General features: G+C 38.4%; 2 non-coding genes across 2 annotated transcripts; one reads left to right on the plus strand and one right to left on the minus strand.

Moving 5' to 3' along the window:
- Positions 1-18,280: 18,280 nt before the first annotated feature.
- LOC148552973 (small nucleolar RNA R71) lies at positions 18,281-18,388 on the plus strand. Its single transcript, XR_015892692.1, has one exon. It is a non-coding gene; the product is annotated as a small nucleolar RNA R71 (small nucleolar RNA).
- An 11,180-nt stretch (positions 18,389-29,568) lies between these two features.
- Positions 29,569-29,676, minus strand: LOC148552974 (small nucleolar RNA R71). Its single transcript, XR_015892799.1, has one exon. It is a non-coding gene; the product is annotated as a small nucleolar RNA R71 (small nucleolar RNA).
- Between the last annotated feature and the right edge of the window lie 42,413 nt (positions 29,677-72,089).

A 72,089-nucleotide genomic window follows, 5' to 3' on the forward strand; every position in this document is an offset into this window, starting at 1 on the left:
GATACGCTTTATCTCTCTGTTTGACACCTCGACTTGCCCATTAGTCTGAGGATGGTAGGCTATTGCAACCTTATGAATTATTCCATGCTTCTTCATTAATCCTGTTAGTCTCCTGTTACAAAAATGGGTGCCTTGATCGCTCACGATTGCTCGTGGTGATCCAAAGCGACAAATAATGTGGTTTCTCACAAAGGAAACAACAGTGTTAGCATTATCAGTGTGGGTAGGAATTGCTTCCACTCATTTGGAAACGTAATCCACAGCTAACAATATATAAAAATAACCATTAGAATTTGGAAATGGACCCATGAAGTCAATGCCCCAAACATAAAAAATTTCACAGAAAAGCATAATTTGTTGAGGCATCTCATCCCTCTTGTATATATTACCAAATTTTTGGCATGGAAAACAAGATCTACAAAATTCAGCAGCGTCTCTAAAAAGAGTAGGCCACTAGAATCCACAATCTAAGATTTTTCTAGCTGTTCTTTGAGGGCCAAAATGTCCTCCACTCTCAGATGAGTGACAGACCTCTAAGATGGACTGGAATTCTGATTGAGGCACACACCGTCTAATTACCTGGTCAGCGCCACATCTCCATAAATATGGGTCATCCCATATATAATATTTAGACTCGCTTTTCAGCTTGTCTCTTTGATGCTTAGAAAAGTTTGGAGGAAAGGTGTGGCTAACTAGATAATTAGCTACAGGTGCATACCAAAGGACTAAGTCGGATACTTCTTGCAGGTTATCAAATGGGAAATTATCAGCTATAGGAGTGGGGTCATCTGTAATGTGCTCAAGGCGACTCAAATGGTCTGCCACTAAATTCTGGTTATCACTCCTATCCTTAATTTCTAAATCAAATTCTTGTAATAGCAGTATCCAACGTATAAGCCTTGGTTTGGACTCTTTTTTAGCTAATAGACACTTTAGAGCTGCGTGGTGCGAGTACACTACTACCTTCGTACCAAGTAAATAGGCTCTGAATTTATCCAGAGCAAAAACAATAGCAAGAAGCTCTTTCTCAGTAGTAGTGTAATTGGACTGAGCGGCATCTAAAATTTTAGACGCATAAGCAATAACAAAGGGGTCCTTACCTTCACGCTAAGCCAGTGCTGCTCCTACTGCATGGTTGGAGGCGTCGCACATTATTTCAAATGGCTGGCTCCAGTCTGATCCTCTTACAATTGGAGCTTGAGTCAGGGCAGTCTTCAGCTTATCAAACACTTGTTTGCAATCCTCACTGAACTCGAACTCAATATCTTTCTGCAGTAGCCTGGATAAGGGAAGTGCTACCTTACTGAAGTCCTTAATGAATCTCCTGTAAAAACCTGTATGGCCAAGGAACGAACAGACTTCCCTTACAGAAGAGGGGTAAGGTAAACTAGAAATAACATCCACCTTTGCTGGATCTACAGAAATGCCAGTATTAGACACAACATGTCTTAGTACAATACCTTGTTTTACCATAAAGTGACATTTTTCAAAATTTAATACAAGGTTTGTACTGATACATCTATCTAATACTCTAGATAATCCATCTAAGCAAAGGCTAAATGAATCGCCATAAACACTAAAATCGTCCATAAAAACTTCTATACAGTCCTCAATAAGATAAGAGAAAAGACTCATCATGCACCTTTGGAAGGTAGCTGGTGCATTGCACAAGCCAAAGGGCATTCTCTTGTAAGCATAAATCCCAAAAGGACATGTAAAAGTAGTATTTTTCTGATCTTCAGGAGCTATATGAATCTGGAAATATCCTGTATAACCATCTAAAAAGTAATAATGTGATTTACCTGACAGGCGATCCAGCATTTGATCAATGAATGGAAGAGGATAGTGATCCTTACGGGTTGCTTGGTTGAGGCGTCTGTAGTCAATACAGACCCTCCAAGCGTTCTATACTCTGGTTGCTATGAGCTCTCCATGCTCATTCTTCACTGTAGTGACTCCAGACTTCTTTGGCACCACTTGTACTGGGCTTACCCATTCACTGTCTGAGATGGGATAGATGATATCTGCCTCCAGTAGTCTGGTCACTTCCTTCTTGACAACCTCTAAGATAGTGGGGTTCAGTCTTCTCTGGGGTTGACGAACGGGCCTTGCTTCCTCTTCTAAAAATATTCTGTGCTCACATACTTGAGGGTTGATGCCTACTATGTATGCCAAACTCCAACCAATTGCCTTCTTGTGCCTCCTTAGCACACTAAGTAACTGCTCTTCCTGTTGAGAAGTGAGTTTCCTTGCAATGATAACTGGAAACTTCTGCTCGTTTTCAAAGTAAGCATATTTGAGGTGTAGAGGAAGGGGTTTTAATTCTAACTTTTGATCATGGTTAGGCTCTGGATTGTCTGGAGCTGGCAGCAATGGTAAAGCACTGTCATTGTCCTCTTAGAATGTCCCCACACTTGGACCTTGTCCTATGTACTTCTCTTCAAATTCCTCCTGGTGAACTTCAGCCACGGTTTCATCTATGATGTCACACTGGAAGATAGAATGATCTTCTGGAGGGTGCTTCATAACTCCATTCAGATTGAAACTTACTAATCGGCCATCTATTTCAAAAGAGTATGTTCCTGAAAAAGCATCCAATTTGAACTTTGATGTCTTCAGGAATGGTCTTCCAAGTAGGATTGATGATGGCTTCTCTGAGTCATTTTGGGGCATCTCCAGGATATAAAAATTAGTGGGGAATGTGAGCCCCTTAATGCCCACTAATACATCTTCAGCAACTCCAACCACTGTAATAATGCTTTTATCTGCTAACACAAAATGAGCTACCGACCTTTTTAAGGGAGGGAGCCTCAAAATATCATATATATACAAAGGCATTATACTCACACATGCTCCTAAATCACACATGCAGTCAGAAATTATCACACCACCAATAGTACAATTAACCATACAAGGACCTGGGTCACTACACTTTTCAGGTAAACTTCCCATTAAAGCAGATATGGAACTACCTAAAGGAATAGTTTCTAATTCATTAATTTTGTCTTTATATATACATAAATCTTTTAGAAACTTTGCATATTTAGGTACCTGTTGAATAACATCAAAAAGAGGAACAGTTACCTCAACCTTTTTGAATATCTCTACTATTTTGGGATCAGGTTCCAGCTGCTTCCTGGGCTTCCTTGCAAGTTGTGAAAATGGAATGGGAGTGGTGTCTTCTGCAGTATCTGCGCCCTGTGGTGCTTCCTTCTGTGGCTGAATTTCTTCTTTTTCAGCTATGTCCTGTATGTCCTCTTCCTCTTCAACATCTTCTATTTCCACTACCTCTTCAGCTGAGGCATTTTTTGGTGGGCTTGGCTCCTCCCAATTCCTCTTCTGCAGTGTGGTTCCGGACCTTAGGGTGATGGCATTAATGCCACCCTTTGGATTGGGTAATGGTTGAGAGGGGATTCCACTGGAGCTCAAGGGCTGGTTATTAGAGTTATTCATTGATCCAATCTGTGAGACAAGAGCTTGCAAAGTAGAGTTCAGACCATTTAGTGTAGCATAAATGTTATTTTCCATGGTCTGTTGTCTCCGATCAATAGCTTGTAGTAAGTCATCATTAGAAGATGAGGAAGGATAAGTAATTTGAGAGGTCTACTATTGGGTATTCTGTGGTCCTTGGGATTGCCTCAGGTGAGGTGCTCTGTAGGGCTGGTTCTGGTTCTGCTGCCTGTTGTTATTATTATTCCACCTCTAATTTCCCTGATTGTCTCTGCCTCCTCTGTTGTTGTTGTCCCTCCAATTCTGGTTAGAATTGTCCTGCCATCCATGGCTGTAATTGCCACCATGATTGTACCCTTGGTTGGGGCAGTCATAGAAGTTATGAGTGGCTGCCACGGTGTTGCCTTCCTGCTGTAGCTGCGGACATTCGTCAGTATAATGGCTATAATCAGCACAGATTCTGCAAACTCTCTGTGGGACTAACTGTTGGCTTTGCTGTGGTGGAGAAGGTTGGGCTTGCTGAACTTGTTGTTGATTCAATTGCATCTGCTTCAGCAAGTTGGTCATTTCACAGATACTCTGAGTTAGAGCAGCAGTCTCTCTGCTAGAGGATACTTCTGCAACGGCTTTTGAACGGCCTTGTTTCTGCCTGTGATTTCGAGTAGATTCAGCTAAGTCGCTGATCAATTGCCATGCCTCATCAGTGGTCTTGTACTTTTTCATAGACCCATTGCTAGCACTTTCCAATGTGGTTTTATCTTGGGGCTTCATGCCCTGTGTGACGTAACCGAGTAACACTATCTTGTCAATCATATGGTGGGGGCAAGCTTCCAGAAGATTATTGAAGCGCTCCCAGTATTCATAGAGAGTCTTGGATTCATCCTGAACAATCATGGAAATGTCTTTCCTCAGTTTATCAGTAACTTCAGCTGGAAAGAATTTTTCCAAAAATTCTCTTCTAAGTGTATCCCAGTTGTATACAGTTGCTGCGGGTTGAGTGTAGTACCACTCTCTCACCTTTCCCTTAAGAGAGAATGGGAAGACTTTTAGCAAAATAGAAGTTTCATTCGCACCATCATGCCTGACAGTAGAACAGGTTGCTTGAAAATCTCTCAAGTGCTTGATAGGCTCTTGAGCAGGTAAGCCATGAAACTTAGGCATCAAATTGAGCAGTGCAGTCTTTATTTCAAAGTCTGTAGCCACCGCTGGGTGATGCGCTTGAAACGGTTGCATTGTAAAATCAGGGGCTCCAGCCTCCTAGATAGTAACTCTCCTAGGTGCTGCCATGTCACCTATACGTAAATCATCCGAATCAGTAGAACGGGGGCTGGTTTCTTCCTCAAATGACGTTTCAAATCCGCCCTCAGAGAGGACTAACCGACGCCGAGCTTTCCTTATTCGTGAAATAGTTCTTTCAATCTCAGGATCGAATACTAGCAAGCTTGGATCAGGAAGTGAACGCGTCATCTAACGAAAGAAACAAGCAGCTCATATTAGAAGAATAAAATAAAATGCAAATAAATAAAATCCAATCAATAACTTTAGCACTCTATTGCAACTCCCCGGCAACGGCGTCAAAAATTGACATGGCGGAAATTGGCGAGTCAAGAATTGTTATAAAATATGCGTTGCAAGTATAGTTCTTAACCAACCAGAAATCCGCTTATCAATTTAGAAGAGTTGTCACAAAAATTAAAAAAATAATACTGGGAGTATGAATCCCAGGTCGTCTCCCAACGAGTTGCAGAAAGGTGTGCTATTTTATTAATCAGATGTTTTCAAAAAGAGTTTGAGTTGAATAAACAGGAAATTAAATTGGAGAAATTAAGTAATTTAAATAAAAGCCTTGACTGGGAGTAGATTAGTTGGAAGCCCTATTCTTGTTGCAGTACTCTCAAGATTAATTGATAATTGAAGGTTGTTCTGTTTAGTTATCTGGTGCACAAAGTTGTTACTCTCTTACAATTTCGCACACATGACCAGCAAGTGCACTGGGTCGTCTAAGTAATACCTTACGTGAGTAAGGGTCGAATCCCACGGAGATTGTTGGTTTGAAGCAATCTATGGTTATCTTGTAAATCTTAGTCAGAAAGTCAATTATGTTTATCAGTTTAAATAGTGGAAAATAAAGGAGTGCGAATTAAATACTTGTTGTGCAGTATTGGAGAATATGTTGGAGTTTTGGAGATGCTTTGTCCTTTGAATCTCTGCTTTCTCCCTATCTTCTTCTTCACGCACGCACGTCCCTCCTATGGCAAGCTGTGTGTTAGAGGATCACCGTTGTCAATGGCTACCATCCTTCCTTTCGGTGAAAATGGTCCAGGTGCGCTGTCACCGCACGGCTAATCATCTGTAGGTTCTCGATCATACCGGAATAGGATTCGCTATCCTTTTACGTCTGTCACTACACCCAGCACTCGCGAGTTTGAAGCTCGTCACAGTCATCCAATCCCAGAATCCTACTAGGAATACCCAGACAAGGTTTAGACTTTCCGGATTCTCAAGGATGCTGCCAATGGATTCTAGCTTATACCACGGAGATTCTGATTAAGGAATCTAAGAGATATTCATTCAATCTGATGTAGAACGGAGGTGATTGTCAGACACACGTTCATGGATTGAGGAAGGTGATGAATGTCACGGATCATCACCTTCTCCATAATTAGGCGCGAATGGATATCTTAGATAGGAACACGCATGTTTGAATGGAAAACAGAGATACTTGCATTAATTCATCGAGGCACAGCAGAGCTCCTCACCCCCAACAATAGAGTTTAGAGACTCATGCCGTCAAAAGGTACAAAGTTCAGATCTAAAATGTCATGAGATACCAAATAAATCTCTAAAAGTTGTTTTAAATACTAAACTGGTAACCTAGGTTTACAGAAAATGAGTAGACTATGACAGATAGTGCAGAAATCCATTTCTGGGGCCCACTTGGTGTGTGCTGGGGCTGAGACTAAAGCTTATCACGTGCCTGGGCTGTTTTGGGCATTCAACGCCAGGTTGTAACCTGTTTCTGGCGTTGAACTCCACTTTGTAACTTGTTTCTGGCGCTGGACGCCAGACAGCAGCATGGAACTGGCGTTGAACGCCAGTTTACGTCGTCTATCCTTGAGCAAAGTATGGACTATTATATATTGCTGGAAAGCCCTGGATGTCTACTTCCAACGCAATTGGAAGCGCGCCATTTGGACTCCTGTAGCTCCAGAAATTCCATTTTGAGTGCAGAGAGGTCAGAATCCAACAGCATCAGCAGTCCTTTTTAAGCCTGAATCAGATTTTTGCTCAGCTCAATTTCAGCCAGAAAATACCTGAAATTATAGAAAAATACACAAACTCATAGTAAAGTCCAGAAATATGAATTTTTCCTAGAAACTAATGAGAATAAACTAAAAACTAACTAAAATATACTAAAATCTATGTGAAATTAACCCCAAAAAGCGTATAAAATATCCGCTCATCATTATCCCTTACTAGGTAAGGGAAAGTCAAACAAGTTGGAATGCTATTTCTATTCACAAGTCCCAATCCGCTTACTTGGAAGGACTGGCGTTAGTGACTAGAGAGCAATCCAACAATAAACCCAATTACAATTTCTCCTTTGAGCATTCCAACTCAAACTCAAGGGTTCCTTTCAATCAACTCCCCATCAAGTTAGGGAACTACTCGCTCATTGTGAACGTGGAATTCATAACATAGAAAAGAGAATTAGAGAAAGACATGATAAATAAAACCCAAAGGAATCGATTAAAAATAAAAGTAACTCTTGTATTAATAAATTCTAAAATAATCCAATAGTAAAATTGAGTAAATTAAAGGACATGGAAGAGTAAAGCCAAGTAAAGAAAACGAACTAGAATGATGAAGTATTGATGAGGTAATAACACTTCTCAATATCCCAATGCAAAGAGCAATAGAAATAAAATCCTAAGAACTATGAATGTGTAGAGAGAAAACCTAGAAGAGGAGTAAAACTAGATCTAAAACTAAAAACTGTGTAGAATAAATGTTGTTTTGATTTCTGCATGTTCTCTGGCTCTAGTCTACTTTTTTGGGCTGAAAACTAGGTCAAAACAGGGCCCAAAATCGCCCCAGCGAATTCTGTAGATTATGCAGATCGCGCACGTCACGCGATCGCGTCATTCATGCGGACGCGTCATTCGGTGTTTTGCTTTGCCACGCGGGCGCGTCGTCCACGCCTCCGCGTCACCTGTGCTATTCCAATCCGTGCGGTCGCGTGAGCCATGTGGCCGCGTCACTGCGATTTCCTCTCTTTCGCGCGGTCACGTGAGCCATACGGCCGCTTCACTTTTCGCTGGTCATCTCCTCAATTTCTTGTGTTTCTTCCATTTTTGCAAGCTTCCTTTCCAATCTCCAATTCATTCATGCCCTATAAATCCTGAAACACTTAACACACAGATCACGGCATCGAATGGAATAAAGGAGAATTAAAATGCGTAATTAAAAGTCTCTAGGGAGCAAGTTTTTAATCATGTAATAATTTTAGGAAGGAAATATAAATGCATGCTAATCATATGAATACGTGGGTAAAAATCATGATAAAACCACACAATTAAACACATTATAAACTATAAAATAGTGGTTTATCAAACCACTTCTTCCTCTTCAATAGGTACGGCTTCCTCCACTTGTTCCAATACAAAGCCACATTCCTCACTTTCCACCAGAATTTCTAGTGTCTCCTTCATGCTACGCTCTTCTATTGGTTCTCCATATGTAGCCATGGGAGTGCTTTGAGTTTTGACGTGTAGAGAGGCTAAATTACCTACTACCTCCGTCAAGGTAGCTATAAATTCTTGTGTCGTCCTTTGCATCTCTCTTTGCTCTTGAAGAATAACACTTAGAGTGTCATACATCAGAGATTGGGGTGGATATGAAAGTTCATTAATTGGGAGGAAAGGTTCATGATATGAGGTTGGTTCATCATAATAGGGATGTGGCGGTTCAGCACTCTCCATTTTTTCCACTTGTTGCACAACACACTTCAATCTCTTGTTCTCAAGTTGAGAATCTTTAGCCATGAGAGCTTCGTGTGCTTTTCGGCTTTCCACTTGCTCTAATTGATGAATGGTTGCTTGAAATTGATCTAGTGTCTCCTTGAGACGATCCCTTGACTCTTGTTCCGCTTGGATAACATGATTAAGATCATATGGCTCTTGGGTTGATGGATATGGACAAGGTGTATATGGAGGCGGTGGTTCTTGGGAGTAATTGGGTTAGAATTGGGGTGGCTCTATGTATGGTTCATATGGCTCATAGGGTGGTTGGTATGAGGGATAAGGGTTAGGGTCACATGAGGGTGTTTGGTAGTAGGGGACTTGTGAGTATGGTGGTTTAAAGCTATGTTGAGGAGGGGGTTCATAAGCATATGGTGGGACTGGGGCTTGTTGGTAACTACAAGAGGGTCCATCATATCCATTGGATTGATATGCACCTTGGAATGGGTCTTGCTCATAGTAAGTGGGTGGAGATTGTTGTCAAGAGGGTTGATCAAATCCTTGTGGCTCCTCCCATCTTTGATTGTCCCATCCTTGATGCAAGCTTTCATTGTAATCTCCTCTTCCTACAACATAATTGTAACCAAACTCATAGCCAAAGGGGTGAGAATTCATAGTATCAAGAGAAAATAAAAATAAAAACTAATAAGGAATAATGAAACTAAACTCCTAAAACTAGAAACTACTAACAAAGAAACGAAAAAGAAAATTTATTCACAATATTCACAATAACCAATAATAAGGCAGACGTTTGTAATTTTCCGGCAACGGCGCCAAAAATTGATGGGGAAAAATCGTCGGTAAAGAATTTCACAAAAATAATCGCGTTCCAAGTATAGATCTAAACCGACAATTAAACCTCAATCAAATTTATTTTGTTTGTCACTAAAACAAACCCAATAAAAATAAACCGAAGTATTTAAACCTCAGGTCGTCTCTCAAGGAATTGCAGGGAAGTATGTTACTATTGGTTATGAGATTGTATCTTTTTGGATTTTTAAATGTTGAACAAGGAATTTAAATGACAAGGAAATAAACTAACAATTAAGAAAGGCCCTAGCAAGGATTGAGAATCGGAATTCCTATCCTCATTATTATTGTCAATTGTGATGGTAATTGCCTTTTGCTATCACTTAGTTAACCTCTAACAATGGAAGGTAAGTCAAGTGAGAAAATCAACTTGAGTTCACAAGTCCTAATCAAAGACTAGAGTTAGTGAAGCTCAAGCCAACTAGCTAGTTTCAATCACCAACCAACAAGAGACTTTGACAATTCAAGAGTCTCCAATTACTCAATCTAAGCTAAGAACATAAAAATCTAATTTGAAATCCAACCAAGCATTTTATCAAACACTTGGAAGGCATAAAATAAAAGCATAGAAAAATAATAGAGAATGTAAAATCTAAAACCAACAATTGCAAGCGTCAATGATAACAAATAAAGCAAGAAGCAATAAACATGAAATACCTCAAATTGCATTAAATAGGAAATTGAATCTAACATGAACAGCTCATAAATTAAATTGGGAAAATAAATAAACCAATAAGAGAAATAGATAAACTAAAGTGGTATAACTAATAAGAGTAGAAAAAAACTAAATTAAAGTAAAATAGAAATCTGAATTTGAGAAGAATTAAAACTAAGAACCCTAAAACCTACATCTAAAACCTAATGTGTGAATAATGAGATCTCTCCTATCCAGCTCCACTCTGCAGCCTCTAATCAGTATTTCGGACTTGAAACTGGGCCAAAAGCAGCCCAGAAATCGCCCCTAGCATTTTCTGATACATGTAGGACGTGGCTCTGTCATGCGTACGCATTTCCTAAATGCATGGCAACTATGGAAATTTGCATATCATTTTGAAGCCCTGGATGTTAGCTTTCCAACGCAACTAGAACCACCTCATTCGGACCTCTTTAGCTCAAGTTATGATCGATTTAGTACGAAGAGGTCAGGCTTGACAACTTAGCAATTCCTTCAATTTCTTGTGTTCCTTCCACTTTTGCATGGTTTTTTTCCATCCTCTAAGCCATTCCTGCCCTATAAACCCTAAAAAAACTTAACACACATATCACGGCATCGAATGGTAATAAGAGATGATTAATAATTAGAAATTTTAAGGCCAAAGAAGCATGTTTTCAATTAAAGCACAGAATTAGGAAGAAAAATGTAAAACATGCAATTTATATGCATAAGTGTGAGAATAATGGCCATTTCTGTTTTCATGCGTGCGCGTGATGCATGCTGCGCATCGCGTCTGTTTCTTGTTCTCTTATCATTTCTCCCTCTTTCTTCCTCCTTTCTTACTTTCTTCTTCTTCATTTCTTTACATTCTCCTCCATATTCCCTTTCAATTTCTTTTACTTACTGCATTTGCATACTTTTCTTCCTTGCATTTTAATTTTGTTCATGTTTTTATTTTTTTTCTAAGTTTATTATGTTTCCATTGGTGTTAAATGTCTTATTCAACTGTTGCATATTTTCTTGCGTTATTTTGGTGCTTCGTGACTTATTTTAAATTGTTGGGTATTATTCATATGCCAATGCTAAAATTTTCTGACACTTGTATTCCATTTGAATTGATATGAACTTATACTATCTTTCATGACCCGCTCTCTCTTTTGCATCGTTGCAATTTTTGCACTATTGATATGCCATGTGCTTCTACTATTTTCTCACTTATATGTTGTAGCTACCATGTAATTGAGACCCTCATTATTTGGCATTAACCCACCCTTACTTTATTTGTTTTCTTATCTTTATTTCTGGGTTACTTTTTTTCTTTTTTTTTCCTCTTCTTTCAGGATGGCCACCGAGAAGAGAAAAGAAAAGCTTCTCAATAGGACGACAGAGAAGTCCATTTGCACAATCTTTGGAGAAAAGCATCAGTGTAGCAACCCGTCCACTTGCACATCTCAGCATGCACCGAGGACGGTGCAATCTTTAAGTGTGGGGAGGTCGATACTGACTTCCGTGGGTTAGTTATTTTCTTCTCAATACCAATGTTTTATTTTCTTTGTTAGTTCATTATTGCGTTTGCATGTTTGATTGCATGTTTGCTTGATTTTGTGCATATTTTACCACTACTTGGTTGAAGTGACGAATTCTTTTTCTAGAAACTTTTTGTAGCATTTCACTAATTTGAATTAAAATTTTTGTTAAACTTGCATGAAGAAATTTATTTTGGAACATGGTTTAGAGCTAGAACACAAAAACCAGTGAGATTTTGAGCCTATTGGATTGGTTGCATTGTATCAACCAATATTTTAATTTTGGTGTGTGTTGTTCTCTCTAAAATTGTGATCTTTGTCTTGCTTAATTCTATATTTCCATTATTTGATGTATGCATGCACTTACATGATTGAGGCCTTGTTTCACTGAGCTTACATACCCATATGGCCTTAACCTTTTCATTATCCTTTGTAAACCAATGTTGAGCCTTTTAACCCCATTTATTCTTTACTTTAGCTCATCACTAAATCTAAGAGGAAAATAATAATGTCCTTAATTTGAATCCTTGGTTAGCTTAGACTAGTGAAAGTGTTCATGATTTAAGTGTGGGGAAGTTGGGTTTGCCAATATTTGGTTTGGGAATTTGGTGTTGTATATTCTTGTGAAAATGTGCAAAACAATAGTTAAGCACATATTCTTGCATTTAATATCTTAATCGTATGCATTGAGAAAAACAAAAAAAAAGGAAAAAAAAAGAAAAAAAGAGCAAATAATAAAAGGGGACAAAATGCCCCAAAGTAAATGGTGATAGCAATGCATATGTACTGTACTCGAAATTAGGATCCATGAATATATGGAAAACATGGTTAATGGATAGTTAGGTTTTTGTATTTTGATTACATGGATTGTCCTAAGTTAGGTGAGAAGTTTGGGTTAATTAAGGATTCATATTTTAGTCCACTTGACCAAATACAATCCTACCTTGACCCTAACCCCATTACAACCCTTAAAAAACATCTTGATATGTGTATTTATGCATCAAATTATTTGTTAATTGGTAGAAGAAGAGCAAGCCTTAAACACTTGAGTGATTAGAGTGTATACACTTCCGGTGAGGGTTCGATGCTCGATTCTTTGTTTCCGGCTTTCACGAGCTATCTTCTTGCAAGTTTACTTGTACTTTATTTTGTGATTTGAATTAGTGGAATCCAGTTTATGTTTGTGGTACGCGAAATCGTGATTACACTTTAATTATGTAAAATTCATTGCTCTTTCTTTTCCTGGAAATGGTGCCAAAAACATGATGCCAAGACCATGGTTCACAACTCTGTGTAACTAACCAGCAAGTGCACTAGGTCGTCCAAGTAATACCTTACGTGAGTAAGGGTCGAATCCCACGGAGATTGTTGGTATGAAGCAAGCTATGGTCACCTTGTAAATCTCAGTCAGGCGGATATAAAACAGTTATGGGGTTTTCGAATATTAATTAATAAAACGTAAAGATAGAGATACTTATGTAATTCATTGGTGAGAATTTTAGATAAGCGTATAGAGATGCGTTTGTTCCTCTGAATCTCTGCTTTCCTGCTATCTTCATCCAATCAGTCTTACTCCTTTCCATGGCTGGCTTTATGCAAGGGCATCACCGTTGTCAGTGGCTACATCCCCTCCTCTCAGTGAAAATGATCAACGCACCCTGTCACGGCACGGCTATTCATCTGTCGGTTCTCGATCATGCTGGAATAGGATTCACCCTCCTTTTGCGTCTGTCACTAACGCCCAGCACTCGCGAGTTTGAAGCTCGTCACAGTCATTCAATCATTGAATCCTACTCGGAATACCACAGACAAGGTTTAGACTTTCCGGATTCTCTTGAATGCCGCCATCATTCTAGCTTACACCACGAAGATTCTGATTAAGAGATCTAAGAGACACTCATTCAATCGAAAGTAGAACGGAAGTGGTTGTCAGGCACGCGTTCATGGGGAATGATGATGATTGTCACGTTCATCACATTCAGGTTGAAGTGCGAATGAATATCTTAGAAGCGGAATAAGTTGAATTGAATAGAAAACAATAGTACTTTGCATTAATCTTTGAGGAACAGCAGAGCTCCACACCTTAATCTATGGAGTGTAGAAACTCTACCGTTGAAAATACATAAGTGAAAGGTTCAGGCATGGCCGAGAGGCCAGCCCCAAAACGTGATCAATAGATCATAAGATAATCCAAAGATGGTCAAAAAGACTAGTAAAAGGTCCTATTTATAATAAACTAGCTACTAGGGTTTACAGAAGTAAGTAATTGATGCATAAATCCACTTCCGGGGCCTACTTGGTGTGTGCTTGGGCTGAGCTTTGAGTGTTTCACGTGTAGAGGTCCTTCTTGGAGTTGAACGCCAGCTTTTGTGCCAGTTTGGGCGTTCAACTCTGGTTTTGGCTCCTTTTCTGGCGCTGGACGCCAGATTTGGGCAAAAAGCTGGCGTTGAACGCCAGTTTACGTCATCTATTCTTGGCCAAAGTATGGACTATTATATATTTCTGGAAAGCCCTGGATGTCTACTTTCCAACGCAATTGGACGCGCGCCATTTCGAGTTCTTTAGCTCCAGAAAATCCACTTTGAGTGCAGGGAGGTCAGAATCCAACAACATCAGCATTCCTTCTTCAACCTCTGAATCTGATTTCTGCTCAAGTCCCTCAATTTTAGCCAGAAAATACCTGAAATCACAGAAAAACACACAAACTCATAGTAAAGTCCAGAAATTTGAATTTAACATAAAAACTAATGAAAACATCCCTAAAAGTAACTAGATCCTACTAAAAACATACTAAAAACAATGTCAAAAATGGTATAAATTATCCGCTCATCACAACACCAAACTTAAATTGTTGCTTGTCCCCAAGCAACTGAAAATCAAATAGGATAAAAAGAAGAGAATATACTATAAATTCCAAACTATCAATGAAACATAGCTTCAATCAAATGAGCGGGACTTATAACTTTTTGCCTCTTGAATAGTTTTGGCATCTCACTTTATCCATTGAGGTTCAGAATGATTGGCATCTATAGGAACTCAGAGTTCAGATAGTGTTATTGATTCTCCTAGTTCAGTATGATGACTCTTGAACACAGCTTCTTTATGAGTCTTGGCCGTGGCCCTAAGCACTTTGTTTTCCAGTATTACCACCGGATACATAAATGCCACAGACACATAATTGGGTGAACCTTTTCAGATTGTGACTTAGCTTTGCTAAAGTCCCCAATTAGAGGTGTCCAGGGTTCTTAAGCACACTCTTTTTTTGCTTTGGACCTTGACTTTAACCGCTCAGTCTCAAGTTTTCACTTGACACCTACACGCCACAAGCACATGGTTAGGGACAGCTTGGTTTAGCCGCTTAGACCAGGATTTTATTCCTTTAGGCCCTCCTATCCACTGATGCTCAAAGCCTTGGGATCCTTTTTATTTGCCCTTGCCTTTTGGTTTTAAGGGTTATTGGCTTTTTGCTCTTGCCTCTTGGTTTTAAGAGCTTTGGCTTTTTCTGCTTGCCTTTTTCTTTTTCTTTCTATTTTTTTTCTTTTTTTTTTTGCAAGCTTTGATCTTTGCTGCTTTTTCTTGCTTCAAGAATCATTTTTATGATTTTTCAGATTATCAAATAACATGTCTCCTAGTCATCATTCTTTCAAGAGCCAACATATTTAACATTCTTAAACAACAACTTCAAAAGACATATGCACTGTTCAAGCATACATTCAGAAAACAAGAAGCATTGTCACCACATCAATATAATTAAGCTAAGTTCAAGGATAAATTTGAAACTCATGTACTTCTTGTTCTTTTGAATTAAAACATTTTTCATTTAAGAGAGGTGATGGATTCATAGGACATTCATAACTTTAAGACAAAGTTACTAACTACTAATGATCATTTAATGAAGACACAAACATAGATAAGCACATCACATAGAAAACGAAAAACAGAAGAAATAAGAACAAGGAATGAATCCACCTTAGTGATGGTGGCGTTTCCTTCTTGAGGAACCAATGATGTCCTTGAGCTCTTCTATGTCTCTTCCTTGTCTTTGTTGCTCCTCCCTCATTGCTTTTTGATCTTCTCTTATTTCATGAAGGATGATGGAGTGCTCTTGATGTTCCACCCTTAGTTGTCCCATATTGGGACTTAATTCTCCTAGAGAGGTGTTGATTTGCTCCCAATATTTATGTGGAGGGAAGTGCATCCCCTGAGGTATCTCAGGGATATCTTGATTTTCAGCCACATGTTCTACCACTGAGCTATAGTCCCTTGAGATGAATCTTTCCATCTCCCATGACTCAGAGGTGGAAGCAATTGTCTTCTCTTTCCTCTTTCTTGAGGTTTCTCTGGCCTTAGGTGCCATTAATGGTTATGGAAAAACAAAAAAGCTATGCTTTTACCACACCAAACTTAGAATGTTGCTCGCCCTCGAGGAAAAGAAGAAAGAATAGAAGAAGAAGAAGAAGATATGGAGGAGATGGAGGGATGTGTATATTCGGCCATATGGGTGGGATTGGGTAGGAAAGAGATGTTGAATTTTGAAGATAGGTGGGTGTATGGATGTGAGTGGTAAATGGAAAACAGAAGGGATGACCATGAATGGAGAGAGAGAGGGTGAGAAGAAGTGAGTGGAAGTAGGTGGGGATCCTGTGGGGTCCACAGATCCTGAGGTGATCCTGTGAGGTCCACAGATCTTGAGGTGTCAAGGCATTTACATCCCTGCACCAATTTAGGCATGCAAAATGCCCTTGCACACAACTCTGGGCGTTCAGCGCCAGGTTGGTGCCCATTTTGGGCGTTGAACGCCTATTTGTTGCCATTTCTGGCGTTGAACGCCAGAACCATGCTTGTTCTGGGTGTTCAGCACCAGGATGCTGCCCATTTTGGGCGTTCAACGCCAGAACCATGCTCTGTTCTGGCGTTGAACGCCAGACAGATGCTCCTCCACGGTGTGATTTTTCTTCTGCTGTTTTTGATTCCGTTTTTGATTTTTTTGTTTATTTTGTGACTCCACATGATCATGAACCTATAAAGACATATAACTAAGAAAAATATAATTAGATAAATAGAAATTGGGTTGCCTCCCAACAAGCGCTTCTTTAATGTCAATAGCTTGACAGTGGGCTCTCATGGAGCCTCACAGATGTTCAGAGCATTGTTGAGACTCTCCAACACCAAACTTAGAGTTTGGATATGGGAGTTCAACACCAAACTTAGAGTTTGGTTGTGGCCTCCCAACACCAAACTTAGAGTTTGACTGTGGGGGCTTGGGTTGACTCTGCTTTGAGAGAAGCTTTTCATGCTTCCTCTCCATGGTTGCAGAGGGAGATCCTTGAGTTTTAAATACAAGGGAGTCCTCATTCCATTGAAGGACTAGTTCACCTCTGTCAACATCAATCACAGCTCTTGCTGTGGCCAGGAAAGGTCTTCCTAAGATGATGGATTCATCCTCTTCCTTTCCAGTATCCAGGACTATGAAATCAGCAGGGATGTAAAGGCCTTCAACCTTTACTAACATGTCCTCTACTTGTCCATATGCCTGTTTTCTTGAATTGTCTGCCATCTCTAATGAGATTTTAGTAGCTTGCACCCCATAGATTCCCAGTTTCTCTATTACAGAGAGGGGCATGAGGTTTATTCCTGAACCAAGGTCACACAGGGCCTTAAAGATCATGGTGCCTATGGTACAAGGTATTATGAACTTTCCAGGATCCTGTCTCTTCTGAGGCAACGTCAGTTGATCCAGATCACTTAGTTCATTGATAAACAAGGGAGGTTCAACTTCCCAAGTATCAATGCCAAATAATTTGGCATTCAGCTTCATGTTTGCACCAAGAAACTTGGCTGTTTGCTCTTCAGTAACATCCTTCATTCTCTTCAGAAGAGGAATACTCATCAGAGCTCATGAATGGCATAAGGAGGTTCAATGGAATCTCTATGGTCTCTAGATGAGCCTCAGAGTCCTTAGGTTCCTCAGAGGGAAGCTCCTTATTGATCACTGGACGTCCCAGGAGGTCTTCCTCCTTGGGATTCACGTCCTCTCCTTCCCTTACAGGTTTGGCCATGGTGCTTATGTCAATGGCCTTGCACTCTCCTTTTGGATTCTCTTCTGTATTGCTTGGGAGAGTACTAGGAGGGATTTCAGTGATCCTTTTACTTAGCTGGCCCACTTGTGCTTCCAAATTTCTAATGGAAGACCTTGTTTCATTCATGAAACTTACAGTGGCCTTAGATAGATCAGAGACTAAGTTTGCTAAATTAGAGGTATTTTGTTCAGAGTTCTCTATCTGTTGCTGAGTGGATGATGGAAAAGGTTTACCATTGTTAAACCTATTTCTTCCACCATTATTAAAGCCTTGTTGAGGCTTTTGATCCTTCCATGAGAAATTTGGATGATTTCTCCATGTTGAGTTATAGGTGTTTCCATAAGGTTCACCTAAGTAATTTATCTCTGCTATTGCAGGGTTCTCAGGATCATAAGCTTCTTCTTCAGAAGATGCCTCTTAAGTACTGTTGGATGCAGCTTGCATTCCATTCAGACTTTGAGAAATCATATTGACTTGCTGAGTCAATATTTTGTTCTGAGCCAATATGGCATTCAGAGTATCAATCTCAAGAACTCCCTTCTTCATAGGCGTCCCATTACTCACAGGATTCCTTTCAGAAGTGTACATGAACTGGTTATTAGCAACCATGTCAATGAGTTCTTGAGCTTCTGCAGGCGTTTTCTTTAGGTGAATGGAGCCACCTGCAGAAGTATCCAATGACATCTTTGATAGCTCAGATAAACCATCATAGAATATATCCAGGATGGTCCATTCTGAAAGCATGTCAGAAGGACACTTTTTGGTCAGTCCTTTGTATCTCTCCCAAGCTTCATAGAGGGATTCACCTTCTTTCTGTCTGAAGGTTTGAACATCCACTCTAAGCTTGCTCAGCTTTTGAGGAGGAAAGAACTTGGCTAGGAAAGCCTTGACCAGCTTATCCCAATAGTTCAGGCTATCCTTAGGTTGAGAGTCCAACCATACTCTAGCTCTGTCTCTTACAGCAAAAGGGAAAAGCATGAGCCTGTAGACTTCAGGATCTACTCCATTAGTCTTAATAGTATCACATATCTGCAAGAATTCAGTTAAGAACTGAAAAGGATCTTCAGATGGAAGTCCATGAAACTTGCAGTTCTGCTGCATCAGAGAAACTAATTGAGGTTTCAGCTCAAAATTGTTTGCTCCAATGGCAGGAATGGAGATGCTTCTTCCATGTAAATTGGAATTAGGTACAGTAAAGTCACTAAGCATTCTCCTTGCATTATTATTATTTTCAGCTGCCATCTTCTTTTCCTGTTTGATAATTTCTGACAGGTGCTTGCTGGTTTGTTGTAATTCAGCTTCTCTTAGTTTCCTCTTCAGAGTCCTTTCAGGATCTGGATCTGCTTCAACAAGAATATTCTTGTCCTTGCTCCTGCTCATATGACAAAGAAGAGGGCACAGAAAAATAATAATAATAGAGATCCCTTTTTTTTTAAATCAAAGATTAAAATAATTAGTTAATTAAAAAGAAATTTTGAAAAAGAGGGAAGATATTTTCGAAAATTAGAGAGAGAGAGTTAGTTAGGTGGTTTTGAAAAAGATAAGAAACAAACAAAAAGTTAGTTAGTTAGTTGAAACAAATTTTGAAAATCAATTTTGAAAAGATAAGAAGTTAGGAAGTTAGAAAAGATATTTTGAAATCAAATTTTTGAAAAAGATATGATGAGAAGATATTTTTTGAAAAGATATGATAGAAATTAGTTTTGAAAAAGATTTAATTTTTTAAAAGTCACAATTAATGACTTGATTCACAAGAAATCACAAGATATGATTCTAGAACTTAAAGTTTGAATCTTTCTTAACAAGCAAGTAACAAACTTGAAATTTTTGAATCAAAACATTAATTGATGATGTTATTTTCGAAAATTATGAGACAAAATTAAGAAAAGATTTTTGAAAAATATTTTTGTAATTTTCGAAAATAACTAAGAAAAATAAAAAAGATTTAATTTTTGAAAAAGATTTTGAAAAAGAGAAGATTTTTTTAAAATGAAAATTTGATTTGACTCATAAAAACAACTTGATTTTAAAAATTTTTGAAAAAAGTCAAATCTAATTTTCGAATTTGATGAGAAGAAAAATGGAAAGATATATATATTTTTTTGATTTTTGAAAATTTTTTTTTGATGAGAGAGAAAAACATGAAAAAGATGCAATGCATGAAAATTTTAGATCAAAACTATGAATGTATGCAAGAATGCTATGAATGTCAAGATGAACACCAAGAACACCGTGAATATCATGAACATCAAGAACATATTTTTGAAAAATTTTATATGCAAAGAAAACATGCAAGACACCAAACTTAGAAATCTGTCATGTTTAGACTCTAATAAATAAAAAATGCACATGTAAAACAAGAAAAGACACAAAACAAGAAAACATCAAGATCAAACAAGAAGACTGACCAAGAACAACTTGAAGATCATGAAGAACACTATGAATGCATGAAATTTTCGAAAAATGCAAGATGCACATGCAATTGACACCAAACTTATAACATGACACATGACTCAAATAAGAAACACAAAAATATTTTTGGTTTTTATGATTTTCAAATTTTTTTTTTCGAAAATTATTGTGAAAAAAATAAAAATAAAAATAATGAGTCCAAAATTTTTAATATGAATTCCAGGAATTTTGCCATGTTAGTCTTAAAGCTCCAATCAAAGGGTCAGGCATGGCTTAATAGCCAGCCAAGCTTTAATAAAAATATGAGTGTAATTCAGACATGACAAGCCTAACATGCCCTATCCAAAAGAATTGGACATGGCTCCATTGAGGTGATTAGTTAAAGACCAATCCCAAAGCAGTTTGGGTATGGCTTTACAGCCAGATAGGATTCAACATGATTCATGAAACACTAGAATTCATTCTTAAAAATTCTGAGGAAAAATATATTTTTGAAAACATTTTTAATTAATTTTTTTCGAAAACAAAGGAAAATATTTTTGAAAGATTTTTTGAAAGGAAAACGAAAAGAAAGTTACCCAATCTGAGCAACAAGATGAACCATCAGTTGTCCAAACTCGAACAATCGCCGGCAACGGCGCCAAAAACTTGGTACGCGGAATCGTGATTACACTTTAATTATGTAAAATTCATTGCTCTTTCTTTCCCTGGAAATGGCGCCAAAAACATGATGCCAAGACCATGGTTCACAACTCCGTATAACTAACCAGCAAGTGCACTGGGTCGTCCAAGTAAAACCTTACGTGAGTAAGGGTCGAATCCGACGGAGATTGTTGGTATGAAGCAAGCTATGGTCACCTTGTAAATCTCAGTCAGGCGGATATAAAACAGTTATGGGGTTTTCGAATATTAATTAATAAAACGTAAAGATAGAGATACTTATGTAATTCATTGGTGAGAATTTCAGATAAGCGTATAGAGATGCGTTTGTTCCTCTGAATCTCTGCTTTCCTGCTATCTTCATCCAATCAGTCTTACTCCTTTCCATGGCTGGCTTTATGCAAGGGCATCACCGTTGTCAGTGGCTACATCCCCTCCTCTCAGTGAAAATGATCAACGCACCCTGTCACGGCACGGCTATTCATCTGTCGGTTCTCGATCATGCTGGAATAGGATTCACCCTCCTTTTGCGTCTGTCACTAACGCCCAGCACTCGCGAGTTTGAAGCTCGTCACAGTCATTCAATCATTGAATCCTACTCGGAATACCACAGAGAAGGTTTAGACTTTCCAGATTCTCTTGAATGCCGCCATCATTCTAGCTTACACCACGAAGATTCTGATTAAGAGATCTAAGAGACACTCATTCAATCGAAAGTAGAACAGAAGTGGTTGTCAGGCACGCGTTCATGGGGAATGATGATGATTGTCACGTTCATCACAATCAGGTTGAAGTGCGAATGAATATCTTAGAAGCGGAATAAGTTGAGTTGAATAGAAAACAATAGTACTTTGCATTAATCTTTGAGGAACAGCAGAGCTCCACACCTTAATCTATGGAGTGTAGAAACTCTACCGTTGAAAATACATAAGTGAAAGGTTCAGGCATGGCCGAGAGGCCAGCCCCAAAACGTGATCAATAGATCATAAGATAATCCAAAGATGGTCAAAAAGACTAGTAAAAGGTCCTATTTATAATAAACTAGCTACTAGGGTTTACAGAAGTAAGTAATTGATGCATAAATCCACTTCCGGGGCCTACTTGGTGTGTGCTTGGGCTGAGCTTTGAGTGTTGCACGTGTAGAGGTCCTTCTTGGAGTTGAACGCCAGCTTTTGTGCCAGTTTGGGCGTTCAACTCTGGTTTTGGCTCCTTTTCTGGCGCTGGACGCCAGATTTGGACAGAAAGCTGGCGTTGAACGCCAGTTTACGTCATCTATTCTTGGCCAAAGTATAGACTATTATATATTGATGGAAAGCCCTGGATGTCTACTTTCCAACGCAATTGGAATCGCGCCATTTCGAGTTCTGTAGCTCCAGAAAATCCACTTTGAGTGCAGGAAGGTCAGAATCCAACAGCATCAGCAGTCCTTCTTCAACCTCTGAATCTGATTTCTGCTCAAGTCCCTCAATTTCAGCCAGAAAATACCTGAAATTACAGAAAAACACACAAACTCATAGTAAAGTCCAGAAATATGAATTTAACATAAAAACTAATGAAAACATCCCTAAAAGTAACTAGATCCTACTAAAAACATACTAAAAACAATGTCAAAAAGCGTATAAATTATCCGCTCATCAGTTTGTCTTGGAGAATTTGTTTACTTTTAACCAAGTAGGTAGAAGTATTTTTGCATTTAGTTGCATTCATACACATAGGTTGTATTTCATAAACTCCACCATTCCTCTTCACTCTTTTGGTTCTCTTGAACTTAGCATGAGGACGTGCTAATGTTTAAGTGTCGAGAGATTGATAAACCCCATTTTTAGGGTTTATCTTGTGATTAATTGAGTGGATTTTATCCACTAAACTCACACTTATTCATATAATTCACATGGTTTTACAAATCCTTCCTAATTTTGTACTATGATTGAAAAGATGCTTCTTTGGCCTTAAATTTGCTAATTTTAAACCTCTCTGATTACCATTCGATGCCGTGATATATTCGTTAAGTGTTTTTAGGGTTTATAGGGTAGGAATGGCTTAGAGGATGGAAAGGAAGCATGCAAAAGTGGAAGGAACACAAGAAATTGAAGGAATTGCTAAGTTGTCAAGCCTGACCTCTTCGTACTAAATCAATCATAACTTGAGCTACAGAGGTCCGAATGAGGCGGTTTCAGTTGCGTTGGAAAGCTAACATCCGGGGCTTCAAAATGATATGCAATTTCCCATAGTTTCCATGCAGTTAGGTGATGCGTACACGTGAACGCGTACGGATGACCTAGCGAAATTTCAGCGACGCGTACGCGTGACAGAGCCACATGCTGCACGCATCAGAAAATGCTGGGGGCGATTTCTGGGCTATTTTTTGCCCAGTTTCAATCCCTAAAATACTAATTAGAGGCTGCAGAGTGGAGCTGGAGAGGAGAGAGATCTCATTATTCACACATTAGGTTTTAGATGTAGTTTTCTAGAGAGAGAGGCTCTCTCTTCTCTTTAGGTTTTAGGGTTCTTAGCCTTAATTCTTCTCAAATTCAGATTTCTATTTTACTTTAATTTAGTTTTCTTCCACTCTTATTAGTTCTAGCACTTTACTTTATCTATTTCTCTTGTTGGTTTATTTATTTTTCCAATTTAATTTATGAGCTCTTCATGTTAGATTCAATTTCCTATTTAATGCAATTTGAGGTATTTCATGTTTATTGCTTCTTACTTTATTTGTTATCATTGATGCTTGAAATTGTTGCTTTTAGATTTTACATTCTCTATTGTTTTTCTATGCTTTTATTTTATGCCTTCCAAGTGTTTGAAAAAATGCTTGGTTGGATTTCAAATTAGATTTTTATGTTCTTAGCTTAGATTGAGTAATTGGAGACTCTTGAATTATCAAAAGTCTTTTGTTGATTGGTGTTTGAAAGTTGCTACTTGGCTTGAGCTTCACTAACTCTAATCTTTGATTAGGACTTGTGAACTAAAGTTAATTATTTCTCACTTGACTTTCCTTCATTTGTTAGAGGTTAACTAAGTGAGTGCAATTTACATTTACCATCACCAGTGACTATGATAATGGGGATAGGAATTCCAATTATCAATCCTTGCTAAGACTTTTCTTAATTATTGTTTTATTTCCTTGTTATTTACATTACTTGTTCCTTGTTTCAAAAACCCAAAAAGATAAAATCCCATAACCAATTATATGTACACTTCCCTGCAATTCCTTGAGAGACGACCCGAGGTTTAATACTTTAGTTTATTTTTATTGGATTTGCTTTAGTGACAAACAGATTAAATTTGATTGAGGTTTAATTGTCAGTTTAGATCTATACTTGCAACGTGATTATTTTTGTGAAATTCTTTACCGACGATTTTTCTCCCATCATTTTTTGTCGGTAAAGAATTTCATAAAAATAATCGCGTTGCAAGTATAGATCTAAACCGACAATTAAACCTCAATAAAATTTAATTTGTTTGTCACTAAAACAAACCTAATAAAAATAAACTGATGTATTTAAACCTCGGGTCGTCTCTCAAGGAATTACAGGGAAGTGTACTTATAATTGGTTATGAGATTGTATCTTTTTGGGTTTTTGAAATGTGGACAAGGAATGTAAATAGCAAGGAAATAAAACAATAATTAAGAAAAAGTCTTAGCAAGGATTGATAATCGGAATTCCTATCCCCATTATCAATGTCAATTGTGATGGTAATTGTAAATTTTACTCACTTAGTTAACCTCTAACAAATGAAGGAAAGTCAAGTGAGAAAATCAACTTGAATTCACATGTCCTAGTCAAAGACTAGAGTTAGTGAAACTCAAGCCAACTAGCAAGTTTCAATCGCTAACCAAGAAGAAACTTATGATGATTCAAGAGTCTCCAATTAATCAATTCAAGCAAAGAATATAAAAATCTAACTTAAAACCCTCCCAAGTATTTTATCAAGCACTTCGAAGGCACAATATAAAAACATAAAAAACTAACAAGGAATATTAAATCTAAACAACCAATTGCAAACATCAATAATAACAAACGAAGAAAGGAACAATAATTATGAAATACCTCAAATTGCATTAAAAGGAAAATTGAATCTAACATGAGAATTCATAAACTAAAGTGGCAACATAAAGTAATCAATAAGGGAAATAAATAAACTAGAATCATAGAGCAATTAAAAGTAGAAGAGAACTAAATTGAAACAATATAGAATTCAGAAATTGAAAAAGAATAAATTAAGAACCCTAAAACCTAGAGAGAGGAGAGAACCTCTCTATCTAGAAAACTATATTTAAAACCTAAAATTATGTGAATAAATTGTTTTCTCCTTGATTCCTTCACTCTGCAGCCTCTAAGCAGTGTTTTCGGGCTTGGAAATGGGACAAAAGGAGCCCAGAAATCGCCCCCAGTGTCTTCTATGTAATGCAGCACGTGACGCTTTGTCAAGCGTATGCGTCGCTTGGCAAAAATCCTTGTCACGCGTACGCGTCGCTCGTCTTCTGCACTAGTCACGTGTACGCATGACTCACGCGTGCGCGTCGCTACCAGCTTCTCAAAGCATCGTTTTCTTGTATTCCTTCTACTTTTGCATACTTTCTTTCTATCCTCTAAGCCATTCCTGCCCTATAAACCCTGAAAACACTCAGCAAACATATCACGGCATCGAATGGTAATAAGAGGGGATTAAAATTAGCAAATTTAAGGCCAAAGAAGTATGTTTTCAATCAAAGCACATAATTAAGAAGGAAGATGTAAAACATGCAAATCATATGCATAAGTGTGAGAATAATGGATAAAATCTACTAAATTAAGCACAAGATAAATCCTAAAAATGGGGTTTATCAATCTCCCCACACTTAAACATTAGCAAGTCCTCATGCTAAGCTCAAGAGAACCAAAAGAGTGAAGGAAAAATGGTAGAACTTATGCAATGCAACCTATCTAGATGGAAGCTACCTACATGCATTATGCTATTCTTATTATTATCTGTCTATATATTGATGAGCGGATAATTTATACGCTTTTTGGCATTATTTTTAGTATGTTTTTAGTATATTTTAGTTTGTTTTTATTATATTTTTATTAGTTTTTAAATAAAAATCACATTTCTGGACTTTACTATGAGTTTGTGTGTTTGTCTGTGATTTCAGGTATTTTCTGGCTGAAATTGAGGGACCTGAGCAAAAATCTGATTCAGAGGCTGAAAAAGGACTGCAGATGCTGTTGGATTCTGACCTCCCTGCACTCGAAGTAGATTTTCTGGAGCTACAGAAGCCCAATTGGCGCGCTCTTAATTGCGTTGAAAAGTAGACATCCTGGGCTTTCCAGCAATATATAATAGTCCATACTTTGCCCGAGATTTGATGGCCCAAACTGGCGTTCCAATCAGCATAGAAATTCTGGCGTCAAAATGCCAGAACTGGCATAAAAGCTAGAGTTAAACGCCCAAACTGGCACAAAAGCTGGTGTTTAACTCCAAGAAAAGCCTCTACACATGAAAGCTTCAATACTCAGCCCAAGCACACACCAAGTGGGCCCCAGAAGTGGATTTCTGCATCATTTACTCATTTCTGTAAACCCTAGGCTACTAGTTCTCTATAAATAGGACCTTTTGCTATTGTATTTTCATCTTTGATTAGCCTTATGCTATCTTAGATGCTTTTGGGAGGCTGGCCTCACGGCCATGCCTGAATCTTGTTCTTATGTATTTTCAACGGTGGAGTTTCTACACACCAAAGATTAAGGTGTGGAGCTCTGCTGTTCTTCATGAATTAATGCAAAGTACTATTGTTTTTCTATTTAACTCAAGCCTATTTCTGTTCTAAGATATCCATTCATTCTTCAACATGATGAATGTGATGATCCGTGACACTCATCACCATTCTCACCTATGATCGTGTGCCTGACAACCACTTCCGTTCTACATGCAATCAAGCTTGAATGTGTATCTCTTGGGTTTCTAATCTAAGATTAGAACCTTCGTGGTATAGGCTAGAATTATTGGCGGCCATTCCTGAGATCCGGAAAGCCTAAACATTGTCTGTGGTATTCTGATTAGGATCTGGAAAGGGATGACTGTGACGAGCTTCAAACTCACGAGTGTTGGGCGTAGTGACAGACGCAAAAGGATCAATGGATCCTATTCCAACATGATCGAGAACCGACAGATGATTAGCCGTGCGGTGACAGCGCATTTGGAATATTTTCACTGAGAGAACGGGAAGTAGCCATTGACAATGGTGATGCCCAACATAAAGCCTGCCATGGAAAGGAGTATGAATGATTGGAAGAAGGCAATAGGAAAGCAGAGGTTCAGAAGGAACAAAGCATCTTGATACGCTTATCTGAAATTCCTACCAGTGAATTACATAAGTATCTCTATCTTTATTTTATGTTTTATTCATCTTTTAATTATCAATCCTCCATAACCATTTGAATCCGCCTGACTGAGATTTACAAGATGACCATAGCTTACTTCAAGCCGACAATCTCTGTGGGATTGACCCTTACTCACGTAAGGTTTATTACTTGGACGACCCAGTGCACTTGCTGGTTAGTTGTGCGGAGTTGTGACAAAGAGTTGAGATTACAATTGTGCATACCAAGTTGTTGGCGCCATTGACAATCACAATTCTGTGCCCCAAGTTTTTGGCGCCGTTGTCGGGGATTGTTCGAGTTTGGACAACTGACGGTTCATCTTGTTGCTTAGATTAGGTAATTTTATTTTATGCTTAAGCTTTTTACTTTTTATTTTCGAAAAAAATTTTCAAAAATACAAAAAAAAATTCTATTATGTTCTTCAGAGTTTTTAAGAATGAATTCTAGAGTTTCATGATGATTTGTTGAAGTCTGGCTGATTGTGAAACCATGTCTAAACTTTTGGACTGAGGTTTCAACTTATCATCATAAGAGCTTGTTGATTTCTATCAATCTTGCTGTTGAAAGTAATGATCTGCTAAAGCTTGGCTGGCCATTGGCCATGTCTAGTGTTTTGGATCGAAGCTTTAACTGAAAGCTTGGCTGGCTAGTAAGCCATGTCTAATTCTTGGACCGGAGTTTTAGACTAACATTGCATGATTCCTGGAATTCTCATTAAAAATTTTGAATCTCTTTATTTTCTTTTTCATATAATTTTCGAAAAATCACAAAAAAAAAAATTATAAAATTTATAAAATCAAAAATATTTTATGTTTCTTGTTTGAGTCTAGTGTCTAATTTTAAGTTTGGTGTCAATTGCATATCTTTATTATTCTTGCATTTTTTGAATATATGCATTATGTTCTTCATTGATCTTCAAGTTGTTCTTAATGATTTCAGTGCTCTGATCTTTAATTTCTCTTATTTTGTGTCTTTTGTTGTTTCTTACATGCATTTTTTTTATTTGTTATAGTCCTTAGTATACAAACTTCTGAGTTTGGTGTCTTGCATGCATTGTTTATTTGATCTTAGTTGCATCTCTTATTGTTTTTCATCATTAAAAATTCAAAATTTTTTTTAAAATTGTGTCTTTTCAAGTCAATAACATAGAGAATTGAAGATTCAGAATATTCAGCAGAGGAATTACACAGAAAAAGCTGGGCATTCAAAACGCCCAGTGAGGAATGAAAACTGGCGTTTAAACACCAGCCAGGGTACCTGGCTGGGCGTTAAACGCCCAAAAAGGTAGCATTTTGGGCGTTAAATGCCAGAATGGATGCCATTCTGGGCGTTTAACGCCAGGAGGACACTAGAGGGAAGATTTTGTTTTTAATTCAAATCTTTTTCAAATTTTCATAATTTTTCAAAATCAAATGTTTGTCAAATCATATCTCTTCAATCATATCTTTTCAAAATCAATTTCTTTCCATTTTTTTTAAATTATTATTATTTTCGAAAATCCTTGCTACAATTAGTGATTTAATTCAAAATTTTCAAGTTGTTACTTGCCTATTAAGAAAGGATCAAAAGTTTTAATTCTAGAATCATATCTTTTAATTTCTTGTTGGTCAAGTAATCAACTTTAATTTTAAAAACTTTCTCTTTTTAAATTGATTCTCAATCATATCTTTTCAATCACATCTTTTTCAAAATTAAGCTTCAATCATATCTTTTTGATTTCTAATTTCAAAATCTTTTTCAAAAATCACTTAATTTCTTTCCCAATCTTAGTTTTTGAAAATCAATTACCAAATTTTCAAAATTGCTCTTATTATTTCAAAATCTTTTTACTTTATTTTCGAAAATTCTTTCCCTCTTCTCACATCCTTCTATTTAAAGGACTAACACCTCTCCATTATCAATAATTCGAACTCTATCCCTCTTGATAAGTTTGAATTCTTTCTTCTCTACCTTCTCCTTCTATTCTTCTTTACCTCTGACACCTCAAGGAATCTCTATACTGTGACATAGAGGATTTCATATTTTCTTCTCCTCTCTTTTCATATGAACAGGAGCAAGGACAAGGGCATTCTTGTTGAAGCTGATCCTGAACCTGAAAAAACCTTGAAGAGAAAGCTTAGAGAAGCTAAAGTACAACTCTCTGTAGAGGATCTAACAGAACTTTTTAAACAAGAAGAAGACATGGCAGCCGAAAACAACAACAATGCCAACAATGCAAGGAAGGTGCTTGGTGACTTTATTGCACCTACTCCTGACTTCTATGGGAGAAGCATCTCAATCCCTGCCATTGAAGCAAACAACTTTGAGCTTAAGCCTCAATTAGTTTCTCTAATGCAACAGAATTGCAAGTTTCATGGACTTCCATTCGAAGATCTTCATCAATTCTTAGCTTAATTCTTGCAAATCTGTGACACTGTCAAGACTAATAGGGTTGGTCCCGAGGTCTATAGACTTATGCTTTTTCCCTTTGCTATAAGAGACAGAGCTAGAACATGGTTGGATTCACAACCTAAAGAAAGCCTGAACTCTTGGGAAAAGCTAGTCAATACCTTCTTGGCAAAATTCTTTCCACCTCAAAAATTGAGCAAGCTTAGAGTGGAAGTCCAAACCTTCAGACAGAAGGAAGGTGAATCCCTCTATGAAGCCTGGGAAAGATACAAGAAATTGATCAGAAGGTGTCCTTATGACATGCTTTCAGAATGGAGCATCATAGGTATTTTCTATGATGGTCTATCTGAACTGTCCAATATGTCATTGGACAACTCTGCTGGACGATCTCTTCATCTGAAGAAGATGCCTGCAGAAGCTCAGGAACTCATTGAAATGGTTGCAAATAACCAATTCATGTACACTTCTGAAAGGAATCCTGTGAATAATGGGATAAATCAGAAGAAAGGAGTTCTTGAGATTGATACTCTGAATGCCATATTGGCTCAGAATAAAATATTGACTCAACAAGTCAATATGATTTCTCAGAGTCTATCTGAAATGCAAGCAGCAACAGGCAGTACCAAAGAAACTTCATCTGAAGAAGAAGCTTATGATCTTGAGAACCCAGCAATGGAAGAGGTGAATTACATGGGAGAACCCTATGGAAACACCTATAATCCTTCATGGAAAAATCATCCAAACCTCTCATGGAAGGATCAACAAAGGCCTCAACAAGGCTTCAACAACAATAATGGTGGAAGAAATAGGTTTAGCAATAGCAAGCCTTTTTCATCATCTTCTCAGCAACAGACAGAGAATTCTAAGCAGAGCCACTCTGACTTAGCAACTGTAGTCTCTGATTTAATTAAAACCACTCAAAGTTTCATGACTGAAACAAGGTCCTCCATTAGAAATTTGGAGGCACAAGTGGGTCAGCTGAGTAAAAAAATTACTGAACTCCCTCCTAGTACTCTCCCAAGTAATACAGAAGAGAATCCATAAAGAGAGTGCAAGGCCATCAACATTACCCACTCGGCTGAACCTGGAGAGGAGGAAGAGGCAGTGATTTCCACTGAGGAAGACCTCAATGGACGTCCACTGGCCTCCAAGGAGTTCCCTAATGAGGAACCATGGGAATCTGAGGCTCACACTGAGACCATAGAGATTCCATTGAATTTACTTTTGCCATTCATGAGCTCTGAAGAGTATTCTTCCTCTGAAGACGATGAAGATGTTACTGAAGAACAAGTTGCTAAGTACCTTGGAGCAATCATGAAGCTAAATGCCAAGCTATTTGGTAATGAGACTTGGGAGGATGAACCCCCCTTGCTCCCCAAAGAACTGGATGACCTGACTAGGCAGAAATTACCTCTGAAGAGACAGGATCCTGGAAAGTTCTCAATACCTTGTACCATAGGCTTCATGACCTTTGAGAAGGCTCTGTGTGACCTAGGGTCAAGCATAAACCTCATGCCTCTCTCTGTAACGGAGAAGCTAGGAATCCTTGAGGTACAAGCTGGAAGAATCTAACTAGAGATGGCAGACAATTCAAGAAAACAGGCTTATGGACTTGTAGAAGATGTCTTGGTAAAGGTTGAAGGTCACTACATCCCTGCTGATTTCATAATCCTAGACACTGGGAAGTGTATGGATGAATCCATCATCCTTGGCAGACCCTTCCTAGCCACAGCAAGAGCTGTGATTGATGTTGACAGAGGAGAATTTGTCCTTCAAGTGAATAAGGACTCCCTTGTGTTTAAAGCTCAAGGGTCTCCCTCTGTAACCATGGAGAGGAAGCATGAAAAGCTTCTCTCAATGCAGAGTCAAACAAAATCCCCACATTCATACTCTAAGTTTGGTGTTGGGAGGCCACAACCAAACTCTAAGTTTGGTGTTGAGAGGCCATCATCATGCTCTGAGTATCTGTGAGGCTCCATGAGAGCCCACTGTTAAGCTACTAACATTAAAGAAGCGCTTGTTGGGAGGCAACCCAATTTTACTTATCTATGTTATATTTCTATTTTCCATTGTTATTTTATGTTTTCTATAGGTTGATGATCATGTGAAGTCACAAAAACAATTGAAAAAGCAAGAACAAACTGAAAAATAGAATGAAAAATAGCACACCCTGGAGGAGAGGCCTACTGGCGTTTAAACGCCAGTAAGGGCAGCAGAATGGGCGTTAAATTCCCAGTCTGGCACCATCTGGGCGTTTAACGCCAGAAATGGGCACCAGACTGGCGTTTAACGCCCGAAAAGGGCAAGAAGCAACTTGGCGTTTAACGCCAGGATTGGTAGCAGAAGGTGTTTTGCACGCCTAATTGGTGCAGGGATGAGAAATCCTTGACACCTCAGGATCTGTGGACCCCACAGGATCCCCACCAATCTTAACTCACTCTCTCTCTTCTTCACACATTTTCATAATACTCTTCCCCAAATACCCTTCACCAATCAACTCAATACCTCTTCCCCAAAAACCCCTCACCTATCAAATCTTACCCTCTTCTCCATAAACCCTTCACCAATCCACATCCATCCATCATAAACCCCACCTACCTCACCATTCAAATTCAAACCACTTTCCCTCCCAAACCCACCCATACATGGCCGAATCATACCCCCTCCATCTTCTCTATTTCTTCTCCCTCCGCTCTCTTCATTCTTCTTTTGCTCGAGGACGAGCAAACCTTCAAAGTTTGGTGTGGTAAAAGCGTTGCTTTTTGTTTTTCCATAACCATTTATGGCACCAAAGGCCGGAGAAACCTCTAGAAAGAGGAAAGGGAAGGCAAAAGCTTCCACCTCCGAGTCATGGGAGATGGAGAGATTCATCTCAAGGGTACATCAAGACCACTTCTATGAAGTTGTGGCCAAGAAGAAAGTGATTTTCGAGGTCCCTTTCAAGCTCAAAAAGGGTGAATATCCGGAGATCCGACATAAGATTCGAAGAAGAGGTTGGGAAGTTCTCACCAACCCCATTCAACAAGTTGGAATCTTAATGGTTCAAGAGTTCTATGCCAATGCATGGATCACCAAGAACCATGATCAAAGTGTGAACCCGAATCCAAAGAATTGGCTTACAATGGTTTGGGGGAAATAATTAGATTTCAGTCCGGAAAATGTAAGGTTGGCATTCAACTTGCCAATGATACAAGGAGATGCACACCCTTACACTAGAAGGGTCAACTTTGATCAAAGGTTGGACTAAGTCCTCATAGACATTTGTGAAGAGGGCGCTCAATGGAAGAGAGATTCAAGAGGAAAGCCGGTTCAACTAAGAAGGCATGACCTCAAGCCCGTGGCTAGGGGATGGTTGGAGTTCATCCAACGCTCAATCATTCCCATTAGCAACTGGTCTGAAGTTACTATAGACCGAGCTATCATGATCCATAGCATCATGATTAGAGAGGAAGTAGAAGTTCATGAGGTTATATCCCTAGAACTCTACAAGGTGGTGGACAAGTTTTCTACTTTGGTAAGGTTAGCCTTCCCTAATCTCATTTGTCACCTCTGCAATTCAGCTGGAATTGACATAGAGGAAGACATCCTCATTAATGAGGACAAGCCCATCACTAAGAAAAGGATGGAGCAAATAAGAGATCCCACTCATGGACAAGAGCATTAGGAGATTCCTCATCATGAAATCCCTGAGATGCCTTAAGGGATGCATTTTCCTCCACAAAACTATTGGGGGCAAATTAACACCTCCCTAGGAGAATTAAGTTCCAATATGGGACAACTAAGGGTGGAGCACCAAGAACATTCCATCCTCCTTCATGAAATTAGAGAAGATCGAAGAGTCATGAGAGAGGAGCAACAAAGGCAAGGAAGAGACATTGAGGAGCTCAAGCACTCCATAAGATCTTTAAGAGGAAGAACTAGTCGCCATCACTAAGGTGGACCCATTCTTTAATTTCCTTGTTCCTTATTTTTCTGTTTTTCGAAAATTATGCTTTATGTTTATTTATGTTTGTGTCTTATTACATGATCATTAGTGTCTTAGTGTCTATGCCTTAAAGCTATGAATATGAATCCATCACCTTTCTTAAATGAAAAATGTTTTTAATTGAAAAAGAAAAAGAAGTACATGAATTTCGAATTTTAAAACAGATTAATTGTTTTGATGTGGTGGCAATACTCTTTGTTCTTCTGAATGAATGCTTGAGCAGTGCATATTTTTAATATTGTTGTTTATGAATGTTAAAATTGTTAGCTCTTGAAAGAATGGTGGAAAAGGAGAAATGTTATTGATAATCTGAAAAATCATAAAAATAATTCTTGAAGCAAGAAAAAGCAGTGAATAGTAAGGCTTGCAGAAAAAAATATATGCAAAAAAAATGCAAAAAAAAAAAAAAGAAAGAAAAAGAAAAAGCAAGCAGAAAAAGCCAATAGCCCTTTAAACCAAATGGCAAGGATGAAATAAAAAAGGATCCAAGGCTTTGAGCATCAGTGGATAGGAGGGCCCACAGGGATAAAATCCTGGCCTAAGCGGCTAAACCAAGCTGTCCTTAAGCATGTGCTTGTGGCGTGAAGGTGTCAAGTGAAAACTTGAGACTGAGCGGTTAAAGTCGTGGTCCAAAGCAAAAAGAGTGTGCTAAAGAGCTCTGGACACCTCTAATTGGGGACTCTAGCAAAGCTGAGTCACAATCTGAAAAGGTTCACCCAGTTATGTGTCTGTGGCATTTATGTATCCGGTGGTAATACTGGAAAACAAAATGCTTAGGGTCACGGCCAAGACTCATAAAGTAGCTGTGTTCAAGAATCAACATACTGAACTAGGAGAATCAATAACACCATCTGAATTCTGAGTTCCTATAGATGCCAACCATTCTGAACTTCAAAAGGATAAAGTGAGATGCCAAAACTGTTTAGAAGCAGAAAGCTAATAGCCCCGCACGTCTGATTAAAACTGATCTTCATAGATGTTTTTGGAATTCATTGTATATTCTATTCTTTTTATCCTATTTGATTTTCAGTTGCTTGGGGACAAGCAACAATTTAAGTTTGGTGTTGTGATGAGCGGATAACTTATACGCTTTTTGGCATTGTTTTTAATATATTTTAGTTAGTTTTTATTATATTTTTATTAGTTGTTAAATAAAATTCACATTTCTAGACTTTACTATGAGTTTGTATGTTTTTTTGTGATTTCAGGTATTTTCTGGCTGATATTGAGGGACCTGAGCAAAAATCTGATTTAGAGGCTGAAAAAGGACTGCAGATGCTGTTGGATTCTGACCTCTCTGCACTCGAAGTGGATTTTCTGGAGCTATAGAAGCTCAATTGGCGCGTGCTTAATTACGTTGAAAAGTAGACATTGTGGGCTTTCCAACAATATATAATAGTTCATACTTTGCCCGAGATTTGATGGCCCAAACCGGCGTTCCAAGTCAGCATAGAATTTCTGGCGTCAAAACGCCAGAACTGGCATAAAAGCTGGAGTTAAACGCCCAAACTGGCACAAAAGCTGGCGTTTAACTCCAAGAAAAGCCTCTACACGTGAAAGCTTCAATACTTAGCCAAAGCGCACACCAACTGGGCCTCGGAAGTGGATTTCTGCATCATTTACTCATTTCTGTAAACCCTAGGCTACTAGTTCTCTATAAATAGGACCTTTTGCTATTGTATTTTCATCTTTGATTAGCCTTATGCTATCTTAGACGCTTTTGGGAGGCTGGCCTCACGGCCATGCCTGAACCTTGTTCTTATGTATTTTCAACAGTGGAGTTTCTACACACCAAAGATTAAGGTGTGGAGCTCTGCTGTTCTTCATGAATTAATGCAAAGTACTATTGTTTTTCTATTCAACTCAAGCCTGTTTCTGTTCTAAGATATCCATTCATTCTTCAACATAATGAATGTGATGATCCGTGACACTCATCACCATTCTCACCTATGATCGCGTGCCTGATAACCACTTCCGTTCTACATGAAATCAAGCTTGAATGTGTATCTCTTGGGTTTCTAATCTAAGATTAGAACCTTCGTGGTATAGGCTAGAATTATTGGCAGACATTCCTGAGATCCGGAAAGTCTAAACCTTGTCTGTGGTATTCTGAGTAGGATCTGGGAAGGGATGACTGTGACGAGCTTCAAACTCACGAGTGTTGGGCGTAGTGACAGACGCAAAAGGATCAATGGATCCTATTCCAACATGATTGAGAACTGACAGATGATTAGCCGTGCGGTGACAGTGCATTTGGAACAGTTTTACTGAGAGGACGGGAAGTAGCCATTGACAACGGTGATGCCCAACATAAAGCTTGCCGTGGAAAGAAGTATGAATGATTGGAAGAAGGCAATAGGAAAGCAGAGGTTCAGAAGGAACATTATTGAACTTAACATTGGGGTGATTTTATTCCCCTATTCATTTATTCTTTTTTTTTGTTTTTTTATGAATGAAAGCATAATATATCAATGCATATATTTTTCTAATTTCACATGAGTAGGGACCCAAATTTCCAATATTTGTCAATATAAGCAAAAACACATTCTTATAAACCATAGTTCCCACATTTCCCCATATTTAGTTGACACACAATCTCTATCTTAAGCTAACCGAAGATTCAAATAGGGTAATTACTTGTTTTCCCGCTTAAGGCTAGTGATGTGGTAATATAAAGAACAAAAAGGGGTTAAGAGGCTCAAGGTAGCAAACGAAGGCAAATGAAATGGTAGGTTATTTGGAATAAGTGAGCTATAATCAAATGATGGCCTCAATCACATATAAGCATGAACATACACTAAATAATGGACATATAGAATGGAACAAACCAAAGATTGCAATTATAGAAAAGAAACACACAAGAATAAAAATCATGGTTAAGTAATGTAACCATGCAATTAAGCTAAAAAACTCACAAGTTGTGTGTTCTTAGCTCTAAAACCATGTTCCAAAATAAAATTCTTCAAACAAGTTTAACAAAAATTTTAATTCAAATTAGTGAAATGTTATAAAATAGTTTCTTGGAAAAAAAATTATTACTTCAACTAAGTAGTGGTAAAATATACACAAAATCAAACAAACATGCAATCAAACATGCAAATGCAACAACTAATTTAACAAAGAAAATTAAACATTGGTGTTGAGAAGGAAATAACTAGCCCACGGAAGTCAGTATCGACCTCCCCACACTTAAAGATTGCACCATCCTCGGTGCATGCAAAGAAGTGTAAGTGGACGGGCTGCTACAACTGATGCTTTTCTCCAAAGATTGTGCAGATGGACTTATCTGTTGCCCCATTGAGAAGCTTTTTCCTTTCTCTTCTTGATGGCCATCCTAAAAGATGAGGAAAAGGAAGAAAAATAACCCACAAACCAAGGTATGAAAAGAAATAAAATATATGTGGGCTATTGCCAAATAATAAGGTTCTCAGCTACATGGTAGCTACAAGTTGTACGCGAGAAAAAAATAGATGCAGATGGCATATCAATAGTGTAAAAATTGCAATAATAGGGGAGAAAGAATGGGTAATGAAAGACAACATAAGTGCATATCAATGCAAATGGAATAAAAGTGTCATAAAAAAAATTAGCATTGACCTATGAATAATAATACCCAACAATATAAAACAAGTCTCGAAGCACCAAAATAATGCAAGAAAAGATGCAACAGTTGAATAAGAACATTTAACACCAATGATAAAATAGGAAATTAGAAAAGAAGATAGAAACATGAACAAAATTAAAATGCAATGAAGAAAAGTATGCTAAGCAAAATGTGAAAGAGAATAAGGAAGAGAAAGGAGGAGAAGGAAGTGAGAAAGGAAGAGGAAAGAAGAAGGAAGGAGAGAAGAAAGAAGTAGAATGAAAAACAGGAAACGGATGTGACGGGCGCCCATGCATCACGCATACGCGTGAAAACAGACATGGCCATGCGACGCGTAAGCGTCCTCCACGCGTATGCATGGATGGAAAAAATGAACCCTGACGCGTGACTACTCGCGCGACTCCAGCACCATGGCCGCACAACTCTCTGTTCAATTCACTCTTTCACGCCGATTTGCTTGACCACGCGTACGTGTCACTGACGCTTACGCGTGGATTGAAAAATTTGCAGGGGACGCGTACGCGTGGGGCACGCGTATGCATGGGGTGGCCTGTGCGCTAGGTACCCCTCCTGCACAGCTCCCGCGTAACTCTTTGTTCCTTTTAGATAAGGAGCGAACCCCCATGCGATGCGTGCATGTCACTGTCACTTTTTTTTATAAAGCAAAATAAAAGTAATTATGCAGAACTGGAAATTAAAATTGACAGAAATGAATTAGAACTAATAAAAAGAAAGATCATACCATGGTGAGTTGTCTCCCACCTAGCACTTTTATTTTCTGTCCTTAAGTTGGACATTTGTTGCGCTCCGTGTCATGGTGGCTTGTGCTTGAACTCATCTTGAAACTTCCACCAATGTTTGGACTTCCAATAAGCTCTAACATCTCCAAGTGAATTCACCAAGCCTTGATGAAGTTCTTCACAAGCTTCGAGCTCCCAAATTTGATCCTCTTGATGCCGGGATCCCAATTCTTGTTTCTACATCCGTCTTCAAGTTGATCATCATGATTCCATCTGGGTGGTTTAGCCTTGTAATTCTCATTTAAGCACCCAAAGATCCTCCTAGACCCAATCAATTGAGAATTATACTAACCCTTGCAATTAGGCCTTGAGCTTCCAACTATAACGAACCTAGGATGGTGTTGCCAACCGCTAACCATCTCCCTTTTACTCTTAAAACCGCAGATAGCTCTAAGTTGTGCATCCGTTTTAAGAAGACCATATTCAAGTGGGAAGGTAGAGTTTAAGGATAAGAATTTTACCCACTTGAATGTTGTGTTGGATGGTAATGGCTTGGGGGGAGGTATCTCCAGTAGCGGCCTTGCCAATGTATGCTTCAATCTCTTGGGTTCCTCTTTGATGATCTCCACCTCTTGACAAGCTTCTGCAACATTGACCTCTTCTTTAAGTCCAATGGGGGAGGATTCAATTGTTGATAAAAACTCATCAGTTATTGAATCCATCTCATGATCAACCTCCTCCAAGTCTTCAACCATGACATGCCTTGGATGTTGTACACCCTCCTCAACATCAAATTCAAACGTTTTGGAAGGAGGCTCTCTGACTTGAGATTCCCATGGAGGTTCCACATCTCCTAAGTCCTCAACCACTTCCTCTTCTTTGATGATTTCGGTTTTCTCCACTTGCTCTAGTACAAAATCTAACTCCTCCTTGATAACTTTCACCTCTTGACAACTTTCTTCAATTCCCCCTAATTCTTCAACTACTCCTTCATTTTCAGGGGTCTCTCCTACCTCCACTTTTCGGGCCTTCTCTTGCTTCTCTTGAAGTATGGATGCGTGAACCCGATCCATTACATCCCTAAGACGATCCCTTATCTCTTGTTCCATGTCAATAGCGTAATTGGGATCATGTTGCTCTTGGATTGATGGATATGGGTAAAAATTCAGTGCACCAGAGCATAAGGGTTGAGTATTGGGGGTAAAGGATGGATCCACACAGGATATAAGAGCTTGGAGAGTAGAGGTGAGACCGGTGAGAGTAGAGGTAAGTGTGGTTTGAAGCTCTCTTTGCCCTTGGCGAATAGCACTAAAGGTATCATCTATGGGAGCTTGGGGTGGATAGGAGGGTTCATTTGTTGGGAGAAAAGGCTCATAATACGGAGGTGGTTCTTCTTGATAAGGGTATGGAGATGGTGTATATTGAGGTAGTGGTTCTGTGTATGGTTCATATGGTGGTTGGTGTGGTGGATATGGGTTAGGGTCATAATGGGGCTTGTGAGTATGGTGGTTCAAACCTATGTTGAGTAGTTCATAGACATATGGTGAGGGTTATTGATTGTCACGAATAAGTCCACCATAACCATTGTCTTGGGATGCATCGTAGAATGGTTGTTGCTCATGGCATATTGGAGGACGTTGTTGCCGAAAGGGTTGATCAAATCCTTGTGGCTCCTCTCATCTTTGATAGTCTTAACCTTGATACATATTCTCATTGTAGATTCTATATTCTCTACAACATAATTTGAACCAAACTCATAGCCAAAGGGGTGAGAATTCATAGTAGCAAGCAAAAATAAAAGCTAATAAAAATAAGCAACAAAATCCTAAAACTAACAAAAACTAACAAATAAGCAAAAGGAAAATATGTACAATAACCAATAATAAGGCACACATTTGCAATTCCTCGACAACGGCGCCAAAAATTGATGGGGGAAAAATCGTCGATAAAGAATTTCACAAAAATAATCGCGTTGCAAGTATAGATCTAAACTGACAATCAAACCTCAATCAAATTTAATTTGTTTGTCACTAAAGCAAACCCAATAAAAATAAACCGAAGTATTTAAACCTCAGGTTGTCTCTCAAGAAATTACAGGGAAGTGTACTTATAATTGGTTATGAGATTGTATCTTTTTGGGTTTTTGAAATGTAGAACAAGGAATGTGAATAGCAAGGAAATAAAACAATAATTAAGAAAAAGTCTTAGCAAGGATTGATAATCGGAATTCCTATCCTCATTATCAATGTCAATTGTGATGGTAATTGTAAATTGCACTCACTTAGTTAACCTCTAACAAATGAAGGAAAGTCAAGTGAGAAAATCAACTTGATTCATATGCGCTAATTGGTATGCGGTACGCTACCTAATGGGTGAATTCATGTAACTATGACATGCAGCGCATATATATATATATATTATATATATAGAAGAAGTGAAGAAGAGAAGGAAAGTAGTGTAAGTGTTTACTTGGCAGATATCGCAGCGAGGGGTGTCTTTGGAGGAAGGCTGGTGGAGAGTGAAGCGCGTGTGCTTGATTGCGAGCTTGTTAGCATGGTGGATTGTAAGGTCACAGGCATGGCAGAGAGCGGCTTCATCTGCAGGACAGAATAGAGATGCCTCGTCTTTGTCACACGCATCACATTGGATCTTTATCTCTCTATCTAACGCTGTTGCTTGTCTGTTTGTACAATTGAGATTGGTATTGGAGCTAATAAAGGGAAAGGGGGAATAGCGACAAAACAATTATGGGCGACTTGGCATTAGGGTCCATAAACAACAGCTAGGATCAGGTCACTGCCTATTAACTGTATTGTCTGACCTTGGGTTGTATTGGGAGATACACAACTCTGGATATGAATACCAATATGAATGCCATAGCTATCAAATAAAGTTTGACTTTTGACTTCCCCTTTCTATGATTAAAGAGGGGGGAGGGTGCAAGTTGGCTTATTGGCCTATTATTATTATTATTATTATTAATTTTAAAGAGGAAGGGGAGGAAGAGGAGGAACGGTAGCAAAATGGGATATTTCAGTGGTCTGAGTTGAACTCGATTGGCCTGGTCTTCACTGGCAGTATCTATGTACCTGCTGGCTGCTGCTTCCTTTGTTCATTCACTCGATGGTTCTTGTTTGTATGCTCGCTGCTAATTGCTGAAGTGCTGAGGCTATACAACAATATGTCGGCTATTTCCTACACCCCAGGGAAACTTGCCATTTTATCTCCAATATCTATTTAAACACATACATTTGTATGGCCAATTTTATGGTTGGTATCTAAATTTTATTTAACTTACAGTAAGTTTTGATTTTTTAAAAATTATTTATTTTTATATATTTTAAATTAAATATTAATTTTTAATTTTTTTAATTAGTAGACACCACTTTTTAGATGCTATAACATTCACCTATTTATATTCATATTATGTACGCTCAAACTCATTAATTCACTTATCTCTTTTACATCATTTTTTTAGGTGTTTGCTTAGCTATACTAACAAATTCATACATATTGATACAATAAAAATGTGGATAAATAAAAATACGATAAGTGAACTATATTATCTAAATTAGCATTTATTTTTTTAAATATATATCATATCATTAATTTTACTAAAATATCTTTTTAATTTAACAAAAATAAAAAATATTTTTTTATTTAATTTTCAAAAAGACATAAATATTCTTTTTTTATTAAGTTGGACAAAAACTATTCTTTTAAATTTAAATTAATTAAATTTTAGAATTACTAACTTTAATTTTATATTGGGTTAAGTACGATTTTGGTCCCTAAGGTATATAGGTCGAAATTTTTTTCGTCCCCAACCTCCTTTTGCATATAAAATCGTCCCTAAAATTTAATTTAATTTTAAAATCATCCTTCAAACCAAAATATCATTCTCCTTCTTCACTAAAATACTCAGTTTTTATACTTCTTTTCCTTCTTCTCCATTACAGCAGCATCTATTTTTCTTTTTTTTCCTTCTTCGTCACAGTATTAGCAGAAACAATGAAATCAGAAGCACAATCAATGTAAAAAAAAATAGCAACAACAACAACAATTTCAACTTGCAGCAAGAGCTGAAGACAAGAAGAAGAGAAACCATCACCATCTCTCTCAATCTGAAGAACAACAACAAAGATAGAAACAGAAACAGAAGAATCAACAACAACAATGAAATCAAAAGCACAAGAATGGAATTAGAATCAAAAGCAGAAGAACAATGGAATCAGAGTCAATAATAACAACGTGATTAACAAAATCAACAAATCAACAATGTAATTAACAAAAGAAACAGAAGCTGAATAATAAACAATGTAATTAATACAATCAACAAATCAAAAATAGATTTGGAACCCTAGGGAGGACCAGCGACGAGGACCGATGTCAAGCGACGAGGAGCAGCGGCGACATGCGAGGAGGAGGAGGAGCACGGCGATGCGGTAAACTAGCGAGGAGGAGGAGGAGCAAGGCGATGATGACTTGCATCATCTATCTATTTTTTCATAAAAGAATGACTATAGAATGAATGAATTCTCACTGATTTGATGCATTATTGAGAGCTATATCATGAATTAGTTGAGCACTACTTTAAAATCAGATCTTGCATGCAGTTCAGGAGAAATAAGCAACAAAAGAGGAAGGAAGCAAGCAAAGAAGGCCGGCGCTTGCAAGGGCGTGGCACGCAAGGCTTGTTTTCCAGAGAAGTAAAGCTGTGGCAGCAGTGCGAGTGTGGCATGGGCACTTGAATGAGCGTGCCACGCCATGAGTGCGAAACATGTGTGTCTACAGGCGTGCCTGGGCATGGCACCCCAGGCTTACAATCCAGAGAAGAAGTGTTAGCACAGCATAACTGCCGTGCTCGAACGCGTGGCACGCCAGGCTACTTTTCCAAGGAAGTGAAAAAGGTGCAGCACTACTGGCATGCTAGAACGCGTGGCACGCCAAGTCTTACAAGTTGGTGTGTATGTTGGCGTGCTTGGGCGTGGCACGCCAGGCTTGTGGTTCAGAAAAGAGGAGAATGAGCGTGCTCGAAGGCGTGGCACGCCAAAGGCATCAACACTGGCGTGTCTACTGGCGTGTGTTGGCGTGGCACACTAGGGTACTTTTCCAGAAGGGAAACTTGTTGCATCATTGAGGGCGTGCTCGAAAGCGTGGCACGCCAAGTTCATAAAGTTGGTGTGCCTGCTGGCGTGTGTAAGCCTAGCATGCCAAGTCAATCCTCTAGAGAAGGGAATGAATGCATTATTGAAGGCGTTCCATCGGCATGTCTGGGCGTTTCACGCCAAGAGGTTCAAGGTGCGCGTGCCTACTGGCGGGCCTGTGCGTGGCACGCCGGGCTAAGCTTCCAGAGAGGCAACATGGGTGCAGCACTATGGGCGTGCCACTGGCGTGCTCGAAGGCGTGGCACTGATGAGAGAACTTTTGCGTGGTCTAGAAATTTGCGGATAAATCCTCGTTGCAAGTATAGTTTCTAAACCTTCAAAAGTCCTTTCATACAAATGTTTTGGGTGTCACAAGTAACAAATCCCTTAGAAATTGTTAACCGAGTATTCAAACCTCGGGTCATCTTCTCAAGGAACTGCGAGGAAGTATGTTCTTATTATTGGTTATAAAGGTTATAATCGGGGTTTAGAAGGTGAGAAGCAAGTAATTTAAATGACGAGTGAATTAAATGGCAATTAAAAATAAATAATAACCGTAAAACAACTTTTGGCAAGATAAGGGAAATTAGAAGTCCAATTTAGCTATCCCTCTCAACAATAATGAAAGTTGTATCTTAATTCCACTTGGTCAACCTGTACCAGGGCAAGGAAAGTCAAGGGACTAATTGAATTGACCTTTGAATCCTATTTATTTCCTACGAAAAGGTTGGGATTACTTAGGTTCAGCTCAATTAGCAAGATAACGATTATCAATTATGTCGAGTTTAATAACTGTTGAGTTACTAAATTCTTAACCAGAACCAAAAGGGAAAAAAGTAAAATTGCTGGAATAATAAAAGTGTCCTTAGATGGGAAGCAATGGCAACTTAATTCAAAGAGAACAATCATAAACTGAAAATATCTCAAATATCATTAATTCATATAGAGATTTGTAACATGGAATAATTCATAAATCAATTTATAATAATCAATTCAAATGTTGGAATAAATAAATAAAAGTAAAACTAAAATAAAAGAACATTAAACCTGGATCCAGAGTTACTCCCAAAACAAGAAGAAGTCCTAAATCCTAAAAGAGAGAGAGAATCTCTCTCTAAACTAAATCTAAATCATGAAAACTAGAAATTGGCGAGCTCTCTTTGAATGGAAGCATTCCCACACTTTATAACCTCTGGTCTATGCTGTCTGTACTTGGATCTGGGCCAAAAAGGGCTTCAGAATTCGCTGGGGGCTATTCTGTAATTTCTGGTGCGTGGCCTCTGTCACGCGTCCGCGTGGGTCACGCGATCGCATCATTTGGAGCTTTTCCTTGCCACGCGGTCGCGTCAGTCATGTGACCGCGTCATGTGCATTCTGCTTAAGGCACGCAGTCGCGTCAGTCATGCGGCCGCGTCGCTGCTGATTCGTGCTTGGCACGCGATCGCGTCGTCCATGCGATCGCGTGGATACCAGTTTCCTTAAAGCTCCGTTTTGCTTTCTCCTTTCATTTTAGTATGTTTCCTTTTTCATCCTTTAAGTCATTCTGCCTTAGAAAATCTGAAACTACTCAACACACTAATCACGACATCGAATGGAAATAAAGGTAATTAAAATAATTAATTTTTTTTTAAAACTTAGGAAACATGTTTTTCACAATATGACATAATAAGGAAGGGAAAGTAAAACCATACAATTAATGTGAATAAGTAGGTGAAGAGTTGAATAAATCACTCAAATTAAGCACAAAAGAACTCATGAAATATGGGTTTATCAACCTCCCCACACTTAAACACTAGCATGTCCTCATGCTAAATCCAAGGTAAATAATTAAGGCTAAAGTGATGGAATGTTATGCAATGCAACCTATGCTAAATGCATCTACCTAAATGAATGATGCATCATGCAACTCTAATTTATTCACTCATATATAAAGCTTACATGTAGTCAAGTTAATCCACATTCTCAAGGAGTCATGTATATATATATATATATATATATATAGCCAACCCTTAAATAATAAAGCATTTTAGCAAATGAGATGGGAAAGAAAACATTGTACAAACTTGCAAAATAATTAGTAAATTAAGTACAGATATATGTTGATGAGTTATTGAACCCTCATTGGATTTTGTGTTTACTCTCTAGTCACTCAGTGTTTATTGGGTTTATTCACTCCATCTTTCTTTTTATTCTTAATTTCTATAGCTTTGTTCTTCATCTAACCAATCAACAATTATAGAATATAGTCATACCAAAAAGTCATGAGGTCTTAATTAAGGTTGTAATTGGGCCAAGGTAAAGGTAAGGATTTATGTATAGGGTTAAGTGAGCTAATAAGCGAATCCTTAATTAGACTAAGATCTCACCTAACATACATATCTAGTAAAATAAAATTTCTTTACCTAATTTCCCATAATTTCCCACTTATTGTTACATGCTCATGTTTCACTTTCCATGTGCATTGTTTTCATTGGGGAATTTCTTTTTGTATCCCCCTTTTATTTAGATGCTGAAAAATAACTTTCTCTCTCTTTTTTTTTAATGCACATGGTAATTGAATCACTTAGATTTTCTCATGAGCATACTTCCCAAATTTTATTTTATTCCTTTTAACTTTTCTACCTTTTTGTTTCTATCATCCATGTTCCCAAAAGGTTTCCCACATTCTACTCTATTTATAATTTTCTATCTTAAGCTAACCAAGGATTCACTTGGGATTTTCTTTTGTTTTTCTGCTTAAGGCTAGTAATTTGGCTAAATAAAGTAAAGGGGTTTTAAAAGGCTCAAGGGGGCTAACAAGGGTGATGTAAAAGGTAGGCTAATTTGGGGTGAGTGAGCTAAAATCAAATGATGGCCTTAATCATTCTCTTGGTATGTATCTATTCTATATTCTATAATTGGACATATAGATTAAAGCAAAGGAAAGAACATCAGAATAAAAAGAAATGAAACACACAGAAATGAAATTATGGTTTGAATGCAACCATACAATTTAAGCTCAAGACTCACAAGCTGTCCGTTCTCTAACTCAAGCATCATATATCAATTATATATTGTATGCAGGTTTAGTTAAAAATTCCCATTATTCTCATAAAAAAAATTATTTAGGGTGGCTTTTAAAGTTTTAATGTTCCTCCTTGATGAAATGTTGTCAGCTTAATTACATCATGTAATGCTATATACAAGTTTTGTGGATTTAAATCTGATATGTTCAATTTCCTAGCTTACTTCTTTTTTATATTTTTCAATTTAAACTATACTATCTTATGCTAAAAGGGTAAACTATACTAATTAATCCACTAATAAATCAGAATTGCAAACTAAACTAAATAACTAAAATAAACTAAATGGCTAAAATATGATCTAAAGATGCAAAATGTAGAAAATAGAGTAAAAATACATAAAAGTAGTGTATAAGTACTCAGAAAATAACAATAAAAGAAAAAGAGAAAAATACAGAAAAATATCCAAAATAAAAGAAAAAGTATGTAGTAGTTCACCAAAATAAATGCCAGAGATGGCGACCTCCCCACACTTAAAATGAAGCATCGTCCCCGATGCTCAATCAAGCCGGGTGTGAAGGAGTGTCATCACTGGTAGGGATGGTAGCTGGGGTCTCTATGGCAGTGGTGGGCTGAGAGTCTGGCTGCTGTAGAGGGGGGGCTGACTGGAGCGGGATCTCCGAATCTGCAGCCTCAAGCTGATGTGGGGCCTCCTGCTGTGGTGTAGCGTGCACTGTGCCTGCCTGCTGATGAGTCTCCGCCTGGGAATGAGGCTCCTCCTCGTGCTCATCCTCCTCCTCCTCTGATGGCTCTGATGGTGTGTCGGGCTCGGAGGGGATGTGGGCGCCCTGTATGATCATCAGCTTCAGATGGGAATAGCGTCGCCTGTTACAGCGCTCCATCTGATCAAGCTGGCGGAATAGACGGTGCACGAGGCGATAAACCGGCTCAGAGGCGGGTAGAAGTGCAGTGGTGGCAGCAGGGGCAGCTGGGGCAGCTGTGGATGAAGAGGGTCCAGCAAATGGAGGGGCTGTCTCATCAGTGGTAGTGACAGGTGGTGGTCTGTAGCCCAAAGCAAGGAAGTTCCTGCTGTGAGGGATGATCTTCCTGCAGTCCGCTGCTGGTGGTCGCTCATCGGCATCCTCCCAAGGCACATCAGCCTGACGGCCTAGCCGTGTAACCAGATAAGGAAAGGGGAGGGTGCCTCGGACGTGGACCCTGGCCATATAATGCCGGATAAAACGAGGTAAGTACAGGTCCTTACCCTCCAGCACACACCAGAGGAGGGTGATCATGGTAACCGGGATCTCAGTCTCATGAGTACTTGGCATCACATAGTTGCTCAAGATCTGATGCCATAGCCGAGCCTCATCATTCAAGTATACTCTCTTGATCCCTCTAGGCATAGTGGTGTTCTGACCTATCTCCCAAGGAACAGTAGGGTCGAGAGCTATCCGTGCCTTCACAGCATCCCAATCAAACCGCATCTGGCCCATGTCCTCCTCAGCCTGTGCAAAACCATCTGGCTGATCGGACTTGGCTGGGAGCTGGAGAATGGTCTCTATGGCCTCCTCAGTGACCAGAATTTGCTTTCCCCTCAGGTTCACTGCATCTAGGGTAGTAAGGTAGTAGTTGCAATAGAATTTCCGGACCCAAGATGCATTGACCTCTGTCAGTGGTCTCTCCAGAAAGAACCAACCCCTTTGCTTGATTTGCTTAGTAGTGTACTGTTGGAGGGCTTCTGGAATCTTCAAGGTACGTTCCAGGTATAGATTTCTGGAGTTTGCAAAAGTCGGGTACTTCAGCTCACAGTACCGGTTTGCAAATTTTATAGGATCGGTCGAAGGGAGCAGCTGGTTAGCTTTTTCTTGCTGTGTGAAGTTCTTCTCCCGCCATGAGGAATCGTGCATTAGAGCAATGATGGACTGGGAGGAATCTTCTCTCTTGCGCTTGCCAGTAGCCTTGCCTTTGCCTTTCCTCTGTGAGGCAGACATCCTGAAAAATAGAAAACCAGGAATGGATAAAAAAAATAGGAAAGCAAATAGGCAATTAAATAAAGGAAGCTCAAAGAGGTAAGGGAGAAATAGAATAAGGAAAATGAGCAATTGAAATGTGATTGAATTAATGTTAAATGGAAAGAAAAAAAAAATCAATATGCCATAGTGAGAAAGTTAGAGGAAGTAAAAGTAATCAGAAAAGAGATCAAGAGGGTTAGTAGGGTAAAAAGAAATTAGTAAATTAAAATTAGTGAGTTAGGAAAGTAAGTGGCATAGAAAAAATTCCATATAACAAGGATTCACAAGTAAGAATAGAAGTACTCATAATCAAATAAGGAAAACAGGGTGATGCTGATTCGAATAGAAATAAAGAAATCAGAAATTAGAATCAGTGAATCACAATTGCAGGTTATGAACCAGGAATTCAAAGAGGATAAAAAAGTCTGCCATAGCATTCATGAAATAGTTTGGGGGAAACAGAGTAAAACAGAGTTGCCAAACCAAAACAAGAATGAAACAATTTTTTAAAAAAAAAAATTTGGGCAGCATTCCGGCTAAAATTGGATTGTCCCAGAAAATAAACAGCAATCATATCAATTCATATGAATTAAAGAATCAAGCTGCATGTACATAGATGTAAAATAAACATAAAAACTCAATGTAAACAGCAGCAACATACAAGAAAGCAGCATATGAATCATGATTATAGCAGCAACAGATTTGCACAGAGGATAAAACAGAAGTAAGAACAGTGCAAGTAAACAGACCTAGATCCACTAACCACAGCCTAAGCTACCTAACAACCTAAAAATCCACTACAACATGCAAGTCTAGCTATCCTAATCATGAACATAAACGGAATAAAAAATACAGAAAAGTGACGAACGGATAAAAAGGGTTGCGTGTTGCGGAACCTGGTAAGCGGAAGGGGTGGAACAGGGAAGAAGGTGGCTGCGGTGGCGTCCGGCGCGGTGGTGGTGCACGGCGTCACGGTGGCTGCTGATGGGGGCAGTGGCGGCGAGGGTTTTGGGTTGGTGATAGAAGGATGGGGGTGCGGTTGGGTGGCGGAGAGAGAGGGGGGCGCGGCTGGGCGGCCGGTGGTGGGGGCTGGGTGGTTCTCGCGGAGGCAGTGGTGGAGAGGGGAGGAGAGAGGAGGAAGGGAGAAGAAGGGAGAGGAGGGGGTTAGGGCGGCGGCGTACGGGGTGGCGGCGGCGTCTGGGTGGCCGGCAGTGGTGGCTGGGTGGTGCTGGGTGGTGGTTGGATGGAGAGGGAGTAGAGAGGGAGAAGAGGGTTGGGGGTGGGGGGCTCGCGACTGATAGGGTTCGCGGGCTGGGGGGGTTATATTTTCGAATCCACGCGGCCGCGTGGGGCACGCGGTCGCGTGGTTGGGACGAAAATGGGAGTGACGCGATCGCGTGGGGTGCGCGATCGCATGAGAGGGTGGAAAGAAGGGTGACGCGATCGCGTGGGTCGCGCGATCGCGTCGCTGGAATTTGTGCTAAATGCACGACTCCAGCGCCGTTTTAGCGTAACTCTCTGTCTCCTTTTGCGGTGATGTGCAATCCATGCGACGCGATCGCGTCGCTCACGCGGTCGCGTGGGATTGGTATTGTGCAAGTGACGCGATCGCATGGGGCATGCGATCGCGTGGGCCAATTTGTGCGAAACGCACAAGGGCCGCACGATTCCAGCCTAACTTTCTGTTTGTTGGATCCTTACGCCGATATATATATCACGCGGCCGCGTAGATCATGCGGTCGCATGGGTGGTGTTTTTCGCGATATGACGCGATCGCATGGGGCATGCGGTCGCATCGTGCATGCTTTTTTTTTATATATGCATGAAAAATGCAGAATGCAATGACTATCATGAATGCTTATGCATGATTCCAGGTTTAATAAATTAAAATGAAAAAGGAAAAATGAAAGCAATTAACAAGAAATAAATTGAAAAAGAAGCGACCATACCGTGGTGGGTTGTCTCCCACCTAGCGCTTTTAGTTAAAGTCCTTAAGTTGGACATTGGAGGAGTATCCTGTTATGGTGGTTTATGTTTAAATTCGTCCAAAAATCTCCACCAGTGCTTGGAATACCAATAGCCTCCGGGGTCCCAAACTAAGCATGTGAAGCTTCTGAGCAGCTTCAAACAAATTTTTAGGCTCCTGGGGTAACAAATGTTAGAATAAACCTCAGGATTCTAAGCCTTGCGTTTAAATCCGCCTCCGTCTTGGTCTACATGTCTCCATCCGAGCGGTTTAAAAAGTAGAATCTCACCGTGGTGACCAAACGTTCTCCGTGATCCATGCAATTGAGCATGATACCAATCCGTGTACTTCGAGGTGAAGCGCGGAACCTTATTGAACCTGGTGCACCAGCTCTGAGTACGAGCCAATTTCCTCTTACTCTTAAAGCCGCAGAGAGCTCTAAGTTGGCCATCTGTTTCAAGCAAACCATATTCAAGTGAATAAGTAAAATTATAAGTTAAGGATGGTACCCACTTGAAGCTTGTATTAGGTAGTAATGGCCTTGGGGCAGGTGTTTTTGGTGGTTCTACAAGTTCCGTTTCCTTGTGCTCTTCTGTGAATTCTCCCACTTCCTTGCAAAGATCTTCAATTGTATCTGTATCCTGGTCAAAGTCTTCTATTTCTTCCTCATCACTCGAGTCATAGATTGGAGGTTGAGAGAAATCTACCTCCGCATCATCTTCATATTCACTTGGGGAAAATTCTTCGATCTCAGAGAATTCACTTGCGGACGCAAGTTCATCACTAGGAGAACTAGACTTGTGACTATCATCATCAAGAAAATTTGCTTCTTGGATTATTCCGTCTAATTCTTCGTAAACGACTTGCCTTGGAGATTGTACGGTATCCTCCTTAGCATCAACTGTAGCATCTCGGACGGGGTTTTCCTCAAGTCTGGATTCCCAAGGAAGTTCAGCATCTCCTAGATCTTCAACCAATTCTTCTTCTTGAACAATGACAGCTTCTTCCACTTGTTCTAGTATGAATTCATTCTCTGTCTTGTCCACTGGAGTCTCTAGTATTTCTTTCATGCTACGCTCTTCATCGGGCTGTCCACATGGAGCTGTGGTTGATCCTTGTATATTTGAGCGCCTAGTGGCCCATTGAATTAGTGCTTGCTCCAGTTGTTGAATGGTTGTTTAAAATTTAATTACTGTTTCTTTTAGGCGATCCTTTGCTTCGCGGTTTTCCAGACTTGGACATGATACAAAGGAAAGTGGTGATGATTGGGAACGATTGGATTGGTATTGGGGTAAGGAAGGATCATATGATGGCGAATGGTGAAGAAAATCTTGTGAGTGTGGTGGTTCGAGGTTATGTTGAAAGGATGGTTCATATGCACGGGGTGGGACTTGTTGGTAGTTACAAGGTTGTCCACAATATCTTTCAGCTGGGTATGCATTGTAGAATGGTCTTTGTCCAGGATATCTAGGAGGGTGTTGCTGCCTAAAGGGTTGATTAGATCCTCTTGGCTCCATCCATCCTTGATTGGTCTGACCTTGATGCATATTCCTGCTGTAACTTCTATTTCCTTTAATAATATTAGAACCAAACTCAAAGCGAGAGGGGTGAGAGTTCATAGTAGCGAATAAAGATAAAAAGGAAAAACAAAAATAAATAAACAAGCAAAAGAAAAATATTTACAATAACCAATAATAAGGCACACGTTAGCAGCTCCCTGGCAATGGCGCCATTTTGATGAGAGAACTTTTGCGTGGTCTAGAAATTTGCGGATAAATCCTCGTTGCAAGTATAATTTCTAAACCTTCAAAAGTCCTTTCATACAAATGTTTTGGGTGTCACAAGTAACAAACCGCTTAGAAATTGTTAACCGAGTATTCAAACCTCGGGTCGTCTTCTCAAGGAACTGCGAGGAAGTATGTTCTTATTATTGGTTATAAAGGTTATAATTGGGGTTTAGAAGGTGAGAAGCAAGTAATTTAAATGACGAGTAAATTAAATGGCAATTAAAAATAAATAATAACCGTAAAACAACTTTTGGCAAGATAAGGGAAATTAGAAGTCCAATTTAGCTATCCCTCTCAACAATAATGAAAGTTGTATCTTAATTCCACTTGGTCAACCTGTACCAGGGCAAGGAAAGTCAAGGGACTAATTGAATTGACCTTTGAATCCTATTTATTTCCTACGAAAAGGTTGGGATTACTTAGGTTCAGCTCAATTAGCAAGATAACGATTATCAATTATGTCGAGTTTAATAACTGTTGAGTTAATAAATTCTTAACCAGAACCAAAAGGGGAAAAAGTAAAATTGCTGGAATAATAAAAGTGTCCTTAGATGGGAAGCAATGGCAACTTAATTCAAAGAGAACAATCATAAACTGAAAATATCTCAAATATCATTAATTCAAATAGAGATCTGTAACATGGAATAATTCATAAATCAAATTATAATAATCAATTCAAATGTTGGAATAAATAAATAAAAGTAAAACTAAAATAAAAGAACATTAAACCTGGATCCAGAGTTACTCCCAAAACAAGAAGAAGTCCTAAATCCTAAAAGAGAGAGAGAATCTCTCTCTAAACTAAATCTAAATCATGAAAACTAGAAATTGGCGAGCTCTCTTTGAATGGAAGCATTCCCACACTTTATAACCTTTGGTCTATGCTGTCTGTACTTGGATCTGGGCCAAAAAGGGCTTCAGAATTCGCTGGGGGCTATTCTGTAATTTCTGGTGCGTGGCCTCTGTCACGCGTCCGCGTGGGTCATGCGATCGCGTCATTTGGAGCTTTTCCTTGCCACGCGGTCGCGTCAGTCATGCGACCGCGTCATGTGCGTTCTGCTTAAGGCGCGCGGTCGCGTCAGTCATGCGGTCGCGTCGCTGCTGATTCGTGCTTGGCACGCGATCGCGTCGTCCATGCGATCGCGTGGATACCAGTTTCCTTAAAGCTCCGTTTTGCTTTCTCATTTCATTTTAGTATGTTTCCTTTTTCATCCTTTAAATCCTTCTGCCTTAGAAAATCTGAAACTACTCAACACACTAATCACGGCATCGAATGGAAATAAAGGTAATTAAAATAATTAATTTTTTTTAAAACTTAGGAAACATGTTTTTCACAATATGACATAATAAGGAAGGGAAAGTAAAACCATGCAATTAATGTGAATAAATAGGTGAAGAGTTGAATAAATCACTCAAATTAAGCACAAAAGAACTCATGAAATATGGGTTTATCAGGCACGCCCCACTATTATCATTGGCGTGTAAGCTGGTGTCCCTGAGCGTGGCACGCCAAGTTAAGTTTCAAGAGAGGCAACCTGGGTGCAGCACTATGGGCGGGCCACTGGCGTGTTCGAAGGCGTGGCACGCCCCACTATTATCATTGGCGTGTGAGCCGGCGTGCCTGGGCATGGCACGCCAGGCTAGTTCTCTAGAGGCAGCAATACTGGCATGCTCGAAGGTGAGGCACACCCAACTATTGATACTGGCGTGTCTAGGGGCGTGCCTGGGTGTGGCACGCTAGGCTTATTTGACAGAGAAGGGTCTATGGGTCATCATTCAGGGCGTGGCATGCCAAGGCATCATCATGGGCATGCACTCTCAAGTGGCACGCCACTCAACACGCCAGGCTGATCACTCTGAGAAATGAGTCCAATGGAGTTATTTAGAGATTTGTATTTTCTTTATTATTTTCTTTAATTGTAATTTTTATTTTAAAAATAGGAGTAGTATAAAAACCCCTTAGAGGGTACTAAGTAGGGACTTTTGGACTTTGACACTTGACTTACACTTTGATGTACTCCACTTCTCTATCTCTTGTACTCTCTCTAAGCTATGAGTAGCTAAACTCCCTCTCATTGGGGGAGGGAGCTCTATTGTACTTGATGGATCAATAGTGATTTAAATTTCTTCTTCCCTTCATCTCTCTTTGATTTACTAGAAAGCATTTCGTTCTTCATTTTAACATTCAATTATCTTGGGAAAGAGATTGAATGTAATTGGGTTTTATGAGATCCTTGGGAAAGGAATCATAGAATCATGCTTGAAATCCTTTATCACATTTGAGTAGATCTGTGTTTTGGGATTGGATATGGTGACATTAATTCTACCCATTATTTGGATATATGAGAATGTGTGGTATAATCAGGGACCAAGCTTTATCTCTTTGTATGAGTAATTAGACCAAAGAATTGGCTATTGTTCAAGTGAGAGAGATTGAATCACCAAGGGATTGGGATTTAATCACTCATGATTGCCAAGAGGTCAATGAGTTGCATGATTGAGGAAGAGATGATAAGTTGTTGATCTGGAGAATGCAATATCTCCCAACTCCAATGAATCCTCCCAATTCTCATCTTCCTATTCGTTATAGCTTTGTTTAATTTCTGCTCATCACCCCATTCCCCTTTACAATCCAGTCATTTATTTTCTGCCGTTTAAGTTTGTAGCTCTTACATTTCTGCTCTTTAATTCAGTCATTTACTTTTTCAGTCATTTATAATTCAGTCATTTAAATTTCTACACTCAATACTCATCTCATCAATGATTAGTTTAAGTAGAATATCCTACTGACTAAGGTTGCTCAATCAATCAATCTCTGTGGGATTCGATCTCACTCTTTGTGAGTTTTTGCTTGACTACAATTCGATATACTTACCGAAGAGATTTTGTAGAGATACAAGATTTCCATGATCAAGTTTATGGCACCGTTGCCGGGGATTGATTTTGTATTGACAATGACTAAGTCAAGGGATATCTAGATTGAACATTTTTCTTTTCTTTTGCTAACCAGTCAATTTTAGTTTGTTTTCTTTATGTTATAGCAATTTTCATTTACTTTCCATTATATATATACTTATTTGAATCCTAATCCACTAACTGTTTGATAATTTGCACCACTCAACTCTAACCATGCTCACTAGTGGAGCATGGTTGCCAGCACATTCTCTATGGTTATGTTGCATTTCATCCTCCATGTTTTGGTCTATGTCCTCTTCCACTTCTTCTTCACTTCCTTTCTTGTGTTGCTAGCTTGTGCATGCCAGGAGGAAGGAGAGGAGAATCAACCTCCTTTGATTCCAAACCTGAGAGAACTTTCCTTAGATTAAAGAGAGAAGCAAGAGGCAAGGAAGTTGTTGGTGAAGAAGAAGTAGAAGAGGACATAGACCAAAACATGGAGGATGAAATGCAACATAACCATAGAGAAGGTGCTGGCAACCATGCTCCACCAGTGAGAAGGGTGTTAGATTCTTTCATAAATCCTAACCTTGGGAATTGTGGAAGTAGTATCTTGACACCCAATGTGCATGCAAATAATTTTGAACTCAAGCCTCAGCTAATTACCCTAGTCTAAAATAACTGTTAATTTGGAGGGAGTGCTCAAGAGGATCCTAACAAACACTTGTCCACATTCTTGAGAATTTGTGATACAGTGAAAATTAATGGTGTCCATCCAGACACATATAGGTTGCTTTTGTTTCCTTTCTCTCTTAGGGACAAGGCATAAAAATGGCTTGAATCATTCCCTAAGGAGAGCCTTACTACTTGGGATGACGTGGTCAACAAGTTCTTGACAAAGTTCTATCCTCCTCAAAGGATCATCAAGCTAAGGATAGAGGTGCAGACCTTCAGACAATTAGATGGAGAAACCTTGTATGAAGCATGGGAGAGGTACAAAGAATTGACAAGGAGGTGCTCCCCTGACATGTTCAATGAATGGGTGCAGCTTCATATCTTTTATGAAGGCCTATCTCAAAAAGAAAAGAAGGCATGGACCATTCATCAGGAGATTCTCTCAACACAAAGAAGACTATTGAAGAAGCCATAGACATCATACAATGAATTATTCTATGTTTTAGATAGAAGTACACTCCAAGAGAGGAGTGATGGAATTGAGTTAAATGGATGCCTTGCTAGCACAGAACAAGATGATCACAACCTAATTGGCAGCCCTCACTAAGCACATGGAGATGACACAAGTTTTAGCAATCAGTACACAAGCACCAGTTCAAGAAGGAGCCAGTCCAGAGGAGGAATATGACTGAAAACAAGCTAATTATGTGGGCAATTCATCCAGACAACCCTATGGTCCTTAGGCCAAAACCTACAACCCTAGATAGAGGAACCACCCAAACTTTGGGTGGGGAGGTCAACAAAATCAGAACCAAGATTATAGACCACAAAACTCCAATAACCCCAACAACTTCAATCACCAATCCTCCAACCAGAAGCCATATCAAAACACATACAATGCCCCTTTTTGAAACCAACAATATTCACAAAACAACCACTTCCAAACCCCAACAAGTCACAACCAACCATCCCCAGTTTCACAGTCATCCCTTGATAGTGATAAACTTGCAGGGATGGAGACCATGCTTGTAAAAATGGCAGAAGAATCAGCAAATACAAAGATTTAATTCGTAAAGGAGATGAAGGACTTCAAAGAAGAAATTAGATCCAACCTGGGAAATCAAGGAGCTACAATTCAAAAGCTTGAAACACAATTTGGATATCTATCCAAGCAAGTGCCTATGTCTACCAATACATTTCCCAGTGACACCATGACTAATCCAAGGGAGAATGTAAGGCAATTACATTGAGAAGTGGGAAGGAAGTAAAGGAAGCACCCTTGAGCCATGAATCACAAGAAGGAGAAGCTGTCAAGAGCCCAAGAAATACAGAGGAGGAAGAAGCACCTGTGTCCACCCCTGACACGAAAATTGTTGTCGGTCTAGAATTTGTCTTGTAGAAATAAGAATTTCATTGTAAGCATAGCTCCAAACCAACAAACAACTCTCGCATCAAATTAAATTTTGAGTTGTCACAAGTGCAAACCCCAAATAAGAAATAACCGGAGTATTTTGGACTCCGAGTCGTCTCACGAGAAATTACAATGAAGTGTTCAATTATTGGCTATGAAGTATGTAAGGGGGGGTTTGATTGACAAGAGGGCAAGAAATTAAATGACAAGAAAAGTAAATCAAGCAAATAACTAAAGAAAGCAAGTAATAAAGAGAGAAACATTCATGGCAAGAATTGAGATCATAGGCTTTCTATCCTAGTCATACAATGATTAATTCATCTTATTTAGTCAACTCCAACAAACGAAAGAAGGTATCATGTCATCTTCACATAGGGAGAATGTCAAACAAGACTAATTAATCATGTCACAAATATAAACAAGAATTTATCTTATTACGTCATCTCCAACATTGGAAGAAGATATAGGTTATCTTCCATGAGAGAAAGTCTAACAAGACTAGCTAATCTCAATCCAAAAGTCCTAATCAACTTACTAATTAGATTAGCAAAAGATTAGCGTCAATGGAAACAATATTAGCTAACAACTCTAGATCACCAACATGAGTTGGGTTTTTATGACTCAAGATTGCCTAATTACTCTTTCCAAGCCAAGAATGCTTAAAATCTACTCCAACATCCAACCAAGCATTTTGTCAAACACTTGGAAGGCATAAAAAGAAAGCATAATAAAAGTGCAAGAAATATAAATCTACCAACTATCAATTGCAAGAAAAGTAAATCACAACTCAAATCAACATCAAAAGAACATCAAACATCAAATCTCATTAAAGAAAAATCCAAACCCAACAAGTGCATCAATGAATATAAAAGAAGCATAAAAGTAAAATTAACATGAGAACTAAGAGAATCAAGTAGTAAGAACAAGAAATTGTAGAAGAAAAAAGATGAAATCAAGAATTAAACATGGATCTATGATGCAACTAACCTAACCTAATTCTAGAGAGAAGAGCGAGCTTCTCTCTCTAGAAACTAACCTACATGATGCTAATGCTACAAACAATTGCTCCGACCTTTCCCAAGCTTGAATTCTGCATGAAATAGCATTAGAAATGAGTTGGGTTGGGCCCAAAGTGCTTCAAAAATCGCTGGGGGCGATTTCACTTTAGTGGGCCACAGACAGCATCGGCGCGCACGCGTACATGGCATTTGCGCGCCCATGAATGCGAAGTAACATATAGCAAATTTTATATCATTTTGAAGCCCCGGATGTTAGCTTTTTAACGCAACTAAAACTGCTTCATTTGGACCTCTGTAGCTCAAGTTATGAACGTTTGAGTGCAAAGAGGTCAGGCTTGACAGCTTTACAGTTCCTTCATTTTTTCATGAGTTTTCCCACTTTGCATGCTTTTCTCCTCACTTCATCCATCCAATACTTGCCTTATGAACCTAAAATTACTCAACAAATATATCAAGGCATCGAATGGAATTAAAGTGAATTAAAATGATCAATTTTAGGACCTAAAAAGCATGTTTTCACATTTAAGCACAAATCAAGGGAGAATTGCAAAACCATGCTATTTCATTGAATAAATGTGGGAAAAGGTGATAAAATCCCCCAAAATAAGCACAAGATAAACCACAAAATTGGGGTTTATCAAATCTCCCCACACTTAAACCGAGCATGTCCTCATGCTAAGAATAAAGAAGGACAAGAAAAGGGTATGAACATTTATTCAATGCAAATAAACTAGATAAATCTGTCTATATGAATGCACTAAATGCAAAATGATTCTACCTACTTGGTTAAAAGTAAATCAATCTCCAAGAACATATATAAGCAAGTAGGGCAAAGGTCATATGACGACTCATAAACTCTACCAATTTGAATATCAAAATGAAGCACAAATAGACTTGCAAGAAGAAAAGCTCATGAAAGCCGGGAACAAGAAATTGAGCATCGAACCCTCACCGGAAGTGTATCCGCTCTAGTCGCTCTAGTGTATAGGGTCGATCACTCAATTCTCCTCTAATCATGCTTTCCAAGATTTGTTTTTCTTCTAACAATCAACAATTATTCAATGCATGCATACATTCATCATGAGGGCTTATTCATGGGTTGTAATGGGGTTAGGGTCAAGGTAGGATGCATATGGTCAAGTGAGCTTGAAATTTGAATCTTTGATTAGCCTAAGCTCTTACCAAACACATATAACAACCTATACAATTCTAATACACTGCCTAGCTACCCATGATTCCCACTTTTTCACATACTCATGCATTCTCTTTAATTAACATTCCATATGCATTGATTTTTATTGAACTTTACTACGGGGCATTTTTGTCCCCCTTTAATTGTATTTCTTTTTCTCTTTTTTATTTTATTTTTTTTATATATATATATATATTTTTTTTTTTCTTGTCATTTTTTTTCTAAAGTATATACAAACGTATCAATGCATATGGTTTACATATAGTGCATGAATATGTACCCAATTCCCAATATTTTCAACAAAAATAAAAATTACACTTTTATCTCAACTAATGTCCCAAATTTTCCATACCCAAATGATACACACCCTCACAAGCCTAAGCTAATCAAAGATCCAAATTAAGGACATTTATTATTTTTCCTTTAGGGGTAGTGATGTGCTAATATTAAGAACAAAAGGGATTAATTAGGCTCAAAATTGGCTAACAATGGTTGATGAAAAGTAGGCTATTTGGGTAAGTGAGCTATATGAAATGATGGCCTCAATCATATAAATGTATGTATACATGGAATAATGGACATAAAGAATCAAACAAATCAAAGATTACAATCATAGAAAGTGAATAATGCACACAAGAATGGGAAATAAGTGGTTATATGATGTAACCACCCAATTAGGCTCAAAACTCACATGCTTGTGTTCTTAGCTCAAATACCATGTTCCAAAATAAATTCTTCAAGCAAGTTCAACAATTTTTTTTTCAAATTGGTAGGGTGCCCTAAAACAATTTTTCTTGTAAAAGATATCATCACCCTAACCAAGTAGTCCTAACATAAAAAGAAGTGGTAAAATATGTAAAAATTATAACTAGCATGCAACCTATCATGCAATGCAACAACTAACTAACAAAGACAAAAATTAAGAATTGGTGTTGAAAAAGGAAGTTGTTACCCATGGAGATCGGTCGGACGACCTCCCCACACTTAGAAATTTGCACCGTCCTCAGTGCATGCAAAGAAGAGCAAGGTGGACGGGTTGCTACAATTGATGAGCTCCTTCAAAAGGTTGTGCGGGTAAACTTATTTGTTGCCCCATTTAGACGCTTTCCATCCCTTTCCTTCTTGGTTGCCAACCTAAAAAGAAAGAGAAAGAAAGGAAATTAAGCCTACAACAAAGATATCAAAGCAATAAAACATAGGCGGGGGCTAATGCCAAATAAGAGTAAGGTTCTCACCACATGTTAGCTACGCATGTAAGTGAGAAAACAATATAGGCAAAGGGCATATCAATTAATACTCGATGCAAGAGTAAAGTCAAAGCATGAAGAGCACTCAAAAGCATCAAGTTCAACTAGAAAGAGTGGGTCATGAAAGACATGCAAGTTCATATCAATGCACAAAGAATATAAGAGTCATACAAGATTAAGCATTGATTTAAAAGTTTCATCACCCAACAATATCAAACAAGTCAAGAAGCACCAAGATTAACTAAGAAATTCTCAACAATTGAGTAAGAGAATTCAACACCAATATTAAAATAAGAAACTTAGAAAATAAAAGGGAAAACAAGTTACAAAAATAAAATTAAAAGGCAATGAATGAAAACAAGAAAATGCAATAAAAGAAGATGGAAAAAAAGAGAGAAATTTTTTTTATTTTATTTTATTTTTTATTTTTTTAATTTTTTATTTTTAAAATAAAGAAAAAAAATTTCCAAGAGAGGAAGAAGAAAAAAAAGAAAGAAAAAAGAAAAAAAGAAGAAAGAAGGAGAAAGGAGAAAGGAGAAAAACAGAGTGCAAATCAGCGCATATGCGCCATGCGTGCTCAAGCGCAGATGCAGCACGGACAATCCGCGCGCGCGCGCCATGCGTGCTTGGGCGCGGATGCGACAGGGACAATCGGCGCGCACGCGCCATGCGTGCTTACGCGCGGATCGCCTGGCACAAAGTAGGCTTAAAGTAGGCACAACTCTCGGGTTTTAGTACTAGGAGTTGTGAAATCACATCGGCGCGCGCGCACTGTGCGCTTGGGCGCTGATGCCCTTTTTTTTTTTTTGAAAAACAGGGCATTCTTCTAATCTATAAGCATTCTAATATATCCAAAATTAAATTCAACAACAAATCTTTTTAGTTTTTGAAAAATTTTCAAACACACTAAAAACAAAACTTATACTACAAGCAAAATGCAATTCAACAACAACTAAACTAATCAAAACAAACTAAGAAATAACCAATCAATCAAAGCAATATGTATAAGAATATAGAAAATAACGAAAACTACCTACAATGGCAACTCCAATCACTTATTAACCAAATCTAAAAGAGAGTGGAAAGAGTTTACCATGGTGGGGTGTCTCCCACCTAGCACTTTTGTTTATTGTCCTTAAGTTGGACTTATGGGGAGCTCCTCTTAAGGTGGCTTGTGCTTGTAACCATCTTGGAACATCCACAATGCTTGAATCTCCAATAAGCTCCATTCTTCAATGTTAATATCTTCAATCTTTGATGGAGTTCTTCACAAACCATGAGCTCCCAAAGTTGATTTTCCTTGTGCGATCCGGGATCCCACACTTTGTTTTGACACCCATATTCAAAGTGATTATCATGATTCCACTTGGGTGGTTTAGCCTTGGAATTCTCAAAGAAGCCTCCAAACAACTTCCTAGACCCATACAATTTAGCTCCACACCAAACCTTGCAATCAAACTTTGAGCAAGCAACCATAATGAACCTAGAATGATGCTTCCAACCACTACACAACTCTCTCTTACTCTTAACTCCACAAAGAGCTCTAAGTTATCCATCCGTCTCAAGCAAACCATATTCAAGTAAGAAATTAAAGCTTAAGGATAAGAATTTTACCCACTTGAATGTTGTATTGGATGGTGACTTAGGAAAGGGTGGTTCCGATAATCTTGCAAGTTCCACTCCTTTGTACTCTTCCATGATTACTTCCACCTCTTTACATCTTTCCTCAAGTTCAACGTCTTCCTCTTGGTGGCTCTCTTCTAATTCAATCTCTTCTTCATTGCTCACCAAGGGCATGAGAGGTTGTGCATCTTCTTCTTTAATCTCCATGTCAAGCCCAATGGGAGAGGATTCAATTGTACATAGGAATTCCTCAATGATTGAATCCATCTCATGGTCAACCTCTTCAAAGGCTTCAACCACTTCTTCCGGCTCAATTATCATAACTTCCTCCTCTTGTTGCACTCCTTGCTTTAACTCTTCTTCTTCACCTTGAAGCTCTAAACTCACTCCCTCACTTGGCTCCTTAATTGCTTCTCCACATTCGTCAATGGGAGTGCCTTGGTTGCTTAGGCTTCGTCGGGAGGAGGCCATATTGCTAACGGCTTCCACTAGGATAACCATCTTGGCTCCTAGCTCTTTAAACTTCTTTTCATCCTCCTCTTGTTGCCTTAAGATATGAGATTCAAGATCTCTCAATTCCAACATGGAGGCTTCATCGGAGGGCGGTGGTGGAAGAGAGGGTTCATTGTTTGGGAAGGGAGTTTCATAATTGGAAGTTGGTTCATCTTGGTAAGGGTATGGAGATGGTGTATATTGAGGTGGTTCTTGATAGTAGTTGTGTTGGAATTGTGGTGGTTCATGTATGGTTCATATGGTTCATAAGGTGGTTGGTATGGTGGATAAGGATTATGGTCATAATGAGGTGTTTGGTGGTAGGGGGCTTGTGAGTAAGGTGGTTCAAAGTCATGTTGAGGGGGTGGTTCATAGGCATGTGGTGGTGGTTGTTGACAATTTCAATAAGGGTCACCACAACCATTAGATTGATATGCATTAGGATTAGAATTATACCCATAAGAATCCGGAGGTTGTTGTTGCCAAGAAGGGTGATCAATCCTTTAAGGCTCCTCCCACCTTTGATTGTTCCATCCTTGATGTATATTGTCATTATAGTTCCCATTCCCTACAACAAAATTTGAGACAAACTCATAGCCAAAGTGATGAGAATTCATAGTAGCAAAGAGAAGCAAAGTTAACAAAAATAAGCAAGAAAGTCCTAAGGCTAACAAAAACTAACAAATAAGCAAAAGGCAAACATATTCACAATATTTACAATAGCCAATAACATAACACCATTGCAACTCCCCGGCAACGGCGCCATTTTAATGAACGAGATTTGCTAGATGGTTTAGAATTTCTCTTCTAGAAATAAGAACTTCGTTGTAAGCATATCTCCAAACCAACAAACAACTCTCGCATCAAATTAAATTTTGAGTTGTCACAAGTGCAAACTCCAAATAAGAAATAACCAGAGTATTTTGGACTCCGGGTCATCTCATGAGGAATTACAATGAAGTGTTCAATTATTGGCTATGAAGTATGTGAGGGGGGGTTTGATTGACAAGAGGGCAAGAAATTAAATGACAAGGAAAGTAAATCAAGCGAATAACTAAAGAAAGCAAGTAATAAAGAGAGAAACATTCATGGCAAGAATTGAGATCATAGGCTTTCTATCCTAGTCATACAATGATTAATTCATCTTATTTAGTCAACTCCAACAAACGGAAGAAGGTATCATGTCATCTTCACATAGGGAGAATGTCAAACAAGACTAATTAATCATGTCACAAATATAAACAAGAATTTATCTTATTACGTCATCTCCAACATTGGAAGAAGATATAGGTTATCTTCCATGAGAGAAAGTCTAACAAGACTAGCTAATCTCAATCCAAAAGTCCTAATCAACTTACTAATTAGATTAGCAAAAGATTAGCGTCAATGGAAATAATATTAGCTAACAACTCTAGATCACCAACATGAGTTGGGTTTTTATGACTCAAGATTGCCTAATTACTCTTTCCAAGCCAAGAATGCTTAAAATCTACTCTAACATCCAACCAAGCATTTTGTCAAACACTTGGAAGGCATAAAAAGAAAGCATAATAAAAGTGCAAAAAATATAAATCTACCAACTATCAATTGCAAGAAAAGTAAATCACAACTCAAATCAACATCAAAAGAACATCAAACATCAAATATCATTAAAGAAAAATCCAAACCCAACAAGTGCATCCATGAATATAAAAGAAGCATAAAAGTAAAATTAACATGAGAACTAAGAGAATCAAGTAGTAAGAACAAGAAATTGTAGAAGAAACAAGATAAAATCAAGAATTAAACATGGATCTATGATGCAACTAACCTAACCTAATTCTAGAGAGAAGAGGGAGCTTCTCTCTCTAGAAACTAACCTACATGATGCTAATGCTACAAACAATTGCTTCCCCCTTTCCCAAGCTTGAATTCTGATGAAATAGCATTAGAAATGAGTTGGGTTGGGCCCAAAGTACTTCAAAAGTCGCTGGGGGCGATTTCACTTTAGTGGGCCACGGACAGCATCAGCACGCACGCGTACATGGCGCGTGCGCGCCCCTGAACGCGAAGTAACATATGACAAATTTTATATCATTTCGAAGCCGCGGATGTTAGCTTTTCAATGTAACTTAAACTGCCTCATTTGGATCTCTGTAGCTCAAGTTATGGTTATTTGAGTGCGAAGAGGTCAGACTTGACAGCTTTACGGTTCCTTCATTTCTTTATGAGTTCTCCCACTTTGCATGCTTTTCTCCTCACTTCTTCCATCTAATACTTGCCTTATGAACCTGAAATTACTAAACAAACATATCAAGGCATCGAATGGAATTAAAGTGAATTAAAATGATCAATTTTAGGACCTAAAAAGCATGTTTTCACATTTAAGCACAAATCAAGGGAGAATTGCAAAACCATGCTATTTCATTGAATAAATGTGGGAAAAGGTGATAAAATCCCCCAAAATAAGCACAAGATAAACCACAAAATTGGGGTTTATCAAATCTCCCCACACTTAAACCGAGCATGTCCTCATGCTAAGAGTAAAGAAGGACAAGAAAAGGGTATGAACATTTATTCAATGCAAATAAACTAGATAAATCTATCTATATGAATGCATTAAATGCAAAATGATTCTACCTAATTGGTTAAAAGTAAATCAATCTCCAAGAACATATATAAGCAAGTAGGGCAAAGGTCATATGACGACTCATAAACTCTACCAATTTGAATATCAAAATGAAGCACAAATAGACTTGCAAGAAGAAAAGCTCATGAAAGCCGGGAACAAGGAATTGAGCATCGAACCCTCACCGGAAGTGTATCCGCTCTAGTCGCTCTAGTGTATAGGGTCGATCACTCAATTCTCCTCTAATCATGCTTTCCAAGATTTGTTTTTCTTCTAACAATCAACAATTATTCAATGCATGCATACATTCATCATGAGGGCTTATTCATGGGTTGTAATGGGGCTAGGGTCAAGGTAGGATGCATATGGTCAAGTGAGCTTGAAATTTGAATCTTTGATTAGCCTACGCTCTTACCAAACACATATAACAACCTATACAATTCTAATACACTGCCTAGCTACCCATGATTCCCACTTTTTCACATACTCATGCATTCTCTTTAATTAACATTCCATATGCATTGATTTTTATTGAACTTTACTATGGGGCATTTTTGTCCCCCTTTAATTGTATTTCTTTTTCTCTTTTTTATTTTATTTTTTTTCTTTTATATATATTTATATATATATGTTTTTTTTCTTTGTCATTTTTTTTCTAAAGTATATACAAACGTATCAATGTATATGGTTTACATATAGTGCATGAATATGTACCCAATTCCCAATATTTTCAACAAAAATAAAAATTACACTTTTACCTCAACTAATGTCCCAAATTTCTCATACCCAAATGATACACACCCTCACTAGCCTAAGCTAATCAAAGATCCAAATTAAGGACATTTATTATTTTTCCTTTAGGGGTAGTGATGTGCTAATATTAAGAACAAAAGGGATTAATTAGGCTCAAAATTGGCTAACAATGGTTGATGAAAGGTAGGCTATTTGGGTAAGTGAGCTATATGAAATGATAGCCTCAATCATATAAATGTATGTATACATAGAATAATGGACATAAAGAATCAAACAAATCAAAGATTACAATCATAGAAAGAGAATAATGCACACAAGAATGGGAAATAAGTGGTTATATGATGTAACCACACAATTAGGCTCAAAACTCACATGCTTGTGTTCTTAGCTCAAATACCATGTTCCAAAATAAAATCTTCAAGCAAGTTCAACAATTTTTTTTCAAATTGGTAGGGTGCCCTAAAACAATTTTTCTTGTAAAAGATATCATCACCCTAACCAAGTAGTCCTAACATAAAAAGAAGTGGTAAAATATGTAAAAATTATAACTAGCATGCAACCTATCATGCAATGCAACAACTAACTAACAAAGACAAAAATTAAGAATTGGTGTTGAAAAAGGAAGTTGTTACCCATGGAGATCGGTCGGACGACCTCCCCACACTTAGAAATTTGCACCGTCCTCAGTGCATGCAAAGAAGAGCAAGGTGGACGGGTTGCTACAATTGATGAGCTCCTTCAAAAGGTTGTGCGGGTAAACTTATTTGTTGCCCCATTTAGACGCTTTCCATCCCTTTCTTTCTTGGTTGCCAACCTAAAAAGAAAGAGAAAGAAAGGAAATTAAGCCTACAACAAAGATATCAAAGCAATAAAACATAGGCGGGGGCTAATGCCAAATAAGAGTAAGGTTCTCACCACATGTTAGCTACGCATGTAAGTGAGAAAACAATATAGGCAAAGGGTATATCAATTAATACTCGGTGCAAGAGTAAAGTCAAAGCATGAAGAGCACTCAAAAGTATCAAGTTCAACTAGAAAGAGTGGGTCATGAAAGACATGCAAGTTCATATCAATCCACAAAGAATATAAGAGTCATACAAGATTAAGCATTGATTTAAAAGTTTCATCACCCAACAATATCAAAAAAGTCAAGAAGCACCAAGATTAACTAAGAAATTCTCAACAATTGAGTAAGAGAATTCAACACCAATATTAAAATAAGAAACTTAGAAAATAAAAGGGAAAACAAGTTACAAAAATAAAATTAAAAGGCAATGAATGAAAACAAGGAAATGCAATAAAAGAAGATGGAAAAAAAGAGAGAAAAATTTTTTATTTTATTTTATTTTTTATTTTTTTTATTTTTAAAAGAAAGAAAAAAAATTTCCAAGAGAGGAAGAAGAAAAAAAATAAAGAAAAAAGAAAAAAAGAAGAAAGAAGGAGAAAGGAGAAAGGAGAAAAACAAAGTGCAAATCAGCGCATATGCGCCATGCGTGCTCAAGCGCGGATGCAGCACGGACAATCCGCGCGCGCGCGCCATGCGTGCTTGGGCGCGGATGCGACAGGAACAATCGGCGCGCACGTGCCATGCATGCTTATGTGCGGATTGCCTGGCACAAAGTAGGCATAAAGTAGGCACAACTCTCGGGTTTTAGTACTAGGAGTTGTGAAACCACATCGGCGCGCGCGCGCACTGCGCGCTTGGGCGCCGATGCCCTTTTTTTTTTTTTTTTGAAAAACAGGGCATTCTCCTAATCTATAAGCATTCTAATATAACCAAAATTAAATTCAACAACAAATCTTTTTAGTTTTTGAAAAATTTTTAAACACACTAAAAACAAAACTTATACTACAAGCAAAATGCAATTCGACAACAACTAAACTAATCAAAACAAACTAAGAAATAACCAATCAATCAAAGCAATATGTATAAGAATATAGAAAATAACAAAAACTACCTACAATGGCAACTCCAATCACTTATTAACCAAATCTAAAAGAGAGTGGAAAGAGTTTACCATGGTAGGGTGTCTCCCACCTAGCATTTTTGTTTATTGTCCTTAAGTTGGACTTATGGGGAGCTCCTCTTAAGGTGGCTTGTGCTTGTAACCATCTTGGAACATCCACAATGCTTGAATCTCCAATAAGCTCCATTCTTCAATGTTAATATCTTCAAGCTTTGATGGAGTTCTTCACAAACCATGAGCTCCCAAAGTTGATTTTCCTTGTGCGATCCGGGATCCCACACTTTGTTTTGACACCCATATTCAAAGTGATCATCATGATTCCACTTGGGTGGTTTAGCCTTGGAATTCTCAAAGAAGCCTCCAAACAACTTCCTAGACCCATACAATTTAGCTCCACACCAAACCTTGCAATCAAACTTTGAGCAAGCAACCATAATGAACCTAGAATGATGTTTCCAACCACTACACAACTCTCTCTTACTCTTAACTCCACAAAGAGCTCTAAGTTGTCCATCCGTCTCAAGCAAACCATATTCAAGTGAGAAATTAAAGCTTAAGGATAAGAATTTTACCCACTTGAATGTTGTATTGGATGGTGACTTAGGAAAGGGTGGTTCCGATGATCTTGCAAGTTCCACTCCTTTGTACTCTTCCATGATTACTTCCACCTCTTTACATCTTTCCTCAAGTTCAACCTCTTCCTCTTGGTGGCTCTCTTCTAATTCAATCTCTTCTTTTATTGCTCACCAAGGGCATGAGAGGTTGTGCATCTTCTTCTTTAATCTCCATGTCAAGCCCAATGGGAGAGGATTCAATTGTACATAAGAATTCCTCAATGATTGAATCCATCTCATGGTCAACCTCTTCAAAGGCTTCAACCACTTCTTCCGACTCAATTATCTTAACTTCCTCCTCTTGTTGCACTCCTTGCTTCAGCTCTTCTTCTTCCCCTTGAAGCTCTAAACTCACTCCCTCACTAGGCTCCTTAATTGCTTCTCCACATTCGACAATGGGAGTGCCTTGGTTGCTTAGGCTTAGTCGGGCAGAGGCCATATTGCTAACGGCTTCCACTAGGATAACCATCTTGGCTCCTAGCTCTTTAAACTTCTTTTCATCCTCCTCTTGTCGCCTTAAGATATGAGATTCAAGATCTCTCAATTCCAACATGGAGGCTTCATCGGAGGGCGGTGGTGGAAGAGAGGGTTCATTGTTTGGGAAGGGAGTTTCATAATTGGAAGTTGGTTCATCTTGGTAAGGGTATGAAGATGGTGTATATTGAGGTGGTTCTTGATAGTAGTTGTGTTGGAATTGTGGTGGTTCATGTATGGTTCATATGGTTCATAAGGTGGTTGGTATGGTGGATAAGGATTATAGTCATAATGAGGTGTTTGGTGGTAGGGGGCTTGTGAGTAAGGTGGTTCAAAGTCATGTTGAGGGGGTGGTTCATAGGCATGTGGTGGTGGTTGTTGACAATTTCAATAAGGGTCACCACAACCATTAGATTGATATGCATTAGGATTAGAATTATACCCATAAGAATCCGGAGGTTGTTGTTGCCAAGAAGGGTGATCAATCCTTTAAGGCTCCTCCCACCTTTGATTGTTCCATCCTTGATGTATATTGTCATTATAGTTCCCATTCCCTACAACAAAATTTGAGACAAACTCATAGCCAAAGTGATGAGAATTCATAGTAGCAAAGAGAAGCAAAGTTAACAAAAATAAGCAAGAAAGTCCTAAGGCTAACAAAAACTAACAAATAAGCAAAAGGCAAACATATTCACAATATTTACAATAGCCAATAACATAACACCATTGCAACTCCCCGGCAACGGCGCCATTTTAATGAACGAGATTTGCTAGATGGTTTAGAATTTCTCTTCTAGAAATAAGAACTTCGTTGTAAGCATATCTCCAAACCAACAAACAACTCTCGCATCAAATTAAATTTTGAGTTGTCACAAGTGCAAACTCCAAATAAGAAATAACCAGAGTATTTTGGACTCCGGGTCATCTCATGAGGAATTACAATGAAGTGTTCAATTATTGGCTATGAAGTATGTGAGGGGGGGTTTGATTGACAAGAGGGCAAGAAATTAAATGACAAGGAAAGTAAATCAAGCGAATAACTAAAGAAAGCAAGTAATAAAGAGAGAAACATTCATGGCAAGAATTGAGATCATAGGCTTTCTATCCTAGTCATACAATGATTAATTCATCTTATTTAGTCAACTCCAACAAACGGAAGAAGGTATCATGTCATCTTCACATAGGGAGAATGTCAAACAAGACTAATTAATCATGTCACAAATATAAACAAGAATTTATCTTATTACGTCATCTCCAACATTGGAAGAAGATATAGGTTATCTTCCATGAGAGAAAGTCTAACAAGACTAGCTAATCTCAATCCAAAAGTCCTAATCAACTTACTAATTAGATTAGCAAAAGATTAGCGTCAATGGAAATAATATTAGCTAACAACTCTAGATCACCAACATGAGTTGGGTTTTTATGACTCAAGATTGCCTAATTACTCTTTCCAAGCCAAGAATGCTTAAAATCTACTCTAACATCCAACCAAGCATTTTGTCAAACACTTGGAAGGCATAAAAAGAAATCATAATAAAAGTGCAAGAAATATAAATCTACCAACTATCAATTGCAAGAAAAGTAAATCACAACTCAAATCAACATCAAAAGAACATCAAACATCAAATATCATTAAAGAAAAATCCAAACCCAACAAGTGCATCCATGAATATAAAAGAAGCATAAAAGTAAAATTAACATGAGAACTAAGAGAATCAAGTAGTAAGAACAAGAAATTGTAGAAGAAACAAGATAAAATCAAGAATTAAACATGGATCTATGATGCAACTAACCTAACCTAATTCTAGAGAGAAGAGGGAGCTTCTCTCTCTAGAAACTAACCTACATGTTGCTAATGCTACAAACAATTGCTTCCCCCTTTCCCAAGCTTGAATTCTGAATGAAATAGCATTAGAAATGAGTTGGGTTGGGCCCAAAGTTCTTCAAAAATCGCTGGGGGCGATTTCACTTTAGTGGGCCACGGACAGCATCGGCACGCACGCGTACATGGCGCGTGCGCGCCCCTGAACGCGAAGTAACATATGACAAATTTTATATCATTTCGAAGCCGCGGATGTTAGCTTTTCAATGTAACTTAAACTGCCTCATTTGGATCTCTGTAGCTCAAGTTATGGTTATTTGAGTGCGAAGAGGTCAGACTTGACAGCTTTACAGTTCCTTCATTTCTTTATGAGTTCTCCCACTTTGCATGCTTTTCTCCTCACTTCTTCCATCTAATACTTGCCTTATGAACCTGAAATTACTAAACAAACATATCAAGGCATCGAATGGAATTAAAGTGAATTAAAATGATCAATTTTAGGACCTAAAAAGCATGTTTTCACATTTAAGCACAAATCAAGGGAGAATTGCAAAACCATGCTATTTCATTGAATAAATGTGGGAAAAGGTGATAAAATCCCCCAAAATAAGCACAAGATAAACCACAAAATTGGGGTTTATCAAATCTCCCCACACTTAAACCGAGCATGTCCTCATGCTAAGAGTAAAGAAGGACAAGAAAAGGGTATGAACATTTATTCAATGCAAATAAACTAGATAAATCTATCTATATGAATGCATTAAATGCAAAATGATTCTACCTATTTGGTTAAAAGTAAATCAATCTCCAAGAACATATATAAACAAGTAGGGCAAAGGTCATATGACGACTCATAAACTCTACCAATTTGAATATCAAAATGAAGCACAAATAGACTTGCAAGAAGAAAAGCTCATGAAAGCCGGGAACAAGGAATTGAGCATCGAACCCTCACCGGAAGTGTATCCGCTCTAGTCGCTCTAGTGTATAGGGTCGATCACTCAATTCTCCTCTAATCATGCTTTCCAAGATTTGTTTTTCTTCTAACAATCAACAATTATTCAATGCATGCATACATTCATCATGAGGGCTTATTCATGGGTTGTAATGGGGCTAGGGTCAAGGTAGGATGCATATGGTCAAGTGAGCTTGAAATTTGAATCTTTGATTAGCCTACGCTCTTACCAAACACATATAACAACCTATACAATTCTAATACACTGCCTAGCTACCCATGATTCCCACTTTTTCACATACTCATGCATTCTCTTTAATTAACATTCCATATGCATTGATTTTTATTGAACTTTACTATGGGGCATTTTTGTCCCCCTTTAATTGTATTTCTTTTTCTCTTTTTTATTTTATTTTTTTTCTTTTATATATATTTATATATATATGTTTTTTTTCTTTGTCATTTTTTTTCTAAAGTATATACAAACGTATCAATGTATATGGTTTACATATAGTGCATGAATATGTACCCAATTCCCAATATTTTCAACAAAAATAAAAATTACACTTTTACCTCAACTAATGTCCCAAATTTCTCATACCCAAATGATACACACCCTCACTAGCCTAAGCTAATCAAAGATCCAAATTAAGGACATTTATTATTTTTCCTTTAGGGGTAGTGATGTGCTAATATTAAGAACAAAAGGGATTAATTAGGCTC

The sequence above is a fragment of the Arachis ipaensis genome, chromosome B7, assembly GCF_059453495.1.
Source record: "Arachis ipaensis isolate K30076 ecotype BB chromosome B7, ASM5945349v1, whole genome shotgun sequence".
NCBI lineage: Eukaryota > Viridiplantae > Streptophyta > Magnoliopsida > Fabales > Fabaceae > Arachis > Arachis ipaensis.